This window comes from Vigna unguiculata, chromosome 1 (genome assembly GCF_037176805.1).
Source record: "Vigna unguiculata cultivar grain cowpea cultivar isolate G323 ecotype 2 chromosome 1, ASM3717680v1, whole genome shotgun sequence".
NCBI lineage: Eukaryota > Viridiplantae > Streptophyta > Magnoliopsida > Fabales > Fabaceae > Vigna > Vigna unguiculata.
In genome coordinates this window covers 5,620,122-5,692,210 of record NC_140792.1, presented here as the reverse complement: position 1 = coordinate 5,692,210, position 72,089 = coordinate 5,620,122, and the positions used below count along the sequence as shown (strand labels likewise).

The 72,089-nt window shown below is 29.9% G+C and overlaps 4 protein-coding genes across 4 annotated transcripts; 3 read left to right on the top strand and 1 right to left on the bottom strand.

Moving 5' to 3' along the window:
- Positions 1-17,272: 17,272 nt before the first annotated feature.
- Positions 17,273-18,865, bottom strand: LOC146888660 (uncharacterized). Its single transcript, XM_085665573.1, has one exon. The coding sequence runs from the start codon at positions 18,863-18,865 to the stop codon at positions 17,273-17,275; it is 1,593 nt and encodes a 530-aa protein (XP_085521699.1).
- A 10,478-nt stretch (positions 18,866-29,343) lies between these two features.
- Positions 29,344-35,747, top strand: LOC114164014 (vicianin hydrolase-like). The gene is made up of 13 exons (XM_028048467.2): positions 29,344-29,599; positions 30,384-30,453; positions 30,828-30,886; positions 31,232-31,307; positions 31,590-31,661; positions 31,744-31,831; positions 32,188-32,440; positions 33,943-34,058; positions 34,214-34,428; positions 34,526-34,557; positions 34,926-35,028; positions 35,162-35,270; positions 35,371-35,747. The coding sequence occupies exons 1-13, from the start codon at positions 29,396-29,398 to the stop codon at positions 35,540-35,542; spliced, it is 1,569 nt and encodes a 522-aa protein (XP_027904268.1). The 5' UTR covers positions 29,344-29,395; the 3' UTR covers positions 35,543-35,747.
- Positions 35,748-40,567: 4,820 nt separating this feature from the next.
- On the top strand, positions 40,568-56,206 carry LOC114177830 (vicianin hydrolase-like). The gene is made up of 14 exons (XM_028063403.2): positions 40,568-41,013; positions 50,892-51,139; positions 52,212-52,281; positions 53,259-53,317; positions 53,425-53,500; positions 53,628-53,699; positions 53,853-53,940; positions 54,055-54,307; positions 54,425-54,540; positions 54,644-54,858; positions 54,957-54,988; positions 55,194-55,296; positions 55,454-55,562; positions 55,830-56,206. The coding sequence occupies exons 2-14, from the start codon at positions 50,966-50,968 to the stop codon at positions 55,996-55,998; spliced, it is 1,536 nt and encodes a 511-aa protein (XP_027919204.1). The 5' UTR covers positions 40,568-41,013; positions 50,892-50,965; the 3' UTR covers positions 55,999-56,206.
- Positions 56,207-63,656: 7,450 nt separating this feature from the next.
- Positions 63,657-64,553, top strand: LOC146888659 (uncharacterized). The gene has a single exon (XM_085665572.1). It carries the CDS (start codon positions 63,657-63,659, stop codon positions 64,551-64,553), a length of 897 nt encoding a protein of 298 aa, XP_085521698.1.
- The last annotated feature ends 7,536 nt before the right edge of the window (positions 64,554-72,089 follow it).

Genomic DNA, 72,089 nt, shown 5'->3' with positions numbered 1-72,089 from the left:
TCAAAACCATCTACCACATAAATCCATAACTCACGTAGAACATATAATCATATCATGCAACGACTACACTAATTCCTTTATCCAATACCTTGTCCCCCAAAAAAAAAAAATCAAGTTTCACATAACTATCCAATCATATTGATGCATTAACCCATCATATTACACTTGGTCTAACTTGACCCCTTTAACTCATTCATAATTTGCAATTAAGCATTTAGATAAGTGTCTCACATGCACCATACAACACAGACCAATCATTCTGTTGTGCTGCTTAGCGTCACCTGCCGGTACATCCTTGCCGCTAGGCAGAGCATCAGGTTCTTTGGCAGAACCCAGTTTCTTTCACATGCAAGAAATTCCAAAATCCCCCAAACCACTAGTGCAGCCATTCAATTGCCCGTAAACCACATGTATTCATGTTTCCAGTAATCCTACATATATAATTTCTCATATGATTGAAATTTCACGCCAATTAATGCTAAGTATCATAGTTCCACTATTTTCCCCAACCCTAATGTGCCTTTATGGTTACTCATACAACAATTCCTCTATTTCATCAATACACAATAGTTCTTCACCAATTTATGGCATCAATCACTCAATAAAATATAAGAGAACATATTCAAAGATCAAGATATCTATAACGACAATCCAAAACACAAAAAAAAAACTCAACAGACTCGCTCGCTTGGCGATCCTTGATTGCTACCAGGTGGTTTCTGGAAAAACTTAGAAATCAGGCATACACAGTATGAGTCACCTAGCGATACATGAACACCGTCAAGCAATTTCTGAGCAGAAACCCAAAAACACAATTTTCAGTGCGAATTGAAAGAAAACAAGCACCATAGGCATGCATCATATGATAAAACACATAATCAATCAACGTAACACTTAGTGCAACTCCCCTTACCTGAAAACATTGCTCGAAAAGCTCTCCTAAGGTTTTTCTTGCATCAAGTTTGATCTCACTCTCCTCTTCTACCCTTGAGCACACTTTCTCCTTTTCCAACTCTCTCTTTTGTTCAATTTCAGGTGTTCTCAGTCCCTGCCCTTGTAGCTACATGAAATTGTTACCTAGGATTCACTCTAATTCCTCCCTTAGTTAATTTTCACCCTAAGAGAATTAAAAACTAATTAAACTTAATTAATGGTTTAATTGGCATCAATTCCTATTAACTTGGAAGTTTTCGGTGTCTTTCCAACTCCATAACTGATACTCCTCTCCACCTCCGTGATAGCTAGGGTTCCTGATCACTTACCAATGTAGACAAAAATAATCCAAGTATAAAAAGGTTCAAACTCACATCCACCAAATTACCAGGCTCATACACAACCATCAAGCCATCACGTGTTTCAAGACATATCATGCACATATATACTTAGAACATCATGCCACGTGTTCATATATGCGCCCAAAAAAAATTAAATAATTAAAACATCAAAATTGAGCAATTTCAAAACTTTATTCTGAGGTATTTTATTCTATATCTACACTAGATCAAAGGAATGAACATAACTAGAAATAAGTCAATCTTCTAGAAATCAAGCTGTCATGCGCGTACAAATGGAAAAGTTCTATTATTTTCACACATGAGTTAATATTTTGAATTTAGCCAGCAAATCAAATATGAAAGAGATCACTCAAGTTAAAATGTGTATTTTCTCACTAAAATTCACTCAAGTGTTTCAGTTTGTGTTTTTACTCAAAAACCCATGTAAGTAAACACTCTTAATACTTAACAAGACTCTAATATTCACAACTTTTAGAAAACATGCATTAAGGGATCATGAAGACTTTTTACAGGTTATAATAGGACCAAGGCAAATATAGGAAACATTTTAGAATTTTTGGGTTTTTGAAATAGTAATATAGAAAGAATTATGGAGCATAGTTTCAAAAACCACCATTTTTCCGTTTGTTGCTCTTTTTGATAAAACAATCATTTTTCTACATTTTTTCCAAAACTCTTTCATCATTTTTTTTCTCTTTTTGCTATTTTTATTAGTTTGTGGTGAGATATCACATCCCCACACTTTATTCCACAGTCAATCCTAATGCAATCCACTAACTCCTTCTTTCTTCCTAAGGTAGGAAAAAACATGGTCTTTTCTCTTTAAGGATTTACAATAGGCTTGAAAACAATTGGTACAAATTGAAGAGCTCATTGTGAGGATCACTCTTACGGTCTCATATATTCAATTAGGCGAATAGAGGAGAATAACCCTTAGAGAGAAGTCAGAGAACTTTACAAAAATGGTTTCTAGAGAAATGATGTGTTTTAAAATAATGAAAGTCGTTCATAACAATTTTATTTATACTTGTAACATCCCATTTAACAATCATAAACCATAAACAAAATATGTCATATATGATAGAAGCATAGAATAAGATACTAATGTATAAAATCATATTACAATTATCCAAAAGTAAGATGAACTGAAATACAACGGTTATACAAGGTTATATATATCTACCATAAGGTTTCTCAAAAAGAAAACCACCAAACTCCAAGAGAAAATGAAGCCTATACAAGACTATCATCACTACCCTACACTAATCCAACCACAAAATCTTCAACTGCTAACACCGTTCAGGTGATCATGGCAAGAGAAAAGAAATACAAGGAAATAATACACAAAAGAACGGGTAAGCTAATGAATTTAAAGAAAAACCTCAAATCACAATACATTAACATAAATCATACATAAGAAATCAATTATTTTATACAGATAACTAAAGCTAAGACTCAATCTAATCCAAATATAAGCATTGATGTTGAGTCCTGGTAATTTGTGCTGGCATCTAATGCTCTACAGAGCGGTAGACAATACCAGTCCATTAACACCTTTGGTCAAGGTAAAACCCCTAGACTAAGACCTCTTGCTCCTCTCACCACATACCTTATTCTTCTCCATTTGAGAATTTGAATTGTTATTTGAGCGTTAGGATAAATTTCAACTAAACTCCCACATCAATGCTTACACTACGCAAACCACTACTAATTCTCCTTGAATCAGTCTCCACACATCCTTATTCATAAGTCATCTTTAGAAAAAACATACATAACAATCACAAGCTTCTAAAATAGCTTAGAAATAACTGCTCAGGTTCTGATGTACCCGCTCAGGGAGCATTTTCGCTTGCTGGGTGAGAGGTGCAAAACTACCCTTTCGAACCAGCAACTAAATGGCTCGCCCAACAAGTTTATCATTGAGACTCCAGGGAAAAATCTTTCAAATAATTCGCTCAATGAGAAACTCACCCAGCGAGTAGCCTTGCCTAGCGATTTCTAAAGTTTGGGAGCTTTTGACTTGAAAACTCGTCCAACGAGAAATGGCTTGCCCAGTGAGTCTACATATTTATGTAAAATGTGATTTTGGCATAATTCTACAATTTGAAAACAACACCAAACATCCCAATAACCTTTACAGATACTCCACACATATCATACTTAGATTCATCACAACTTTTAATGTCAATTTGATCTTAAGACAATACCAAGCATCACACTTTCACACACCACATATCTTTATCACAATTCAATTACAACACAAATTCACATTATATACATACAATCCAAAAATTCTAGCATGCTCCTCACTTAAAATAAATCAATTAGCTTTCCTTACCTATGAAACAACGCATACAACCCAAAATAGTATCTAGCCCCTTTCAAACCTAGCAAGGTCCACAACTCAACCTAGGAACAACAAGAAAGTGACAAGGGAAAATCGTTAGAACCACTGATCAACAAAATTTCACAAGTTTAGATGATACATGCGGGTCAAAAATTTTCCACATGCACAAAATTTAAAACCAAACAAAATAAGGAGCCGAAAATCAACTTACTCTATTTGAGAAATTGATATGGCATAAATAGATAGGTCACCTCAAGGATCCCCCTAGCGGTCTTTGTTCGTTAAACAGAGGAATACAAACGTGAGATTTCTAGAGAGAAGGGAGAGAACTCTAAAGAAATCGTCTCTAGAGGGATGAAGTGTTTATAACTAATGAAACTCACTTTTAGATTTCTATTTATATTTTAGCAGTTTAATAATAAAATAATCAATTCTTCATTATTTTTAAACATTTATCCATTCTAAACTATCATTTTCTATATTCTCACAATACTAAAACCTTTTAATATCAAAATAATGAAGTCGCATCTTCATAAGTCATTATTACTTTTAAAACGTCATTTTCTAATGTCTTACAATATCAATAATTAATGAAATATTGTTTCGATTTCTATTGTATTCGTTTATAAAGCATGATTTACAAAAATTACTTCCACCGACAATAAATTCAAATAAAAATGTACATTTTGAAAAATAATTTATGCAAATATTTTTGTGATAACATTGTAATTCCTTTAATTTTGTAAATAGGTAACTAATACTAATTATAACAAATTCAATTTATTTTATATAAAATTAAATTTAAATCAACATTTTAAAACTTTTATTTTGAAAGTTAACCTTTTGTAAGGCCCCATTTTTTTATATTCTGCCCTAAAGTTGTTGGGCTGCCTTTGTGAGTGGGCCTAAGGCCGGCCCAACATATATAGTCTTTAGGTCTGCCCTAAACCTAGTACTCCTTACCATTTCAGAAAAGTTACCGTTCTTGTCTTGAGCCGCAACCGTCTTTTACTCCCGCTAGGGTTCCAACGTTCTTCCGATTCACGTTTCATCTTGACCATAGTCCTGCTCACGTAAGTGCTCTTTCACCTTGTCGCCCCTGTCTAGAATAGTTATGTACTCACAGTGAGAAACTTGTATTGATTCGTTTGACTCGCTGTTCCAGCTTGCGAGTCGGGTTCTAGAGCTACGGTGCCCCTTGTTTCAGTGCAGAGGTCCTGTGCAAACCCATTTCCAGGTAAGGGAAGCTAGAACCCTCCTGTTGGCTTGGTCTGAGTTGTTGTTTTATGTGGTTGGTGATTTCTTTGTGGTTGCCTGTTAATATGGATGCATGATGCGATGGGATTATTGTTTATGGTATGTATTCACATCTGTTGCAGGGAAAACAGTGGCGGGCTCTGATAAACTCGCCCAGGCGACCTAGTCTCGCCTAAGCGAGATTAACAGAGGCTCGCCTAAGCATTTTCTCCACGAATGGTCGCCCAGGCGACCTGCTGTGGCTTTTGAGCGAGCAGGCAACTCGCCCAGGCGAGAGGGATCTCGCTTAAACGAGATCCCGCATTGCCCACACACTTGTTTTTTGTACTCTCGCCTAGGCGAGGGGGAGGCTCGCCTGAGCGAGGTGCTGGGTGAGACTGTGCTGTGTTTGAATGTATATTGGTCCCTGAATGATCTGTTTTGGTTGAGTATGATTGTATGAGGAGTGATCTGTATATAATGGAGCATGAAGTATATTTTTGACATGATTCATGAATTGTGGATGAAGAGTTGGTATGAGACTTAGCATGCAAAATGAATGTGTGGTTTGAAATCTAAGGAACATGGTATTGACATGAGATGAGATCCTAGACTCATGGGATGGTGATTATCAGTGGTATGGGCTCAAAAATGTGATGCGTATGAGGAATAAATCTCATGGATGGGTATGGAATTGTAAACATGCTTTTAATATTCTAGTAGTGCTGAGTTATGAATGTTGGTCCGTGTCAGCGTGTAAATTCCTTGGGGTCTCTAGGTGAGACCTCCGGGGTTGCGCTTCAGTGGTCGGGACGTAATCCCATGGCCCCTGTTAGTGGGTGTCTATGGCGATGCCCCATCTGTATAACTAAGTAAGGATTCAAGGTAAGGACTGTATCCTGACACTCTAAGGGGCCAGTTAGTCTCACTTAGAGCGGACTGACCCCTGTGGTGAGAGTAGCAGGAGGCCTGAAATTCATTAAGGGTTAACCTTGTGGTGAGGGAGAATTGTTCCATCGTGACATTTGTAACACATAGCTCGGGGGTGAGCAGCTCAGGTTCGAGCAGGGGTATCCACCACAAGTGCAAGCATCCGCTGAATCCGACTAAGTTATACATATCCGGATGAGTCGAGTCGAGTCGTAGTGTATCGAATGAAGAGTCATGACATGCTTGATTGCTATATGGATATGGAATGATAATAATGTAATTGACTGTATGATAAGAATGTGTTGGCTCTAGCTTACCCTGTTTGTTGTATGGTTGCCTTGTATGTGGTTCTTCTTTCTTGCGATGATCATCGACTCGGTGGATGGGAGCAGATGGGCGAGGTTCTCTTGGTCAACAAGCGAATGGAGATTCCGCTGCTTAGCCATCTTGGCTGGAGTTTTCCTTGTGTTTCATTTAGGGCCATGGCCCATGTATCTCTTTCTGTATTTCTACGCTACACTCTATGTTGTTTTCGTATTCAGCTTTCCTTTGGCATTGTGGTGTGCCTGAGTTTTGTCGGGGTGGTGTTAAAGACCCCAGGACTACGCTATTGTACTTGTATTGTGTGACGTTTTCCTTTAATTTCGCTTAATAATTAAATGGGACGTTACACCTTTCATATTTCAAATTTTATTATTATTTTTATATTAGCATTGTAAGTAATTGTTAATTTTCAATATTAATCCTAATTATATTTTTATAACATTTTTTGTGATACTAATTCAAATGAAATGTAAATAATCCCTGATTATAAACATCTTAATCTTATTAAGAAATTCTAATAATAGTTATTTACCTCATAAATATTTTTTAAATCATATTAAATATATTAATATTAAACAACATTAATTATTAAAAAAAGTTTATCTAATCTTTTTCTAAAATAATTAGAATTGAGCAATGAATGTAAGTTAACAAATGAAAAAGAATAAATAGAATTAAGTTACTATATAATAATTTTTTTAATATATTTAAAAAATATTAAAATTAGTGTTCATCAATATATCTTAAAAATATAACAGAAAAATAATAAAAATAAAGTCAGCAGAAAATTTAAATTTATTTTAATCATGGGCGTAAAACAAAAATTAAGTATATGAGAATCCGTTTCTGAATATAAAGCGTGAACATGTCTAATTAAGTAAACAAAATTGACAAAAAAAATTAATTAAGTAATTTCTTTAGATAAAGTATACATGGAGAAAAGAAAATTGTTATTTATGAAGGTAATCTTGACTTAAAAGCTAAGAAGCAATTTTTTTTATGCAGTTGTCTCCTAATCAACATTATTTTTATTTTTTTGTTAAAATGATATCGTCTTGAAAAAGTATAAGTGATTTTTCATTTTAGGACAAAATAGTAAAAATAACACTTCAATGTAAAGAAAAAAAAAATACTTTACGGTAATTAATTAAATTTAGTTTTGTCCATGATGCAATTATTATGACTTCGACTATACCGACACGAATAACGTGGTTGTAAACTTTTTGGTACAATCGAAAGTCGTGCAAGACCAGGCAGAGCCACTGATGCATAATCCACTACCCAGGACAATAATCCACATTTCATTGTCACGCAAAAGTTAAAAAAAAAAAAAACAAAGTCTCCATTTCTTTATTATTTATCAGGTTTGGATTCTTTACACCAGAGTATGGTGGTCATTATATGATATGACATGATACAGCTCAACCACTCATTTCATTATTTTTTATATTTTAAGTCTATAATAAATTTAAAAAATTAAATTTCTGATGGAATTTTATTTGTAATTTATTGAATAGTCAATCAGATTTCTATCGTTAATTTATTTTAGTAATTAGATGATGTAGGTAGAGATGGTAAATAAACCCGTCTCCGTGGGTATTGTTCGAACCCGTCCCCGTGGGTATTGCCCGAACTCGTCCCCGTTTTGACGGGGAATTCCCGCATTGACTGGGTATGGGTATGGGTATGGGGAATCCCCGACTTTTTCAGTTGGGTATGGGGATGAGTATGGGGATGTACATATACCCGCCATAATACCCGTCCCCGCCATATCTCCATTCTCGTTTAAATTATTAAAATATTCACAATTAATCAAGTAACCCCTATATATATATATATTTTTTTTTTCTATTTTTTATTTCTTTTAATTATTTCATTTGTCATGAAACTCATTCTCATCTCCAATATATTTTTTATCTTATCATAACCTTTATGTAATTATGTTAAAATGATGTATGTTAATTAAAAAAAAATTATGCCTCACATTTGAATATTTATATTATTTTTTAATATTTTTATTTATTATAAATTTTTCTTTCACATGAGAATGTTTATACTCTCAATTTAAGATAATATAAAAAAAATTCTTTACTTATTATTATTATTAATTTTGTTTAATTTGAAGAACTCTTTTGTTTCATTAAAATAATTTTCGTTATTTTTCAACCATTAATTATATGTTAATATTTGAAAAGTTTTCTTAATTCTCTAAGATATTTTTCGTCTTATCATACCTTAGTTATACATTTGATTTCCTTTGTGTGATTTTTTTCGATAGTCTCTCAAATTATTTCTAAAACACACATTTGTTAGTTTTTTAATATTTTTATTTATTTTTTTTATTTTCATCATGTAGAATAATATTTCGATATATTCTATCTAATTATTTTTTATTTTATAACTCATTATTAATCATAATGTAATTTTTTCACTTTAAATTCTGTTTGAAGTGGTTAAAATTTTATATATATATATATATATATATATATATATATATATATATATATAATGATATTTAAGAATAGTATATGATAATTCACTACAAGAAAAACATGAAATGGTGACTGATTTAGTCAGTAACCCATATCAGTCACTATTTTTCGTCATTGGTGGTAGTAGTTGATTTATTGTCTGAATCAATGACTAAATTAGTGACCGATTCAATGATCGAATCTGTACTTGATTTAGTGACCAATTTAATTACTAATTTATATGTAATTTAATGACAAATTTTTTGGTCACTAATGATATTTCTATTTAATTTTAACCACTTCAAACATAATTTAATAATTAGTTCTGTAAGGTATTTTTCATTTTATCATACCTTAATTATACATTTGATTTCCTTTGTGCGATTTCTTTCGATAGTCTCTCAAATTATTTCTAAAACACACATTTGTTAGTCTTTTAATATTTTTATTTATTGTTTATTTTCATCATGTAGAATAATATTTCGATATATTCTATCTAATTATTTGTTATTTTATAACTCACTATTAATCATACTGTAATTTTTTCCACTTTAATTGTATAAATAACTTTTATTTACTACAATATAAAAATTTAATGTAATTGCTATGAATATTTTTTTGTCACTATCCAACATATATTGAAGTTCAAAAGATACAAAATCTATGTCAAAATTTTATTATTATGTTTATTATTTGTTCTCTGTGTCATTTTGATCAAGTGATGTATTATAACTTTTATTAGTGTATAAAAAAGAGATTCATTATAATTTAAAAAATTGAAGTAAACAAACATTTAAAATATATTTTAATTTGAATATTTGTTTTCCTTTTATTATTATGTTTATTATTTATTCTTTGTGTCATTTTGATCAAGTGATATATTATAACTTTTATTAGTGTATAAAAAAGATATTCATTAGAATTTAAAAAATTGAAGTAAACAAACATTTAAAATATATTTTAATTTAAATATTTGTTTTCCTTTTATATTTTTTTGAAATATTTTTTAATTTTATCAACTAAGTTCATCAATGTTGTAGTTTGCAAATTTAACAAATGTTTTGGTTCACATGAAATTTTATTTGGTATTCTAATATAAAATGTAAACAATTATAATTTATTTTAAGGTATTTGGCATCGAAGAAAATCCTCCTAATATTGAATATTTCATAATATTATGTTTTCTTTACCATAATTTTTTTTCTTTTATAAAAATTAATATTGAAGTAGTTAGAACACGGGTACGGGTATGGGTACGAGATTATACCCGTTACCCGGTGGGGATGGGGATGGGAAAAAAGTTTGATACCCGTTGGGTTTGGGTATGGGGATGGGGATGAATTTTTTATGCGGGGATGGATATGGGATAGCGAAACCCGTCCCCGCCCCACCCCGTTGCCATCCCTAGATGTAGGTGACTATGTTTATTATCTTGTAATATTACCTTACTTATATGTCATTATATGTTATCTTATTATTTTATAATTTTATAATTTTTAATTTTTAAAATTTTAAATTATACAATATTTATATTTTTATAATTTCATTATTTTAATTAAAAATTGTATAATCATAAAATTATGATTTGAATTAAAAATTAAAAATACATTATAATTTTATATTTTATTCTAAAAATCATAACATCTTACAAACTTATACCACTGATAGAGTCTTTAGATACAGGAATTTACTGACATATCTGACATTGCAAAACAATGATAGAGTTGGAGTTGTGTGTGAAGATTGTAGAAGACATTAGATAACAAGGCTTGGGAATTTGGAATCATAAATTTCTGGATTTGAATATTTTGTAATTGGTGTAGAGTTTTTATGGTGTTAACTTTTTTAGGATGAAATATAAGATTATCATATAGTTTAAATTTTGAATTAAAATATTAAAATAATAAAAATATAAAATTATACAATTATAAATTTATAAAATTATACTTTAAAAATTATAAAATCATGATTATGAATCATGAAATATAAAATTTAAAAATAATAAAATAATAATTAAGTGACATGACAAGATAATAACCACGTTAGTTATCGAACCACCACATCACCTAGTTAACAAAAATAGTTAACCATGAGGACTCAATTGAAACAATTAAAAATTTAGTGAATAGTCCACAAAAAATTATCAAAAACTCAATTGTACGTTCTCAAATTTATCATGAACTTAAAACATAATTAAGCCAAAGTTTAATTAACTTATCGTTCTTACCTTAAGTAGATAAGATAATGGCAACATAATGTTTATTTTAGACGTTCATATTTAAACTTGTGTTTGGATTTAAATATGGGTTTTGGGAAGTGAATTTGAGGATAAAGAGATGTTAAAATTGATTGTTTGGATTATAAAAATAATAGTAAAAAACGAAGAAAAATATAAAGAAAGTTTACGAGAGTTAACGAGTGATGTGATGATTTTATGATTTAAAAATATATTTTAATTGATTAAGTTGTGTTGGTATCGCGCAGCGGAATGACTAAACAATGGTCAAAAAATCAAGAGGGGGGTGAATTGGATTTTTAAAATTGTTGTCAGGTTTTAAAATTTTTCTCAAAATTTAATTAATTAACTTAAAGTAATAGTTACTTTAAATGCAAGTGCAGATAAATAAGGAGTTTAAGGGAAGAAGATGCACACTGATATTTATACTGGTTCGGATCAAAAGACCCTACGTTCAGTTGTTAATCTCTTAAACAAGGAGATTAACTCAATCACTATAATAATCAAAATTACAACAGATTATATGAGAAAAAAGATTAGAAAATACCTCTCTTGAACAACCACAAGAGATGAACAAAACTCCCCCTGAATCTCACAGAGGATGACCAGCTTTCCTAGCAACAGCACAACACTCAATCTTCTAAGAACTCACTTAGAAAAAGTTATCGCTCACTCACACTAGGTTTTTTAAGCTTTCTTTAAGAATCTCACAGAGCAACACTTTGTAGTCACAACCAAAGAACTCTGAATCTTAAAAAGGTAATTTTGAAGTTGAACTGCAGTTCCTTAAATAGAGTTTTCGAAATTTAGGTTAAGAATTTAGCCGTTATGTTCCAACTGCCAAGGATAATCGATTATCACTAAGGATAATCGATTATTCCAGTAGGTTTTCGAAATTTAAGTTAAAAACTGAATCTTTATGTTCCAACTGCTAAGGATAATCGATTATCAGTGATAATCGATTATTCCAGTAGGTTTTCAAAATTTAAGTTAAAAACTGAATCTTTATGTTCCAACTGTCAAGGATAATCGATTATCACTAAGGATAATCGATTATTCCAGTAGGTTTCCTGAAAAGCAAATTTTGAACAAGATAATCGATTATTTCAGGAGATAATCGATTATTCTAGTAGGTTTTCGAAAAATACAAGTTCTGCACAGATAATCGATTATCAATAGTGATAATCGATTATCACTATAGTTTTTCTAAAAATAAGAAACCTTCTAGAAAGACGAATGCCATGCTGCTGATTCTAAGTTTAATTAAACTATTCTACAATACACTTATTTTATTTTACAAGATAACATTTGCATAATTGAACACTTTGTCTTCATTAGTGCTTGATCATCATTCAAAATCACTCGACTTCCTTCTTTTTGCCAACAATCTCCCCCTTTTTGATGATGATCAAAAATACGTTTAAGGACTCGTTGCTACCTGCAATTTAGAGACTTGCAAAGAGAATGATTAAAATAAAATAATGTGTCTTTATCATTTAAACTTATTCTCCCCCTTTTTTGATCATATGAGAAAAGGGTAGAGCTCCCCCTAAATGAAATAATGCTTGAGGGCACACAGCAGGAGATAAAATACTTAATCATTTATTGATTCAGAAATGAAAAGAGACTACAAGCAATGGTAAAACATATGTTAGAAAATTCTCCCCCTAAAATTCTGCACTCATGTCATCATCATGAGTGAATTCCTTATCAAACCTATGTTCTAAGTTGGAAATTCTAGTATCAATCCCCCTAATGAGTCCGACAACTTCTTCATGACGAGAGGTAGACAGAAGAAATAATTCTTCTAGTCGTTTGTTCATGTTGGCTATGTTGTCTTCTATAGAGAAAGATGAGCCAACACCACTTGAAGAGCCAACATTTTGTGTAGCAGGAGGTATGGGATCAGTAGGAGGAAGATCTTCATCTTCAGCGTCATAGTTGGGCATATCATCTCGATGGACATAGGTATCACCAAGAGGAACAAGTTTTAGCTGTTTGAGAGAACTTTCAGCAATTTCATTGGCACGTAAGGTATTTTGACAAAGCTCCCCGGTGGTATCAACTCCTTTGTATTCGCAAATCCTTGAAATTAAGAGGGAATATGGGAGAGGATATTGTGGGTACCTCTTTGCTTTGAGCATAGTGTCTAGGATTAAACTAGACCATTTTATCGGAACACGATTAAGAATCGCATACATGATGAGAAGGTCAGCCTCTGAGCACTGAGCATGATCGGTTCCTGTAGGACATAAAATCCAGACAATTAAGTAATGGATGAGTCGTTCATCCATTTTGAGTCCTCCAGCCAATAATTGTCTCCCAACATCCTGTGCTGGATTGCGTAAGAAAGATTGATAGGCCAGGATTCGATTGAAGCCATCAATCCCATGGAGAATTGATTCCGCAGCATCATTGATGGGAAATTTCGCCACATTTTCCCAAATATCATTGTCGATGATAATGTCCACTCCCTTCACCTTTGATAAAGCAACTTCATCTCTGATCTTGAGATTGTAGTAGAACACTCGTACAAGATCAGGATAGTAGTTTCCATGCATTTCCACAAATGGTCTGATGCCTTGAAAATTAAAGAGAGCAGGAAACTCAAAATCTGCAGCTGTGAATTTTCGAAGAGTGGTGTACTTGGGAGAGATGAGTGCTTTGTTTTTCCAAATCTGAACGAATTCATCCCTTCGATCTTCATCAGAGATCCAACCTTCAATGGATGCTGATCTGATGGAAGGTTGAGTTGGACGTGGAGCAGTTCGTCTACGTGTTGGGATCTTTCTACGAGATGATTCTGCCATGGTGCTGATTGCAAGAGCAAAGGATGACACGTTTAGGGTTTTGTTTGAAAAGAAAAAAAAGGGGGCAAATGATGAGAGGAGTTCGTTTCTGCGTGAATAGTTGAAATTTGGACTCGGAATTTATAAAGAGTAGGCTCCCAACAGCTAAAATGCGAAAATCAAAGCAAATCTAGCCGTTACAACGACTATTTTTTCGAAAATTTTTACATAACGTCGTGCAATAATCGATTATCCTGAGTGATAATCGATTATTGTTTCATAATATGAATTCCAGAAATGATTGGTATGAGCAGATAATCGATTATTGTAAGTAATAATCGATTATTCCAGAACGATTTTGATCAGGGTCATGATAATCGATTATTCTGCTTGATAATCGATTATTCCAGGAATTTAGAACTTATTTTGGGAGAAGATAATCGATTATCATGAGTGATAATCGATTATTGAGTGTTGATTTACGAAAATATGAAAAATGAAGATTATTGCTCTTTCAAGAGACTTCTAATATTCCTAAATCTCTCCTAAGCTCATAAAATCTGTCTTTGGCTAAAGGCTTTGTGAAGATGTCTGCCAATTGATGCTTGGTGTCTACATAGTCTATCACACAATTTCCTTTACTTATGTGATCCCTTAAGAAGTGGTGTCTAATTTCTATGTGTTTTGTCCTAGAATGCATTATGGGATTCTTAGTTAAGTTTATGGCACTAGTATTGTCGCATTTTAGAGGTATATGATTTAGATAGATACTGTAATCCTCTAATTGTTGCTTCATCCATAGGATTTGAGCACAACAATTGCCAGCAGCAATGTATTCAGCCTCTGTAGTTGACAAAGCCACACAAGCTTGTTTTTTAGAGTGCCAAGAAACTAATGAGCTTCCTAAGAGATGACAAGTACCACTGGTACTTTTTCTATCTATTTTACAGCCACCATAATCAGCATCAGAGTATCCTATTAAACTAAGTGATGCCCCAAAAGGATACCAAAGTCCAAAAGATATAGTTCCTTTAAGATATTTTAAGATTCTTTTTACTGCTATAAGATGTGATTCCTTAGGATTAGCTTGATATCTAGCACAAACGCATACAGATTGCATAATATAAGGTCTACTTGTAGTAAGATATAAAAGAGATCCTATCATACCTCTAAACATGGTTTGATTTACCTCAATACCTGATTCATCTTTATCCAAATAGCAGGAAGTTGCCATAGGAGTACTTGCTGCTTTAGCACTATCCATTTCAAATTTTTTAAGTATTTTCTTACAATATTTAGATTGAGATATGAATGTCCCTTCATCCATTTGTTTAATTTGCAAACCAAGGAAGAAGTTTAATTCTCCCATCATTGACATTTCAAACTCACCCTGCATTATGCTTGCAAAACCTTCACATAGAGATTTATCAGTTGATCCAAAAATTATATCGTCAACATACACTTGAACCAATAAAATGTGTTTGTCTACTCTTTTAATAAACAAAGTTGAGTCTATTTTACCTCTTTCAAAATCATTTTCGAGCAAAAATGTGCTTAAGCGTTCATACCAAGATCTAGGTGCTTGTTTCAAACCGTAAAGTGCCTTTTTCAATTTATAAATATGATTTGGAAATTTGTAATCCTCAAAACCAGGTGGTTGTTCAACGTACACATCTTCTTTGATAAAACCATTTAGGAAAGCACTTTTGACATCCATTTGATATAATTTAAATTTCATAATAGAGGCATAAGCAAGAAGTAAGCGTATAGCTTCTAACCTTGCAACAGGGGCGTATGTTTCATCATAGTCTATACCTTCTTCTTGTCGATATCCCTTTGCCACAAGCCTAACTTTGTTCTTAGTAATATTTCCATCTTCATCCATCTTATTTCTGAAAACCCATCTTGTTCCAATCACTTGAAGTGATTCATCTCTTGGAATCAACTCCCATACTTTATTTCTTTCAAATTGATTGAGCTCTTCTTGCATTACAATGCACCATTGATCATCTTGAAGAGCTTCTTGAACATTCTTTGGTTCAATCTGCGAGACAAAAGCAACATTCATACAAAAATTGTTCATATTTCTAGTAATTACCCCTTTTGTAATATCACCAATGATCTTGTCTAGAGATAGTCCTCTTGGTGACTTCCAGCATTTTTCAAGATCTTCAGATTGATAAGGTGGATTCTCATTTAAATACATCTCATCAAGGGTCTCCTGAATATATTCTTCATCACCTGTAATTTGCTTATTTGACTCAAGAGGGTTTACCTCAAGGTCTACAACTTCATCAAAAACAACATGCATTCAACATTCGAAGTTCTTCGATTAAAGACTCTATATGCTTTACTAGTAAGAGAATATCCTAGAAATATTGCTTCATCAGCTTTAGAATCAAATTTTCCTAAATTTTCTTTTCCATTATTTAAGACAAAACACGTGCATCCAAAAATTTTAAGATGAGCAATATTTGGCTTTCTACCTTTAAATAATTCATAAGGAGTAATTTTTAAAATAGGCCTAATAAGCATTCTATTTAAAACATAACATGCAGTACTCACAGCATCAGCCCAAAAATATTTAGGAACATTATATTCATTTAGCATTATTTTAGCTAGTTCTTCTAAGGATCTATTTTTCCTCTCTACAACTCCATTCTGTTGAGGTGTCCTAGGTGCAGAGAAATTATGCAAAATTCCATTTTTATCAAAAAATTTTTCAAATGACTCATTTTGAAATTCTCCACCATGATCACTTCTTATAATCTTAATTTTCAAATCTTTTTCATTTTGAACTAATTTTGCAAATTTTTTAAATGCTTTAAAGGCTTCACTTTTTAAGGTAAGAAAGAAAGTCCAAGTAAACCTAGAGTAGTCATCCACAATAACAAGAGCATAATAATTTCCTCCATAACTCTTAATCTTAGAGGGACCAAATAAATCCATATGCAACAGCTCTAAAGGCTTTGAAGTAGATAAAATATTTTTTGAATGAAAAGATGATCTTACTTGTTTTCCTTTTTGACAAGCAGCACATATTTTATCTTTTTCAAATTTTATTTTTGGTAAACCGATCACTAATTCTTTAGACATCAACTTATTCAGCTGTTTCATGTGAATATGAGCAGCCCTTTTATGCCACAACCAAGGATTTTCTTCTTTTGCAACTAGACATGTTATATTACTAGATGATGCACAATCAAGATCAATTAAATAGATATTATTGTGTTTCATACCTTTCAAAGCAATTTCATTAGAATCCTTTTGGTGGATAGTGCAGTAATCACTTTCAAAGATAACTTTGAGACCTTTGTCGCATAGTTGACTAATATTGAGAAGATTGTGCTTCAGTCCTTCTATAAGTAGCACATCCTTGATTTCCAAGGTATCTCCTCCACCAACATCTCCAATTCCAATTATTTTCCCTTTGTTGTTATCTCCATATGTAACAAATCCTTGATCCTTTCTTTTGAGATTCTTGATCTTCCTTTTATCACCCGTCATGTGTCTTGAGCATCCACTGTCAAGGTACCACAATGATTTTCTAGCTTTGGAAATTAACTACAAAATAAGAAAAAAAGTAATTTCTTTTAGGTCCCCATTAACTTTATTGGGTCCTTGAGGTTAGAGAGATATAAGAATTATCTGGCAATAGGCATCCAAGTATACTTCCCATTTGGAACATCATAGTGTTTAATATTGCATTTATTTGATGTATGCCCCTTTTTCATGCAATAAAAACAAGTAGCTAAACAAGTATTTCTATAGTGAGCAGTTCCTTTTTCTACCCACACTCTACGAGTCCTTTTATTTTTAGGAACATATTTATTTCTACTTAGATTCTTCTTCTCAAAAGCATGTTTTTCAAAAGATTTATTTTCTAAAGCATCTTTAAGTTGTTTTTCTAAAATCATTAACTCAAACATATAGTTTTTGCAAGATTCACATTCAACAGCCTCAATTTCTCTATTTTCTAAACTTAAGATTTTATTTTTCAAAACATTTTCTTCTTCTAGAGATTTTTCAAGATTGTCTTGTAATTCTTTAAAATCCTTTTTTAATTTTTTGTGAGCAATATCTAATTTACTGGATTTAGCAAGCAATTCTTGAAAAGCATCATAAAGAGAATCATAATCATTTTCATTGTCAGAGGAGCTTACCTCACTGTCAGAGTGATCACTATTGGCCATTAAGCAAAAGTTTGCTTCTTCCTCATCGGATCCTTCAGAGTTGGATGAACTTGAGGCATTATCTTCCCACGCTATGTATGCCTTTTTCTTATAATATTTCTTGCTTTTCTTTTCATCACTCCTTTTTGAATTTGGGCAGTCTGCTTTTACATGACCAATTTCTCCACATCCATAGCATTTAAAGTTTGAGGAGCTTCCTTGATTCTCCTTCTTATTACTCTTGAATTGATTTCTTCCTTTGGACTTCATGAACTTTGTGAACTTCTTTATCATAAGACTGAGATTCTCATCATCATCAGAATCTTCTTCCTCTTTTTGCTTTTTGCCTTTGACAACCTCGGTTTTGAATGCAATATTTTTCTTTCTTCCTTGATCTTCTTCATCATTCAATCTTCCCAGCTCAAGCTCGTGCTCTCTCAGTTTTCCAAATAGAGCAGCCATGGTCATTGTTGCAAGATTCTGTGACTCCGTGATAGCCGTCACCTTTGGCTGCCAAACCCTACTCAAGGATTTAAGAACTTTTATGTTAAGTTCATCAGTATCAAATGTTTTACCTAACCCATTGAGATGGTTGACAATGTGTGTGAACCGCTTCTGCACATCGTAGATGGTTTCTCCCTGGTGCATTCGAAACATCTCATATTCTTGTATCAAGGAGTTCTTTCTAGCTCGTTTAACATCGTCAGTTCCTTCATGAGTCACTCGAAGGATTTCCCACATCTCGCGTGCACTGGTGCAAACAGAAATTCTGTAGAACTCATCAAGAGTTAGAGCAGATGATATAATGTTTCTGGCTTTAACGTCATATTGAGCTCGCTTGTTTTCATCAGCAGTCCATTGAGCAAAAGGCTTTGGTTCCTGCACTTCATTAACAACGTTAACAGGCACAAATGGTCCATTCAAAACAGCATCCCAAATACCTCTATCAACTGATTCTAAAAATATTTGCATTCTGACTTTCCAAAAAGGATAGTTTTCACCCGTGAAAAGTGGAGGTCTATTGATAGACGCACCTTCAGCAAAAGTTTGATTTGACCCTACCATTTTCGAAAAAATTTGAATGACTATCAAAGCAAGCTCTGATACCAATTGTTGGTATCGCGCAGCGGAATGACTAAACAATGATCAAAAAATCAAGAGGGGGTGAATTGGATTTTTAAAATTCTTGTCAGGTTTTAAAATTTTTCTCAAAATTTAATTAATTAACTTAAAGTAATAGTTACTTTAAATGCAAGTGCAGATAAATAAGGAGTTTAAGGGAAGAAGATGCACACTGATATTTATACTGGTTCGGATCAAAAGACCCTACGTCCAGTTGTTAATCTCTTAAACAAGGAGATTAACTCAACCACTATAATAATCAAAATTACAACAGATTATATGAGAGAAAAGATTAGAAAACACCTCTCTTGAACAACCACAAGAGATGAACAAAACTCCCCCTGAATCTCACAAAGGATGACCAGCTTTCCTAGCAACAGCACAACACTCAATCTTCTAAGAACTCACTTAGAAAAAGTTATCGCTCACTCACACTAGGTTTTTCAAGCTTTCTTTAAGAATCTCACAGAGCAACACTTTGCAGTCACAACCAAAGAACTCTGAATCTTAAAAAGGTATTTTTGAAGTTGAACTGCAGTTCCTTAAATAGAGTTTTCGAAATTTAGGTTAAGAATTTAGCCGTTATGTTCCAACTGCCAAGGATAATCGATTATCACTAAGGATAATCGATTATTCCAGTAGGTTTCCGAAATTTAAGTTAAAAACTGAATCTTTATGTTCCAACTACTAAGGATAATCGATTATCAGTGATAATCGATTATTCCAGTAGGTTTTCAAAATTTAAGTTAAAAACTGAATCTTTATGTTCCAACTGCCAAGGATAATCGATTATCACTAAGGATAATCGATTATTCCAGTAGGTTTCCTGAAAAGCAAATTTTGAACAGGATAATCGATTATTTCAGGAGATAATCGATTATTCCAGTAGGTTTTCGAAAAATACAAGTTCTGCACAGATAATCGATTATCAATAATGATAATCGATTATCACTGTAGTTTTTCTAAAAATAAGAAACCTTCTAGAAAGACGAATGTCATGCTGCTGATTCTAAGTTTAATTAAACTATTCTACAATACACTTATTTTATTTTACAAGATAACATTTGCATAATTGAACACTTTGTCTTCATTAGTGCTTGATCATCATTCAAAATCACTTGACTTCCTTCTTTTTGCCAACAAGTTGGATGGTTACAATTTTGCCATTGATCATTATTATTTGGGTTAAATATATTTTTGGGTAATGGAGCTCCATCCATTTCCTCCCACATTTTCATGCTCGCAAATCATCTCTAATCATATGAAACAAACACATTGGCCACTCGCTTTTACTTTCGTATGTATAATTCATGCCCAAAAACAAACAGAGGCTAAAATGCATTTGGAAGGATTAAGAGATGAAAGTATATTTAAATTATCCTTCATCTTGAATCAAGTGATATGAGACTATATGTTATACTAAAGCGGGTTAGAAGTCGTTGTGTGCATGAATCAACAACCACCCTTGGAGTCCATCTATCATGTACAATTCAACTCCCTTCTTCACAATGTTGAGTATGCACTTACAAATTTGGCTCAAATCAGTGAGCAGTGAAATTTTGGTGATGTGTGGCAAGCTTCTTGTAGAGAGCTTGTAGCTTTACACAATGTTGGTTTAATAAGAGCTTTATATCCTTATTGAATTATCTTGCATGTTAGTTATTACAGTTTGGAGGTTATCCTCATTTTTTTTAAAGGAGGGTTTCCATGTGTTAGGTTTAAAGGGGGGGTTTCACTAAGGAGATACAACACCAATGAGACCTAAGCCTAACCACATAAGGCATTGACACCACTCTCAACCCAAAAGCTTAAGGCAATGGGTTTATGGGTCTTTATTCTTATATAGTGCTCTACTTTCTCATTTTTGGTCAATGTGGGACTTAGACTCACACTTGGATTCCTAACAATCTCCCCCTCAAGGGTGAGTCCCTTCAACCACATTGGTACACTCCCCCTCCAGCGGAAGCATTCCCAACCACGAGTACTCCTTTTCTGCCCTTTTATGTACCGCCGTTCTTCTTAACGGGACATGCTTACCTGACCCACACTGTCAGGAAGACTTTCGATACTAGGACTATACTGGTACTGCACTCGTCTGAGCCGGTATTAACCATCGGCTCTGATACCACTTGTTAGGTTTACAGAGGGGGTTTCACTAGGGAGATACAACACCAATGAGACCTGAGCCTAACCACATAAGGCATTGACACCACTCTCAACCCAAAAGCTTAAGGCAATGGGTTTATGGGTCTTTATTCTTATATAGTGCTCTACTTTCTTATTTCTGGTCAATGTGGGACTTAGACTCACACTTGGATTCCTAACACCATGTGAGCTTTGAGGGAGCTAAAGAATGTTGTATCCATCTAGGATAAGATGATAATGTTGATGCAATTGTTTTACTCATGGTAAGTACCATAGGATTGCGATATGTGAATAGTTTTACTCAAGCCCCACAATGGGTATTATGTCCTGACCTCAAGTTCGTTGCTCTTTCCCCTTAGTGCTTGACTAAAGGGTTAGTTATAGTACACACAATAGTCTCACATCTCTTACAGTACACTAAAGGACATTTTAAATACATTTGTCACCCTTAACCCTCACATGTGCCTTTTATGGACAAAATTATGATGGAGCTCTAGAATCTTAAGTAAACAATATCTTGGATGTGGTGATTGACCCTAACGATGTTATCTAAATGAACTTGAAGTTAAAGCATTGGCACCATCTATAGGAATGAAAACAAGGTTCCAAACACAATTCTTATTCTCCAAGGGAATTGAAACCCTTGTTTCCTTAGCCATCAACTAGGGGTAGTGGAAGAATGGTTTCAAAGATGAACCTTCATTCCTCTCGGACCTTGACTGAGGAACTTATTCTAGTACATTAAGTCAATTAGGAGTCAAAGCCAAAGGTAATTTAAATACACCTTTTTATCTTAATCCTCTAAGACACCTTTTAAGGATAAAATCATGACGAAGCTTTAAACTCTAAAGCGGATAGTACCTCATATGCAATGATTGACCCTAATAATGTTATGTCAATTAAGTTAAGGTCAGAACATTGTCACTAACAAGGGGAATGAAAGTGAGGTTTCAAATTTGAGTTGAAATCATGTTCCTTCAATCCTCAACTGAGGAGAATAGAAAAGTAGCTCCAAAGATTAACCCGCGTTCTCGTTATACGTCGATTGATGGGCTTGTTCCAATACACCAAATAGAAAGGAGTCGAGGACAAATACAATTTAAATATATCTTCCTCCCTCAACCTTTCAGGATGCCTTTCAAGGACAAAAATATGATAGAGTTATATACTCTAAAGTGCACAATACCTCAGATGTAGTGATTAACCATAACACTAATATCTCATCTGACTTGAGGTTAGAACAATTATATATAATATTAATTATGTCAATTTCAATTTATGAAAGAAACATGTCATAATATTTTTGAAGTTAAAGAATTTTTGTTTTTTTATTTAAAGTTTATTCATGTGAAAGCATAAAGTTTTCTAAAGAGAACTATTATAATTAAGAAATAGAAAACAAATCAAGTTATGATGTAAGATGATTAAACCAAAGTTCATGTGATAAAGAAAAACACAAATATTAATCTGTCACAAAATTTAAACTCAGATAATGCAAAATGACTCTTGAAGAAGGGCATACTACAAAAGAGAGGAAAGTAATGGAGGAAAAAAAAATCAATGTATATGTCCATGTTAGCTAATATGTGTTCATATTTGTTTCTCTCCATTAAAATATGTGCCACCATAAATTGCATGCATTTAGTATTGGCAAGGTAGCTAATCCATCTGTTTCTCATAGCCCAAGACACGATATTTGAGTTTTTAAAAGTCTTTGTAGCTAAGATAAGTTACATTCAAGCAAGAGAATAGAGTTTTCAATTTGACCTAGCCCATAATATAACATCTCATTTTAATAGAGTAATTTTACTAATATAAAATATCACATTTTTAGTAATAGGAAGCAAATAGTTCATGAGCTAGAAATTTCTATTATCCAAAAGTATAACCATAGCAACATGAGATATGAAAAAAAACTAACTCTAAGAATCTAGGATGTATAACATAAAAAAGTACAAAAGTCTTTCAAAAGATTAACAACAAAAACTAAACGATAGCGTGAAAACTAGACAATAACATCATCTTCCTCCATAGGAACACCACCACATGTTTCCTCCTTTGATCACACCAATATAGGTGATTATTGCAAAATAAGAGAACAAGAAACAAAAACTACATATCAAAGATAAGGTAAGCTAACAAGCAAAGGAAACATCATATTATTACAATTTATCCAACATTCATACACCAAGCATTCGTGAAGACATACATTTCACAAACAAAGGAAAATTCTAGACTAAATTAGCAGGATAAAGGCATTGATATCGGATCCTTAAAAGTTGTGCACTTATGGTGGCCTCTACTACTCTGTAAAACAATTGCTAATTGATTTCACCCTACCACTCACAAGATTAGTCCTTCCCCCGTCTTAGGCCAAGGTAAAGTCCTTATACTAGGACCTCCTGTTATTTTCACCACATAACACATTATACTCTACATGAGTTTGAATGATTATTAGAATGTTAGGATAATTTCCACCTCAGGATCCCTACATCAATGGATACACTAAAGAATCACAACCATAAGGATTTTTGCACATAATCCCTTAGATTATAACTTTCATAATAACATTACCACTTTCGTGCCATGATTCATCAAATCAAATTTTCACACTTCCAAAAAGTGACAATTACAAAATGGGAAAGTACACCAATGAAATATACCCTTTTGTTCAATAAAAACATTAATCCATACATCACTTACCTTCTATTTAGCTCATCAAAATAATGAAAATCATTTATTTAACTACAAAACACATTTCAAACATCCCCATGGTCAAACTAAAGATTTATATGTCTAGGATCAACTATCAAAATTTTAGCTCGACTTGATAGTTAACAAAACAGGAATCTTGATTTTCTCGAGATAACTTGTACCAGGAAAAACCCAACTTGCCTAGCGAGGCACAAGGCTCGCCCAAAGAGATTTCCTCTTTGTCAAAGTCAGTTTCGACACTCGCTACTCACCCATCGAGATATAGGGCTCGCCTAATGAGTCTGCATAATGCGAAAACTCAAATTCTACAATTTTGATAGTGCCAAAAAATCCAAAAACTCATTCCAAGCTTCATACAAGTTAAAAATATCTCCAATTCATATTAAACTATAGATTCAACTAGAATTATCTCATTTAACATGCTTTCAAAGAAAACCCAATTTTCACCATACATACACAAATAAACATTGCAAGTTAGGGATTCTCCATCTCATACCAATAAAAAACAAAAATTAGCAACCAATTTAAGATGCCAAATCACCACATCAATATGCAGTCATAGACCAAATGAAAATCATCATGCAATAGTTCAAAATTTTAGCTTCCCTCACCTTAAATAAAATCCTAGGATCTTCCACACCTTCCCACCTCTTTGACTCTCAAAAAACCTACCTACATTCAACTCACGATTTCAAAAAGTGGGTTTCGATGCATTCTCCGCGATGGTTGCAATGGTAGCCTCTGATAAAAGAGAAGATGAGATTGGTATGAGATATCAAGAAGAAAGACAAGGATCAAGGGGGCTGCTCAGGGAAGAAGATCATTACGTCTGTTTTCTAAGGCAAATTGACTATGAGTTAAAAAAGAAAAAAAAGAAAGGGGTTTTACACATAAGGCTTGGCCTTGGCTTACATGGGTCAGGGAAAGAAAGTCCACAAGGATAAAAGGCATATATAATAAAAAAATCCATAGGGCCAAAATAGTTCCAAAAGCCTAACGTGATATGACCAACCCATGGATTAACCTATGTGAGTTGGTCTAAGATCAAGATAGAAAAAATGGATCAGACCTAGGTTGACTCAATTTTATCCTAAGTGTGAGCCCACTCTACTGGACCCATTTTGTTAGGCCTGTTCAGATCGACTCTCGAACCAATTCGACTCGGACCTACCTTCAGCTAGGATGATTCGACTCGACCTTTGACTTATTCCAACTTATCCTGAATCTCAGTCTCGATTGGCTCGTCTCGACCTTCGACCCAAACCGACTTGTCTATCATTCGACATATGCCAACTAGTCTCGACGTTTGTCATGGATCGACTCGTCTCAACCTTCAGTTTAGGCCAACTCATCTCTATCTTTGGTCAGGGTCAACTTGTCTTGACTTTTGACCTGCACTATCCGCTCTCGACCTTCAGCCGAACTATTTTGTCTTAACCTTCGATCCAAGCTGACCTATCTTCAACTTTACATGTCGGGATTTTTTTTTACCTCACGCTGTAAAAGATTTTTTTTTTTCAATAGTATATTAGGATTGATCCATGAACCATAAATCAAATTGTCACCTCTACCAACCAACCATTAGTCACTATAGTCTAAGTGGCTAGAATTTTTCCCACGAGTTCAACTCTTAGTGCAAATGTATTTCTAATGCATGAGGCAAAGCTATCAAAGTATTCACCCCTGCTTCACCGGGAAAGAACTCCACAAGCAGCATGTTAGGTGTTCCCTTACTGCCTCATCCACATTACATTTGATCATTCCCACCATCAGCAACCTCCAAATAATTTTCCTCACTTAAGAGAATGTTTATGTTAAAATATTTTAAAACAAAAATTTGTTGGATATCATTACTCATAGCCCCTTTAGATAAATTACTAGACAGCTTGCAACTAGCCCACTCTAGAGAAGAGTTAAAGGGTTGTCAAACTCTGAACCGTTGTGCATTCAGAGGATATTAATGTAGGTTGCCATTTATTATCTTTCATTTGAGTGTTTATGATTTATTCATCTAACGAAGTCCATCTAAAAATTCTGGAATGGTATTTTATATTTTTGCTAAAAATAGAAGACCACCAACTCCATTTGTTCTTCAGAATTTAGTCTATTTTTAATCCAAATCTAATAAAACATGTCATCAGAAATATAAAATATTTAATATGAAAGAAAATAAGAACTGGTCGGTAGATTTTAGGTCACATTAAACTAACCTCATTTATTAAATAAGCATTATCATTATATGAACTGTATGAGTTGGTCCAAACAATAGAAACCACATGTGACAGCCTTAAAAGACGACGAAGGAATTGAATAACATGTTCTTAAAAAGGTATTATTAGCATCCTTAAATTGAAATTACAACAAGATTATTACCAAAAAAGGTAAATGGTTTGCCTTTAAAACTTCAAGCAAAAGTTATATACTTAAAAGAACACCCTAAACTAGAGCTGAGCTGCCAAAATGGACCGTTCCGTCCGGCCTGACCCGACTCACTACGAGTTGGTCATTTAGTGGGTCAATCTAACCTGACTCACTTATAAGCCAGCCGAAAAACTTTTAATCCTGTCCGGCCCACCACGAGTTGGTGGGTTAAATGGGTTAACTTATTAGCCCATTTAATTAAAATAAAATATATTTTTTTAAGTCATAAATTATAATTGGGATTAAAATTTAAATAAACTTCAATGCAATCTAAATACAATCCAAAAATGATATTAAACTCCAATACAAACAAAATTAAAAAGAAAAACAAATTACTATCTAAAATCAAAGCATTCTTATCACTTATCCAACTATAATATTAGAGTCTTGAATGGATAAATCTACAACATTTTCATCTCTTGAAGCATATTTTCTATTCTCATCTATTTGAAGTTGAAGCTAGGTTTCCATTTGCGAACCCACTAATGTGTTTGGTTAAAAAAACAACCCAACATAATGTGTGTGACCATACGGGTTGATGAGCCAATCCGACTCACCACAAGTTCAACTCGAGTGAGCTAAGTTCTTGGTAGGTCGAGTCAGAAATTTATCCTACTAACATTTGTAAAAAAATTTCAACCCAATCCGACTCATATCCTTGGTAGGTCAAATTGACCCACATGTTCTAACTCACTTTGAAGACTCTACTTGAAACAATAGAATTAATAAACACCTAAAAAAAGTTTAAAATAAACAACAAAATATATCAAAATGCATCACATTTGTAACTAAAAATGCATAACAGTTTATAACATCAAAATTAAAATTTTCCAAAATATATCTATTAAATTTTGCCAGGTTCTATCTATTAAATATTCCATGTTCTCGGATTTAATGAACTGATTCATATTTCTGATAATCATAAATTCTTTTTGAAAAAATTGTATTCGTTATCTGTCATATCACGAGTTTAATGTGCCGACTATATAAAGTAGTGTGTACCCTCCCTTATACAGCAATAGCCGTCAGTGAAAATAGCTACATATTTTCACGTTCTTGGTGAGTTTTGCGGGTGAAGTACTGCCATAAAAACTTTTATGAATAACAACAAAAAGTAGACCCCATTTTTTAGAATCAATTTGGAAGGTGTGAAACACCAAAGTGGTCCAAATAAATACGAGGAAAGTTAATCATTCTAGGGTACTTTCTCGAAAAAATTAAAATAAATAAATTATAAAATAATTATAGAATTTTAACTTTTCATTTTTACAATATAAAAATTGTGTTTAATATATATGATTTTGTTTTATATAATATATAATGTACTCAAGTTGTGTTCTATTTATTTATTTTTGTACTAAATGTAATACTTATCGAATATGAGTACAGGAGAAAAAGAAATAAAAATCGTACTAAACAAATATAATTTCAACATAGAAAAGGAAAGAAAATAAACTAAGAAAGTTATATTTATCAAGTATGACTTTATTGGAAGAAAAATAAAAAAAAAAATTAGAAGTTATGCAAATCTAATAACTTCAATAAGAATTATAATAAATTATGTTTATTAAACATATAACTTCAATAAAAAAATACATAAAATAAAATCATGTATGTACAATACCACATATATGCAAAAGAAGTAAAAATGTTTTTTATTTTTATTAAAATTAAAGAGTGATACGCGTGAACAGTGTGTTGATTAAAGAAAAAAACAAGAATCAAAACAATTTTTTTATATAAAAAAATGGGGTCTTATTTTGGACCATAAATTATGTTTCTTTAAAACGTTTTGAATGAAAATGGTCTCAGTCTTAATCAAATACTACTCAATTATATATATATATATATATATATATATATATATATATATACTAATTTGTTATGAAAAAATGGGAGTAATGAAATAACTACATAAAACTCATATGACACAAGTGAAGATGAAAACCAAATCTCAAATTATTAAATAGAATGAAAAAAATACTTTAACATATCACTTAAGAACTATAGAACTTACTATTAAATAAATAAATAAATAAATAAGATACATACAATTAGTTATAACATAAATAGAACTTATTAATTGACAAATAATAATTGCATACACAATAGTGGCTCTATCAAACCTTTATTATTATTACTAGATATTTCACCAGTGGAAGACTTATACATTATTAAAGAGTTGGTATGAAATTAAATTAAAAAATGAAACAAAATATAATTCAAAAATAAAGTCCATTACAAGTAAAAAAGTAATAGCAGGAAGAGAGGGACCGAGCAATTGAAATGAGAGAGGAAGAGGGATGGGAGACCATGCCCCAAAAATATATTTATAATTATATTAAAATATTTTTTTTCTGCTCACGAGAAATGTAGATAAGCCAAATAAATTATACTTTCTAGTTAGCTTCTCGTAAGTATTTAGCTAAAGAATAAAAAATAAATAAGCTTATATTGAAAATATTAAAATTGAATAAACAAAGATGAGAATAATAAGTCGAAAATTTTAAAATAACAATTTCACTAAAAATTGGATGTTTATTTTTTATTTTTCTCTTATTCCCACTAAAAACTATTTAGTTCAGTTTTATAGTGACATATATAGATAATATATATATATATATATATATATATATATATATATATATATATATATATATATATATATATATATATAAAGAAGGGTTAAATATATTTTTTGTCACTCAACTTTTTGGAAATAGTTTCTTTTTAAAATTTTGGACTAATTTTGTTCCCAATTTTAGAAATGCATGTATTTAGTTCTTTTAATAAATACATTTCATGATAATATTTTAGTTGTTTACATTGTTTAACTCATTTTCACTTCAATGTTTACTGAAAAACGTGTTTAAAATATCAAATAAATTTAACAAAATTTGGCTAAAAAGACTATATTCACCTATTTTTTAAGGATAAGAAACTAAATTAATCCAAAATTTGAAAGAAAAAATAATTCTAATTTACATTAAACATATTTAATATTATAAAAAATGAATGATGCATAATACTGTGTGAATAAATAAATAAACAATAAAATAAAGGAAAAATCTTTAGTCTTTTCAGTATACATACTATTCAATCTTCTTTAATTACTTCCTTAACTTACTTTTGAAAAATTAACAAGGAATAGTACCAATAATACCCAACCCATTGTTCTTTAAATAGAAAGGAATGGCGAAAGTTTTAGACAGCATAGCAGAAATGAGAAGTAGCACTCTTTCTCTCCTCTGTCTTCTTTCTTTCGCAACCCTTTTGGGTGTTAATGGCGCTGCAGGTGTAGCTCCCAGTGTTGTGCCAAGACACGATGTTTCATCCTTCAACAAAACCCTTTTTCCTTCAAATTTTGTCTTCGGATTAGGTTCTTCTGCTTACCAGGTTCTCATACCCACACAACAATCACTTCGTTTTTCTTTCTTTCTTCCATAACCAAGTTTTCACCTCTTAGTTAAACTGATGCATACTATTTTTTACTATTTTGATATTTGAAGATATCAGATTCCTTTTTACTGTATATTTAGTATAATTTTAAATTATGTTAATTATTGGAAATTTAAGGTGAATTATAATTTTAAGAGAATAAAAATAAATAAGATAACAAATGTCCACAGAACCTAGTATCATATGATATTTTATATTGGTTTACTGGTATGTCAAATCTTTGTCGGTAACTCTTTTTTATTCGATTTTAAGTGTAAGTTTATACTGGATATAAATAAAAAAGTTGAACGTTATATAGATAAAAGACTTATTTTAAATATTAAAGTCAATGATTAATTTTGATAAACGATTTATATGAGTACAATATAATTTTTATCAAAAGTTAAAAGTTAAAATGAACAACCCTACAACAAAATAGGAGTGAAAAGCATTCGTAATTGAAAATACTTTTGTTCAATGGAGAGATTATAAATATGAGATATAGAAGAAACTCTGCTCTTTTTATCTTTTTGATGAATTCTCCCCTTTAAAGACTCATCACTTCTCAAAAAATCTCATTAATTTTAATGTAGTAATATTTTTTTTGATATATTTTAAAAACACAATAAAGATACAACATCGAAAATTCTCATTAAAAAAAATCTAAATATTGTCTTTGTTTGAAGTTGTTTATTAAGTATAACAATACATGTTAATTGGGTTGTGTTTGTTAATTACTCAGGCAGAGGGTGCATCAAATGTAGATGGCAGAGGACCATGTATATGGGATACCTTCACCCAACAGCACCCAGGTTATTCTCTAAACCAATTAATTTTTGTAATCAAATTTGCTTAGAATTGTAACAAAATAGATACATTTTTAAAAAGTTATTAGAAAAGATAACTCTTACTTGAAAGTTTGAATCCTTTGTTATGAAGTTCAAACACAATTTTACTTTTATCTAAGAAGAAATTACACATTGTAAGTAAGTAAAAAGTATAAAGATTTGTTTACATTATTAACTTAAAAGTAAATGTACATTATAATAATATTTCCTAGTCACCAAAAGTATGTGTAGAATAAAAGGAAGTCAAAAGAAATTATCTTATAAATTAAAAGAAATAAAAATAAAAGTTTATGTAAAATTCATTATGTTTAAACATGGCATGTGTGTGGTGTGAACAGAAAAAATTTGGGATCGAAGCACTGGTGATGTGGGAGCTGATTTTTATCATCGCTACAAGGTACATTTTCCTTCTAAAATCACCCTTTTTAGTCATCATAGTGCTAAAGTAATTTTTTTTTAAATAAATATGAGTGCAAATTTCATATTAGATAGCAACCTCCAAAATAAATAATATTGAAAGTGATATTTTTGTCTGCTATATAATGATTAAAGAGTGAGTCTCTATCGAAAAAAACTCAGCATTTAAGTTTTGTGGATGGCAATATTGTGATATTCGAAAAACAAAATACTTGACAAAACCACATATTATATCTTAATTATTATATTATATTTTTTAGTGTTTCATTTTCATTAATGAATATTGATTTATTGAAGTAATTTATCTAACTGTGAAATGTTGCAGGAAGACATAAAAATCGTGAAAGAAATTGGGTTGGATTCTTACAGATTCTCCATCTCTTGGACAAGAATATTCCCCAGTAAAACACAAATCCTAACTCCACTCTATTCTTCAATATTAAATTCTCCATATATATATGTACTAGAAAAATAATACACACCAAATCTGTTTGAATAAAAAAAAATAAAAAAAATATATTAAATTAGTTTATCTTAGAATTCAAATTAACTCGTAAACGAGTTAACGGTAATTTCTAGAAAAATCAATACAAGAAAACCTGTATAAATTAATTTTATTTATTTGATAAAACAAAATTATTGAAATTGAAAAGTGATGAAAAATATTGAATTGCTTGGTGCAGAGGGCAGGGACGTTGTTAATCCCTTGGGTGTTAAATTCTACAACGACGTCATCAATGAGATCCACGCAAATGGTAAACCTCTCTCAACACTTTTTTTTTTTTTTTCTTTTTAACTCTTTGACAATTAACTCATTTTTGGCTTAATTTTGAATAGGTTTATTTCCTTTTGTCACTCTTTTTCATTGGGATTTTCCACAAGCTCTTGAAGATGAGTACGGAGGATTTAGAAGTCACAAAGTAGTGTAAGTCACAATCTTGAATAACATTTCACATTAGAGAATTGAATATTTAGTTGTTTTTTATTTGTTAAGTTTTCAAAATATACAGATAAATATTGATTTTGATATCTTTAAAATAAAATAAATATCGTAAATATGCAATTAAGCATGGATTTTGAATTAATACCTTTTGTCACCCTTTTCCACTGGGACTTCCCACAAGCTCTTGAAGATGAGTATGGGGGATTTCGTAGTCATAAAGTGGTGTGAGTAACGATCTATAAACATACTTAACAATTATTAAGTAATTAAAAGTTATAAAACCGTAATTAAGCATGGATTTTGAATTAAGTTTTGGTTTGTTTGTTGTGAATAATTAGGGAGGATTTTCGTAAATACGCTGATTTTTGCTTCAAGACGTTCGGAGACAGAGTGAAGCATTGGGTGACTCTGAACGAACCGTTATCGTATAGTCTGAATGGTTACAATGGAGGAACCTTTGCACCAGGTAGATGTTCTAAGTACGCTGGGAATTGCACCGCTGGTGACTCAGCCACTGAACCCTACATCGTTGGACACAACCTTTTACTTGCTCATGAGTCTGCTGCCACCTTGTACAAGACAAAATACCAGGTTAGCTTCAAAAACATTTTCCTCAAAATAAAAATGAGAAATTCTAGTCTATATTATTATTGTTATTACTATAGATTTTTCCTTCAAAATATCTCTTATTTCGTTGATGAACATATTTAAATTATTGGAGAGTATTGATGATGTCTGTCAACTCTGGTCTGGTTTAGGTATACATCTTTATTGATGGTCTCTTTTTGTTCATTTAATTTAAATAGTACAATTCTTTAAAAGTATAATATAAATTGAAAGATTTATTAAGAAAGTACAATTTTAAGAAAGAGTTATTAATAATGATAAAGGGATATAGTTGTGCTGCTATTTTTAAAGTAACAAATTTATCCATATTTTTATTTTTATATTTATTAAATAAGTAGCTTTTATTTCATTCTCAAGAAATTAAACTAGTAATGATTAAAATATATAAATGTTATATATGTGATTACTTTTTGAACTTAAATTTAATAAAAAAATATTAAAAATTAAATTTAAGTCTATTTCGTTCTTGGAAAATTAATTATAAAATAAAATCTATTGTTATTTTATTTATTTTTTTCTAAAAAAATCTCCTACTGAAGACACAATGAAAACAATAATAATAATCGTATATAAAAGTTAAAACAATTTCAAGACAAATTATATAGAACCATAAATACTTAAATTTTATTTTATTAAAAATTCAAAATCGTATATTTTTACGACAACAAATAAAAATGTAAAAATATCAATATAATTTTTTACTGTACATATTAATCCTATCTTCACTGAAAAAAAAAATAACTTTTTCTTTCTGACACAATATTTCAGTAAAAACATTGGACAACAAAATTCCTTTCAATTACGGTTCCCACTATAAGTTTTTCTAAACTAACTGGAAACTAAATTTCACAAGCTATATAATCATATATTAGTCTACAATTAACTATAATACATATAAATAACATCACCTAAAATATAGCTTTTGTTAAAGCTATATTTAAGCGTTTTCTTTTCTCTTTTCGAAGCTTTATATTGGAAAATTAATATATGATAACAATGTTAAGTTTTAAAATACAGAAGAATTTATCTTTTAAAGAAAAATAATACTATGATTTCTATTTTTTGACTCTTTATTTTCTAACGTAATTCAGTGTGAGTCATTAACTATTTTAAAAGAAGAGAAATATTAGTACATTAATCAATGATCTACACTAAATTATATCAATGGCACTAAATTATATCAAAGAGTAAAAAAATAGAAATTATAGTATTATTTTCTTTTTTCTTAAAACACTTTAAACTTCATACATAACTGTTATTTTTTCAAAATGAACTAAATCATACATTATAATTAATAATAAAAACAAATTTAAAGATTGGAGACATGAATGAATGATAAACACGGTAAGTTGTGTTTGAATCGTAACTAGAAAAATTAAGTTCGATCGAATGAAACCGAAAATTTTAATAAATGAAATTTTTTTTATAGTATTACTTTAAAAGTGTGATGTTTATTTGTTGTGTAGGCTCGTCAAAAAGGACGAATTGGGATCACCATACCAACTCACTTCTTTCTGCCAAAATCTAACACTGCTGCTGATAACAAGGCTGCAAGCAGAGCTCTCGATTTTTTCTTTGGTTGGTACGTAAAACAAAACTCACAAAAATCTCATATTCCCCACTACCATTCACATTCTGGACTCAATTGTGAATTGTTGGCCCAAAAGCCCAAATGGCATCATTAGTTGATAAAAACACATTAATTTTGAACATTTGTAAAATATCCATTCTCTGCAGGTATGCTCATCCGGTTACATATGGTGATTATCCTGAAAGTATGAGATCTTTAGTGGGAGCTAGACTCCCTGCCTTCACAAAAGCTGAATCCGAAGGCCTCAAAAACTCCATTGATTTTCTTGGTGTGAATTATTACACCACATATTATGCAGAACATGCTGCACCAGCCACCACCAACAGGACCTTCTACACAGATATGCTAGCTAGTCTCAGCAGTAAGTAAAATTGGCTACACAAAATTATTTTATTTTATTTTACTAATTTTTAGCAGTTAACTGACAAACACAATCAACAATTTTCTCTTCATCACAGCGGAAAGGAATGGCCTATCAGTTGGAACTCCGGTACACTAAATTTTCTGTCAAACTATTATTTAAACTAATCATGTTTAGTTTTAGTTGGTTCATGCATGTACCATTTGCTTCATCTCATACAATGGTATTTGCGAACACAAGTGGTTAAGAATCTAAGTGTGAGTCTAAATGTCACATTAAGTAAAAATGAGAAAATGGAGCACCATATAAGGATGAAGACCCATAAATCTATTGCTTTAAGATTTTGGATTGAAAATGGTGTTAATACCTTATGTGGTTAAACTCTCATTATGATGTATTTCTCCAGTGATTTCCTCTATAAACCTAACACAAGTAAACCATGCAAGCTGTGAAACTGCATTTCTACTTGTAATGAAGAAAAATTTGTTGTTGTGCAGACCGATCTGAATTGGCTCTTTATCTATCCCAAGGGAATTCATCATCTTATGTTACACATAAAGGACCAATACAAAAATCCAGATGTTTACATCACAGAAAATGGTAACTAAACCATCAGATTTCATTTTGGTCCGTGGTTAGATTCAGGAGCATTACAATGATCTTATTACATAACGTATAAAGTGATTAGATTAATTAGAAACTAGTTCTTTATATGGTTCTTAATTTATTTTAGGCATTGCTGAATCAAGGAATGACTCCATACCAGTGGATGAAGCACGCAAAGATGCAATCAGAATTAGATACCATAATGGCCATCTCCGATTCCTTCTTCAAGCCATCAAGTGAGAAAGTGAAATATGTTTCTTATTTACACATATTTGGTTCACAATGAATTCCTTAATTGTGATGATTATTGTGTTTGCTTGTGGTGCATGCATGCAGAGATGGTGTTAATGTGAAGGGCTACTATGCATGGTCATTTTCTGACAGCTTTGAATGGGATGCTGGTTACACAGTTCGATTTGGCCTCATATATGTGGATTACAAGAACAATTTGAAGAGATACCCCAAGTTCTCTGCTTTTTGGCTGCAAAAGTTTCTTCTCGCCTCTTGATCTATTGTTTCTTTGACATGTCTAGTGTTTTTCTTGTTTACTCCCTAATTATCACTTCTATTGGGGGTAATCAAGAAATTGTTGTTACCAAATAAATAGTGCAATGGCATGTCAATGTAGTATACCACCGGTTCATAAGGGTGGCCGTGAGTTCTAGAGGTTCATTGTGTGAGGAAATTGATAATAAAAATCCTATCTTTTATAATCTCTCTTATCAAAATTCACAAATATCTAGATATGTAAATTTCATTCTTTGTTAGTGAGTATCTTTTCAAAGTAGTAATAGGAGGATTTACATCATTCTAACTATTTTGAAATTTGAAAAAATAGGTTAAAATTTATTCTAATACATTCGATAGTTCCACCTCATTTATGAATCAAATTTATGAATCAAGGTTAAGGACAATTTAAATATATTTTTGTTCTTCAATTTTCTGATATTATTTTTAAAAATAAATTTGTGACTGAATATTAAGTTCTAAAATGAATAATATCTTAGATGTGGCAGTTGATGTAAGACTCTAAAAATTTTAATTTAGAAGAATAACAAAAATGTTGAGTTAAATTTAAATTTTAATATTTAGAATGAGTAAAATGACAAAACAAGTTTTGTAACTCATATAGAAGGTATTAGTTTCAATTCCCATTAGCAATGTTTTTGTTTTAGACAATTTCTAAAATTAAATTTGGATGATTGATGAATTTGGACGATTAATGAATTTGGACTCGTTCCTTTGGGGCTTGGAGAAGAGTAGTAAACATTAAATAAGGCCTCAAAAGTATTTAGGGTTTTTATCAGTGATGAAGTTTTGGGGTAGGATATTTTTTTTAGATAATGTCGTTTTGGAGTCTATAAGGTAAATGGAAAAAAGGGAAAAGTAGTGAACTTTTGAGGATTAAGAGCAATAACGAAGGAGTGGAGTATCAAAGGTTAGAGTTGAAGTAATAATCCTGGTAATGGGAGGTAAGTTTCTTGTTCCTTTTGTTACTTATGCTTGTGTTAATGTTGTAAGGAGAACTAATCTTGTTTGTTTTAGTACGTATGAGATCACGATTTCATTGGGCATAGTTTCGGACCATTGGGCACCACCAAGAGTAGAGACACTATCACAAAATCGTTGGGAACTATAAAACAAGCGTAATGGAATAGAATAGGCGTTAGGTGTGCGTATTGTATGTGTAGGGCATTGGACACCATTTTGTTTTTCTAGTCTAAGTTGTCTTAATAAAATTGTAATTCTCGCTTCATTAACCATTGGATCGAACCAAAATTTTGATAGATGGTTCTTGATATGTAGTTCTTCACTTTGACCGTTGAGATCGATAATTGGATGTATGTCGTTAGAGAAAACAGTTACGCACAATTGTTATATTTTATGTTTCTCTTTCTTGGTTCCTCAAATTTGAAAGAATTATTAATTTGAGGCAATGGATAGTTGTGAGGCACTTAGAGGTGTCAATTTGGCTCAGCCCATAAGGCTTGGCCCTGACCCATGTGAGCTAGGGCCAAAAAATCCCACATTGAAAAAAATTCCCCATCAAAGAAGTTCACAATGTCAAAAACCCCACAAAAGCCTTGTGGATCAAGCCAACTCATGGGCTTTAATCATCAAAATGAAAAATATCTTATTTTTTAAAATATGTTATTAAGCTTTTCAGCGACCTAGATGTGCCTAACGAGCCGGATTACCCAAGCAGGCCCAACAACCCAGACGAGTCGGGCGAGCCCGACGACAAAGACAATACCGATAACCCAAACGGGCCTGATGAGTTAAAATTTTTACCCTCATTTAATATTTAAATTTGGGGATTTAATTGAATTTTATTGCTTAAAAGATTGATTTAATCAGGATTGTGATTATTGGATTTATTGAGTTCATAAGATAAAAATGGCATAAAAAGTTATTTTAGTTGCATAAAATAATATTGGATATTCTAAAGTTTGTTAATGTAGCTGAAATTTAATTTAGGTCATTAAAAGTGTGGATTTGAAATATTCAAAGTTACAAAACAAGTCCAAAATCAGAAAATTCTGGAAATGAATAATTCAGGAGCTAAATGCACCCCAGTTTTTATTTTACACACTCCTTCCTCAAGTGGACTACCTAAAAACTTGTTATGCACCCCTAGTTTCTACTAAGTTACACCCTTCCTACCACTTAAACCCAACTCAACCAGATCATGCAATGTAGCAATCCTCACCTTCCAAATCTGTCCAACCACATGATGACACGTGTCATGATCCTCCACTCACTAAACTAGCCAACCATACACTACCACGTCATCATCTTTCTCCATCTCACACATGAAACCCTATCCTCCATTTTCATGATGTTGTCGTACCTACAGAGCTTCAACCACCGCACTTGTTCATCCACGCACCTACAACCACGTCGGAGGAGGTGATAAGATCTTCACGCACCATTGATCTGCACTCACGAAGCCACCACCGACCTCTATTTTTCTCCTTCACTATGAGAGAAACCAAGATCTGTGATGCAACGCAGCACCTCCACCAATGTTCGTGAACCTGCAGTGTGTTTCTCCTTGCGCAATTCAATAACCATGGCATCAACCTTCACGCATCCACCACCATTGGTGAACGTGCACCAGTTCGAACCTGCGGCATGTAACATCCTGATAGAATATTACTAATTTTAAATAATATAAAATAAAAATAATAATAAAGTCACATTTACTTAAAAGTCTTTCCCAAAACATGGGAAATTAAAACATTTATTAAACTCATCTAATTAAACCACAGTGTTACAGTAATTCATAATAGTTCATATTCCAATAAAAGTACAGTTTACAAAAAAAATATGAAAATAAAATGATAGTAAACTTACATAAAAAATCTTTCCATGCTAGCCCCTCTCCGGCTCTATGCCTCACCAACATCACTTGGAACGTCATATGCTCCCGCATGACAAGTCACACGATCATTGTCAAACACACACAGAAAGGGTGACCTCATAACAATTAACATATAAGTTAATAACATCAAGATACACCCAACTATTGGCCAAGACCTTAATTCCCCAAGGCTTTTAAACCTGCAAGTCACACAAATAATTAGTCACTAAATTGGTCTTTAAAATTAGCTACCAAGGTTTTTGGTACCAAATGAATTAGTCATTAAATTGGTCAGTAATTAATTAGTGACCAATTTAATGATTAATTATAATCTTTTATTCGTAATATTGACTATTTTAAAATAACTTTTACTTTTGTAAATTAGTATATAAATTGGTCACTATAGTGACTAACTATTTTTTGTTTCTAAAATTGGGTTCTAATTTAGGATTTTCTGTAGTGCACACACACACACACGATTATTGTTATGCAATTGGCAAGTGTATGAAATCGCACAAGTAATATAGTGGACAAGTATGAATATCGTTTCCCATAAAAACTAGTGTGATTTAAAATAATTGGTTGTTTTCTTTTGAAGAGTAAAGAAACATTTTGTTGTATAAAAATAAATATAAATACATTAAATAAAGAAACAACTGAAATTCAATGGAAATATCAACTTGATTTAAGAAATTATATGATAAAAACTCCATCGGGATTGGGTTTCATGATTTCATTGAAAATAAAGACAACAAACAATATATTTTTACTTCATTCTTTAACATTCCTCTAACATTCACACATTTTGTAACAACCCTTGATTTTGTCGCAAACAAGTCTAAACTTGAATAATAAAAACTCTATGTCTATACATTTTTATTGTTAAGTTTGCATTAATGAATTATATCATGATGTTAAGAATAACCAATGACCACATCTATGTTTATAATATGAAATCAATTAGCTTTTTTATCATAATGAGGTTTTCCAAACTATCTTTTGTATCGGTATGTGCAAAATTCCTAGACTATGCAGTTGAAAAAAGAATAAAACACAAGAAATGATGGAAAAAAATTATATTGAATGATGAATCCAAAGATAATTAATACTTCATTACACATTCAACCCACGTGAATGAAAAAGTTAGTTACTTCTAAGCATGCCTGAATACTAGAATGATGATGAAATCAAATGTTTTCGACTTTCACAATGCGCTTCTATCGTAAGTGTATTTAGATGAAGTTTCCTCTTCAAGTGTGTTTTGCCCTCTAAAGACACTTATTTTTTCTTTTTGTTTTTCTTTGGAATAAAAGAATCTTTAATGGTAATTTGTGATTTTTGTAATTCAAACGGGTTATATATATATATATATATATATATATATATATATATATATATATATATATATATATATATATAAAAAGAGGTTTTCAAAACGTAGATAGATAGTCGTCGAATATTTTAAATCAAGTAACAATAATTATGATAGTATTAATATTTAATTTCGTGGATAAATAAAATATAATTTTAAAATAATTCAAAAAAAAAAGAGTGTGATAAGTAGAAAGAGGATAAAAATAAAATTTTATCTTAAAAAATAATAAATTAAAAAAATTTAAGAATTGATTAAAAAGAGTTTCTTTATATTTTCATTTTAAAAAATTAATAAAATAGGATTTTGTTTTTAGATTAAAAAATTGAATTAAAATTTGGAGCGCTTTCGTTCTTTTTAAAAAGAGTTTCTTTTTTTGCCAATTTCGTTCTTTTTATTCACGCTCTCTAATTTTGTTTTTAATACCATATAAAATTATGGAGCGCTTAATCCGTGTTAATCTTTAATGTCCTAACACCGCACAGAATCCCTTCATGTCTGAACACGTGGGAACACAAATTTAAAATATATTCATATTCGATTTGAATTAATTTAAATTTACATAAATATATTATATTCTCTTAGAAAATCTGTACATTTAATAATACTTATTTTATAGTGCAATTCAATCTTCTTATCTAAATGTAATTTAATTAATTTATTATGATAATGAACAAATTAAAATTTTAGAAAATCGTAGCTTGCACGCATAAAAAACCATAGTTCTGTTACATCTCAAAACAGTTTTGGGATTTTCTCACGTTTTGTCTTGTTATGAATTTTTTTTCCATTTTGGAGGATCACTCATATTCAACCTCTCCTCATTTCATTTTCAACCACACCAACATGCACTTCCTTCAGCTTTCATCACTTTATCTCATCATTGGTTTCCATTTTTTCTCTTCTCCAATTCATCCTCAACAGAACACACTTTCCTTATTCCTTCTTCTTCATTCCTCGCACACAAACCTCACCACAGGCATGCTTCTCGTTTTCTCACTTCAAACCTTCGCTCAATAATCTGCAACTTCCCAACGTCAACGACATTCCGCTGCGTTTCAACCATAAACACAGATTAAAACTTCATCGTCGCCACCACCATTTACCGCAAGAGCCTCGCCGGACCGGGAATCTCCTCCGTTCGGGCTCGTTCAGGATTCTCTAGCTTCGGAGTTCACGTCCTCTCGCTGCTGTCTGCGTCAACGATGACCGACTTCCTTCGACCATTGCCGGCGTCGGCGAGGTTCATTTTCCCTACCACTATTCTAATTTTTTATTTGGTCTCTATCGATTTCATCGAGTACTCTTACTTTATTTTATTTACCGATAAATACCATATCACAAGAATTCAAGAGTTATGAAGACATAAAACAAATTTAAAAAATAAATATTTTAATTAAAATTTATTTTTTAATTTTCTTATATAAAAAATTAGGTTTTTGAATACAATTTATTAAAGAAAAATGTTTAAAATATATATTTTTAGAAAAAAAAAATTATTATTGATTTTTATATAACTTTTTTTATAAATAAATCTCTTAAATTTGTATCAATATTCTTTCATTAGTTTGGATCATATACAAAGAATAGAATTATCATCTAATCTCAAGTTTGAGAATCAATATTATCCTTATTACTAACTAATTTTCTTTTTCTATTATTGATTTCATCCATATCTATATTATTACTATTTTTCATTCAAAGAGTACCCACTGTATTTTCTAATTCATTTTTCCTATCTATCTATTTTTATAAATTTATTCATATCATGTCATTAAAGTTTCAATTTTTCTCTTCTTCTAGATTTTTAAATAGTTCGATTCAAATTTTCTAGTTGATATATATACATATTTTAATATAAAATAAAAAATTATAATATAAAATACACAACTAAAGATAAGTATATGAAATGAATAAGTTTAATCAATAACCTGGTTCAGGTTTCACACAAGTAAACTTGATAGTAAATTTCTAGTGTCTTGAAGTCTCATGTCTTTTTCTTTTTCTCAATTATCAACATTTTCACGAACTTGTAGAGTTTATTTTAAGATTAATCATAATAAAAAATAATTAAAAAGATATTATTCTTCTCTACTCAATAGTAATTTTTTTCCCTAAACTTAAATTATCTTTTTTACATAAAACTCAAATTTGAATTATGTTCCAATTAATCTATTATCCACACAAAAAAAAGACAAAACCTTAATTTAATTAATAATTTTGTAGAAGAATTTTAGTTCCTTGTTAAGATATATGTAATAAAAAAAACTCTCAAGAAACATGTAAGTCTAAAAGTACCAGAAAACAAAATTGGGTAAAAGAATCGCATTTATAATTCTAATACAAATCCAACAACAAGAAACAATAACACAAATCAAAAGAAAAAACATATTAATCATAAATGAGGATGAAAATATTCGTACAGACGAACAACATGAAATTCAAGAAATGTAATATGCCAAAACCCTAACCCTAAAAAAGGATTCTAGAATATAAGAAAGCAAAGAAAGATAAAGGAAGTCACATATAGATAAAAGAAGAAAATAGAATTAAGATTGATTATAAGAAAAAAAAAACTAATCAATGTGTTTCTCGTAAACAAAATCATAATTTACTAAAATATGATTTTAACTCATTGAATATCATTTTTAGTACCAATAAAGATTCACAGACACTAATAAACCGATAATAATTTAATTAAATTTTATTCTCACATATAAATTTATAATTAATTTAATAAAACTATATTAGTAATGAAATATTATTTTTGAGGCCATTTTTTTTAAACAAAATTTTATAATTAATTTAATAGAAGTATATCATTATTAAAAAAAATTTTAAGGCCTTTTTCCTTAAATATGATATTATAATTTATTTAATAAAAAAAATATTTGTAGTAACATTTTTTTAGACTTTTCTTTTTTTTAGACCTAAAACAAGTGTTTCACTCACTTTATCTTTAAATCGGCTCTGAATATTAATTGTTAGCTTTTATCCATAAGGAAAGTTGAACTCAACTTTTTTTATTGTTTTCTTCTAAACTCATTAAATGAATTTTATTTTTTTCAAATTGTTAACAAGTGAATTGAATTCATAATTATTTTCTCTTTTTCTTTCATTTAATCACTAAGTTATCTTATACTCCTCTTTATAAGTTTTTTTTTTTAACATGTTTTGTGTTTGTTTGAACTGAAGAGATAAATTTCTAAGTTTGGTGTTTATGAATGTATAAAACGAAGTTCTAGTGTAATGTTCTTGTTGGTTTTGGTAGTAACTTTTTAGTTCAAGTGAAACGTTTAGTTTTTAGTGTTTTCTTCCTTAGAATATGCTAAAAGAAGTAAGGTTTTAGTTTTGGCACGTGGACTTTCGGTGAGCCATGAATATATGACGGGCTCACTTCTTTCTAAGCATTTGATTGTGTGATTAAATGGAGGATTTTATGTTTTCAATATTATAATAGATTTAATTAGTCGGATGCTATCACTTTTGTTTTTGTTTAGATGTGTTAGTTTGTTACCCACTTATAAAAAAGTATCAATCAAGTTCTAACTTTAAAAGTGTCTCAATCATATCCCTTTTAGAAAAAAAAAAGATTAATGTTATTAACTTTATTCATGATTTTTACCACTAAATTTTAATATAAATATTAATGCTTAATTTTATAAGTCATTTTAAATATTAATATCGTTAACGACTTTAATGATTTTTTTAAAGGAACATAATTGAGACATATTTTCAAAAGTTGAGACTTAATTGATATTTTCTTAAAAACAGGTACCAAACTGAGACGTCCGAACGAAAATTGGTACCATCCAACTAATTAATCCTGTTATAATACCTCCGATTCCAATCCCTTTGATAGGCCTCATTTCTTTCTTATATAACATGAGTTGCAACTTGCATAGAATATGTGATTCAATTTTGAAGCCGAATTGCATGGTTGTAAGGCATTTCGTTTTGCAACACAATTAAACACGCACGAGTGAATACTACGGTTTTGTATTATTGCATCATTACATTTTATGCCTAAATTGCTCTATGTGTGGATCCTACTTTGAAACATAATGTGTGGGGTTCCGTGTGATGGGAAGTGATTATATATCAAGTGTATGTCCACTACCCAGGTGTTTTAGTATCTTCACTTTTATTATCATTCAATTTATATACTTTATATGCTTTAGCTTAAATTATATTTATATATATAGATTAGTAATTGAGTTTGTCTATACCTGCCAGCATAATTTTTTTAAAGTTAAATATATTTTCAGTCCCTTAACTTTCAGTCAAAATTGGAATTAGTCATTCTTTAAAACTTTAATCAATTTAGTCTCCCAAATTTATAAATGCGTGAATTTAGTTTTTTTAACCAAATTTTGTTAAGTTTATTTTAATGTTTTAAACGCGTTTTGCAGTTAACATTTGAAGCAGAAATGTGTCAAACAGGATAAACAACTCAAATGCTACCATGAAATATGTTTAAAATATCAAATAAAGTTATCAAAATTTGGTTAAAAGAATTAAATTTATACATTTCTAAAGTTTGAAGACTAAAATGGACCAAAATTACGAAGAGAGACTAATTTCAATTTCACTAAGAATTGAGGGATCAAATAACATTTTTTTAAAAATAAAGTACAATAAATATATTATAAAATATACAATAAAGTACAATAAAAAATTTTATAATTAAAATTTTCATTTGCCTAAAATTCAAAAACACTTATTAGGATTGCTTGATAACCGTAATAATCTTGAAAATTATTATTATCAAGTCTCAAACTTCTCGATAATTAAAAATTTTATTACAATTTTAAAATTGTTGATTATCAAGTTTTATATTTGTTTGATAATTAAAATATTTATTAATTTAAAATTTAAATCTTTTATCGAGTTAAATCTCAAATTTACTTGATAATTAAAGTTTTTATACTAATTTTAAAAAATATACATTATCATGTCAAATTTTGAATTTACTTTGATAATTAATTTTTTTATCATATATAATCTTTGATTTATTTTATAATTAAAAAATATTAAAATATTAAAATAAAAAATATGAACCAAATCAAAATTAAGAACTTCTTTATTCCTGATTTTTTTTCATTGTAAGAAATATATAAGATGAAGTCAATTCTCTTTGGGTTCACCGAAAAAAAAAATTTCAAATAGTTTTTAAAGAATTAGCTAAGCTTGATTTCTTTCGTTTTGAACGAAAATATAGGTAGAATTAAAATCAATCCTTGTTTGATTCAAATAAAATTTAAAAAAAAAGTATTATTTTACATTCGTTCTATTTAATTTGACTTTCTTAAATATAATTAAATATTTTAAAAATTGCATTAATTTTATATACTTAATTAAATAGAGCATTCTTTGTCACCTCATTTAAATAAATACCTTAATTAAATGACATGTCACACATATAATATAGAGACAAGTCTCAGATTATACAACCATTCCTTACAGATACTAACGTACTTAAAAGGGAAACTTGAGGCACACCACGATGTCAATACAAGACAGGGTACAAGATTCAACAGTGATCAAATTAAGATTAAACGACAAGTTAATACATGGGCCATAGCCCTAAGAGAAAGCCCACTTGAAGGAATCCCGCCCAAGCAGGCTATGCAGCAGAGTCACCATTTCCCTGTTGGCCACTAGGATTTCACACATCTACTCACATCAATAAATTGATGATCATCGCAAAAAAGAAAAACCACACACAAACATACAAACAAGTAGAAGGACAAGCTAGTGTGAAAGATTCTTATATCATAACACTCAACATGCAATTTCAAAGTCAAGCATAAATAACAATCATCCACTCATGTGATACCAAACCATTTAAGACTCCAAGACCTGACTATCCGGATACATATAATGAGGCACCACCACGAGACTCGTGTAATTATGTCCTAGCAGTGAGGCACCACCACGAGGCCTTTGTGGAATTACGTCCTGGCCTTGAGGCACCACCACGATACCCTCGTGGAATTACGTCCTTACATTGAGGCACCACCATGAACTCTCACCCTGAGGTTCATGGAATTAAGTTCAACAAATTAGGCACCACCATGGATTCCCCCTAAGAAGGTCCATGGGATTACGTCTATATGATGAGGCACCACCATGAGCTCCCACTATAGGGGTCATGGGATTACGTCCTACCTAAACTTTATTCATGCCTTACCAACCAATCATGAAGTTCTCATGCATACCAATACCATTTCATTTCGAATAAATAACCAACCATCAAACATATTTCATGCCAAGCTCAATACCAACTCATTAATTCCAACCCATAACATACTTAGCACACGTATATCCACGCCCTTTATGTTTAAAACCAATCAAACCAGCCAATCAAACAACCAACAATATTCATGTAAGGAAAATAGCAAGAACCCGAGCTAGGTTTCGCTCAAGTTGGGAGCCCTCGCTTAGGCGAGAGGAGTGCTCTCGCTCAAGCTGTAGACTCTCGCTTAGGCGAGACTGCGACCGTGACCCTTGGAGATTTCGCGAGCTCTCGCCCAAAGGTGAGGTTCCTCGCCTGGGGTAAAAGTGCAGTGACATATCAAGGCTCCCACGCGTTCTCGCTTAAGCGAGCCCCTCTCGCCTGAGCGAGATGTCACCTCGCTCAAACGAGAGCTCTCCGCCTAAGCGAGAGCTCGAGTACGAACCTAGCCTGTTTCTGCAAGTCTCACCTAGGCGAGACAATGTCGCTTGGACGAAAACGTCAGGTCTCACCATTGTTCCCCCTGCAACAGCCATACACTCATACCCAAATAGTAATACAAATCCATCCAATCATTTACAGTAGCACATCAACCATACAATCATGAAAATGGTGGCAAAATAAGCAAGAATCGAATTAAACAAGAAATCCCTAGCTTCCCTTACCTGGAAATAAGCTAACAAGGGATTTCAACACTTAAACCCACGAACACAACAACTTCGAGAGTAGTTTTAAGAGCTGCGAATAAAGACACAGAAAGGAAACGAGGTTACTACTATGAACCTCCAATAGGGACTACGAAACCAGCTGAAGAAGAAAGAGTATGAGTTGAGGGGCAACTTAAGTGGAGTAGAGTAGGGGCTAAACTAACTTGAAGGTGACTAGGAACCAAATCCTAACAGAGAAACGTCAGCAGCTCTAAGGAAATGGGAGACTATTTTCTGAAAGTGAGATGAATGAGTGGATTAGGACAAATTAGGGTGTTTGGCTCCCTATGGGCCAGTCCTAAACCCAACTAATTTGGGACAACTCCTTTAAAATAAGGGCATGATATAAGTCGGCCTTACATTCTTCGCACATAATCGACTTTTAAATCTTATCTTATTTCGCAAACCATCTCATTTTAGATTTTTTCATAATTTTTCTTAATAAATTATGATAACGATTTTAATTTTAATTTTATGTATTAGATTTTTTTGTTACTATTCTACAACGATTTCGGTAGCAACGAAATTCCGGATTTGACAAAGTCATTTGAAATTTCGTAGTTTTAGACTACAGTTTACCTTAGTTACGAGTGCGAGCATGTATTCCCTAATTATGGAAAAACTATACATCCACATTGTTTTTCTATGGCAATCAGTTTAGAAAGTGATACACTGCGCGCATACATACATATATATATATATATATATATATATATATATATATATATATATATATATATATATATATATATATATTAAAATAATTATCTTTTCAATTATACCTTTTAAGTAACTATCTTTTAAAATTTAACTTTTTTCTATTTAACTATATTTCTTAACTTTTCAACTTTTTAAAACTAAAATTTTTATTTACAATTAAAAAATACCTATAAAATAAATAAAAATTATTTTTTATTATAATAATTATTTATATTTTATAATTATAATTTTTTATCTTTTGTAATCATAATGACACGTGTGTTCACGGGTGGAAATTAATCTTAATTGATTAAGAGAATGATAATAATTAACGATTAAAAAATAGTTGGGAACACTTTCTAATCTATGTTTAAATAAAAACAATAATAAAATTAAATATATTAAGTTATATGTTAATTACTTCGTTATCAATATTAAAAATATATCTTTAAAATATTTATTAAAGTAAGAATCAGTTTAATGGGCATTAAGATATCATTTAATTTGATGTTGATATTTTTTTATGTAAAAATAAGAAAATAACACAAAAAGAGAGGATTTAACGGTATTTTAAAAAAAATTTACGATTATTTAGTTTTATCGTTTGTGCAAGACATATGAGATGATAAATAGATGAACTTAAGTGGAGTATAATATAAATTATTTTGTAGTTTCCATGCAATAATATTTCATTATAAAAAACTACTATATGATCTTAAGATTTATGATTCTCACATGTAGTTTTCGTATAATAATACTTCATTATAAAAAATTATTATAGGATCTTAAGATTCATGTTTCTCACATGTTCACGCACATAATCACACATTACGCATATAATCACACATTCATGTACATAAATCATAATAGGATACTAATAACTTTGATCTATGAGAGATCCAATAATAACGTGTTCTTCAATCTCTATTATTCAACCTCCTTTCCCCAATCTATCTATTTGCCTTCGTTACTCCTCTCACACTCTTTTTCTTGATGACTTATTGTGAGAGAACCTTATGACGAGAGACAGAACCCTACTATCCTTTTATAAGCCAACGTCCATCGAGTTGGGCTTAACTTTATTTTATTTTATTACGACTTCCCATAATAACCAATAGGTCCTTATATTTTATTAAATCACAATTGGATCCATCATAATATTTCAAATGAGTCATATAATAGAATTAATTCGTCAATTAATTCTAACATATAAAACAATTTTGTTGGTTTGGTTTTACATTTTTCATTCTTTTATGGTTAGTTAAGCAACTATAACATGCAATATACAAATTTAAAAGAAAGAAAATATATTCAATATTTTTATACAGCTTCATCTAATCACACATATTAGTGTTTCACCAATTGGTCAAGTTTCTCTATGTAGGTTCACATTGCAAAATACACACAAGTATTCTTTTTCAAATCACTTATGACTCAAACATATATTCTTTCTCAAGTAATTCTTGATTGAACATGAATGCTCTTTCAACTCTCAACTACTTTTGATTGACCTTAAGTCACTCTTGACTCTATATATTATTCTTATGACATACCACTATATAAATACAAGGTTTGAGTAATCAACAAATCATGATTTCAACTGACTAATGAAAATAACGTCTTTTGACGTATACAATATTTAGATTTTCTAAACTAGTTTGCTAATATGAACACAAACATTATTTTTACAGAGCTTTAGGGCATAAAGAATTTTAATAAAATTTTGACAATTGTAAATTGATTCCTCCTATACTTGTCTTCTTCTAAGAGAGTTTTTATATAACCTTAAGAAGATATTATAATAGTAAATCCTTTTTTGTCCCTTGAATAACTTTTATCTTGTTTGAATGTATTGTTATTGTTGTTGTTATTTGTTGAACTTCGGTATCATAGAAAAATATTGAACATATTCCATGCAATATTAAATTCTTTTAACTTTTTATACAACTTCATTGTTAAATGGTAGTATTTATTTCTTTAGGTTGCATATATTTTTACTTCATTAAGTGCTAAAAAAACAAACACGGTACTAAACAAATTATTTGATCAAAATTAACATAAATGTTAAAAACAATTGACAAACATTTTAATTTTCGCTCGAACCCTTAAAAATATTGGAATAATGCTTTAAATTTGGACATCAACAAAAGGATATAATAAAGTTCTAACAAGTACATCATGCATATGATCAATCAAAACATCAACTGGATTCAACTGTAGGAAAAAGAAAAAGAAAAAAAGCCTACTAAAACATCAACTCGATTTGACGGTCAACAAATTTTCAGTTAGAATGTAAAATCTACACTTTGATGGAATGTAGAAATTACTATGTTTTTTTTTTTCTCTTTTTCTTTTCTTTCTATATATGTTTGTCATATTTTCACTAATGGGCCTCTCTCACATACAACACCCTATCCACTTAAATAGAAGGGAAGCCCAATAATCCAATAATTTCCATCATCTTCTCCAAAAGAAAATTAATTGGTTACTCTCTCCACTGAACTATATATTAATGAAGTATCTATTGATAATGCAGAGCATGTGCCTCTTGTGGTGATAATTTCGGAGATGATCATGGTTCTATTTTTGGTGTTTTCCTCTTTTTTTATTGGTGTTAATACCTCCCTTGCCACGTGGATTTATGCCACAATTACACGCTTATTTATGGCATAATTATCTTCATATGCCGTAATTTCTGTTGGTCTTTCAAAGGTATTAATAATGAAGACATTTATCCTTGACGAATGAAGTGTATGAACAACAACTTCAACTCCATATATTTCTAAACTTTGTGCTAAAAACTATTTGACAATGACATTTTCCTTTTAGTAGATGTTATTGTTTTCATTATAACTACAATTTCATCCATAATTGGAATTTTTATACTCCGTTTTAGAATTTCATAATTTTTATTTTGTTTTTGTGGGTTGCGGTTTAGTCCTCACCCTAAAATATATTTGTATTAATAAAATAAATTAAAAGAAAATATTTATTTCTAAAATTTTACATTTGTTTCGAGTTTACTAAACATCTAAAATTTCATAAGTTGGCTTAATAACTAAGATATGTTGAGTTTTTTTTCTATTTTGAGAAATGATGCTACTTTATATATAGAATTATTTTGCATTAAAATTTATTAAAATAACTATATATATTAAAATGTGATAAAATATAATAAAATAACGATATACATATTAAGAAATTATAATTTGTAGAATTATTTTTTATTATTAGATTATATATGTCAGGATTTTAATCAAGATAAACTATATATTTAAAGGACAATCGATAATTTTTTCTTACAACTTCACGTTATATTTTTTAAATAATTTTGAAATATAAAAAAATGAGAAAAAAATGAAAAATCATTTAAAAATACCATCTGAGTAAGAGAAAATTGTTAAATGTTAAAAAATCATTTTTCATATTTAAATCATGATAATAATAACCCTAAAATTGTCTTCCGTCATATTTCAGTCCAAAGAAAAGCAGTTCAAGTTCTATAAATAGAAGGCATTGGTAAGAGTTATGGAGAAAGAAAGACAAAAAAAATGAGAACTAATACTTCTCTTCTCTGTCTTCTATCTCTTGCTATTGCTACCCTTTTGAGCAATGGCGCTGCAACTGCAACGAAAAGCGTGAAGCCAAGCCACTATTCTTCAACATTCAACAGAACCCTATTTCCTTCCACTTTTATCTTTGGACTAGGTTCTTCTGCTTACCAGGTATTTTACTCATAACACTTCAATTTATTACAACTAACAAATTCATTTTCTATTTAATGTAACATCTTTTCTTTTATCAACAAAAAATAGTATAACTATAATAGAGAATTTGAAATGCGTTAATCCATTTACATGATATGTACAACCCAAATTTATACATTCAGCATTTAGTGATGAAGATTGACAGATATACACTACTAAAATTTTATACACCAACTTGAGACTATATTAATAATTCGTTTATACACCAGACTTAATTAGAATACAGACTTATGAAATTTTAAGAGTCAAATAATGATTATAATATAAAATATTGTTAGTGTTGAAGATTTGTAGAAATTACGAAAAATGAGAGATATAAGATATATGATAGATATAAGAGATATGTTACAAGAGAAATTTCTTATTTTATTTTAGGTTTAATTAGTCGGATAATACCCACTTCCGTTCAGATGTGTTTTGATACCTGCTTAAAAATTCATCAATTGAGTCCCAACTTTTAAAAAAGTGTCTCAATTAGGTTCCTTTTAGAGAAAGTTTATTAATACCGTTTACTTTATTCATGACTTTTACCACTAAATTTTAATATAAATATCAATACTTAATTTTGCAAGTCATTTTAAATATCAATACCGACGTTAATAATTTTTTTCTAAAAATAACCTAATTGAAACATATTTTCAAAAGTTGTGACTCAATTGACAACTTTATAGAAACGGATACCAAACTGACACATCCAAATCAAAATGAGTAATATTAGACTAATTAAACCTTTATTTTATTTATAAAGTCGATTTTTTCTGAAGGTCAATTTTCTCTGAAAATAAAGTTACAAAATTATTATTCCTCAGAAATTTCCTTTTTAATTACGGATCTAGATGAAATGCGAACTTAAATGAGTGCGGATTTAAGTGAATATTTATTGTGCTTATTTATATTTTAACTCACAATTATTAATTTAATCAAAACTTGTACCGATATTTAATCAAAATTTTGTTGTGTTAAAAGACGTATAGTATATGGTATAGAGGGGTGGTGAATGATAAATTATTTTGGTTTGTTAATTACTCAGGCAGAAGGAGCAACAAAAGTAGATGGAAGAGGAGCATGTATTTGGGACACCTTCACTCAACACCATCCAGGTTAGGGTTACCCTCTTTCTTTGAATTTTTCTACCTCTGCTACATGCATTACGTTTTATGCCAAACTTACGTGACTTTCTTTGTTTTCGTTAAACACTCCAATACGATATATGTATATCACACACGACTCTCTTTTTTTTTTTATTTCGTGGAAAACGATATCTGATATAATACTAAATCTTGTTACTAGTTTACGCACGACAATTTAATGACTTTTATATTTTTTTAAATTGTACCATTTAAATATTGTACTAATTTAGAATTATGTAAAATGTGAACATGACTTTTTTTTTTGGTTCCGTATTGATAATCACAATGTATAGAAATTTTACGTGTATAACTGTTTTTAAATTTGTCAATTATACCTCTAGATAACCATAACTTTAATTATAATGTTTATATGTTGAAACTATCATCATTGTTAACAAAACTTTAAATATATTTAACTTAAAAAAATAACAAAAGTGTTTTTAAAGACATATTAATGTATATTTAACCATGTATATTTTTAATTTGAATATAAATAACAGTTTGTAAATGTGGACTATTAAAATAATAATATTTTGTAATCTTAATTTTTAATGTTAACCATGCACTAAATATAAACATATACACAATTCACCTTCTTTCCTCTCTAATTTTTGGGTTACTATACTTATGTTATATTAATATTATATCGTATTTATACTGTTATTCTAATTTATAAACAAAGATAATAAATATTCAATATTAAATAAAATTAATTTGTACAATTTTGATACTCGAAAATAAAAACTATCAACTCATATAAAAGTAATTATTAGTCTCATTAAATATTATTTCTATATTATAAACCAAATAAGCCTAATGGGTGTAGCATATAAAGTATTAAACTCGCACAAAAGTACAATAATAAACCAAGAAAATAAATTGATATATAGTATATAAATATAATACGAATCTTTGTGTTATTGTGGTGATTTTATGTTTTGTATCAGAAAAAATTTGGGATCATAGTACTGGTGATGTTGGAGCTGATTTTTATCATGGCTACAAGGTACATCTTCCCTCAAATTTTACCATTTTGAGTCATAACAGTCCTAAATAAGCATCACCTACGTTGTATCATTTTCCATCATTAACTGTAACTGAAATATGTTGCAGAGTGACATAAAATTGGTGACACAAATTGGGATAGACTCCTTCAGATTCTCCATCTCTTGGTCAAGAATATTCCCCAGTAATATATATGACTCAACTCTTCTTCATGTTCCTTTCCATCTTAAATTATATATTATGTACTATATTATTTGATAGAAAAAAAACAAAAATAATATGTTATGTAACAATTGAATTTCTTACTGCAGAAGGCAAAGGAACCGTTAATCATTTGGGTGTTAAATTCTACAATAATCTTATAAATGAGATTATATCAAATGGTAAAGCTGATCTTTTTTTTTTTTTCTGTATTTGTAACTATTGTATTGATATTAGAACTTGTGAGATCGTATATATCTTTTGTAACCTTTTTTCACACTTCTTGAATTTCCTCGAATTTAGCTTCTCACATTTTATCTTCTTTTTTTTACCAGGTTTAATACCTTTTGTCACCCTTTTCCACTGGGACTTCCCACAAGCTCTTGAAGATGAGTATGGGGGATTTCGTAGTCATAAAGTGGTGTGAGTAACGATCTATAAACATACTTAACAATTATTAAGTAATTAAAAGTTATAAAACCGTAATTAAGCATGGATTTTGAATTAAGTTTTGGTTTATTTGTTGTGAATAATTAGGGAGGATTTTCGTAAATACGCTGATTTTTGCTTCAAGACGTTCGGAGACAGAGTGAAGCATTGGGTGACACTGAACGAACCGTTATCGTATAGTCTGAATGGTTACAATGGAGGAACCTTTGCACCAGGTAGATGTTCTAAGTACGCTGGGAATTGTCCTGCTGGTGACTCTGCCACTGAACCTTACATCGTTGGACACAACCTTTTACTTGCTCATGAGTCTGCTGCCACCTTGTACAAGACAAAATACCAGGTTAGCTTCAAAAACATTTTCCTCAAAATAAAAATGAGAAATTCTAGTAACCCTACTTTGGATAAAAGTAACGTTTTCTGTTTTTGCTTGTTTGTGGACTATCTTATCATGTTATAGGGTCATCAAAAGGGACAAATTGGGATTACCTTACCGACTCACTACTTTTTGCCGAAATCTAACAGTGCTGCTGACGAGGGAGCTGCAAGTAGAGCTCTAGACTTTTTCTTTGGTTGGTATGTATTTCTTGTAATAAAATATATTAGAAATCTATATCGACTAAAAGTAAGATCCTACATCGGAAACATATTGTAAACGTGGAAATGAAATTTTTGTGAGGTATGGTCATCCGGTTACATATGGTGACTATCCTGAAAGTATGAAATGGTCAGTGGGTGCTAGACTTCCCAAATTCACAAAATCTGAATCTGAAGGCCTAAGAAAATCCATTGATTTTCTTGGTGTGAATTACTACACCACATATTATGCAGAAAATGCTGCACCTGTCACCACCAACAGGACCTTCTACACAGATATGCTAGCCACTCTATCTAGTAAGTACATATTTCAAAACTATGTGAAATTACTGTCTTTATAATATTTTTTAACACTGAACTGACAAACACAAGCAACAATTTTCTCTTGATCATAGCGGAAAAGAATGGTGAAGCTATTGGAACCCCGGTGCGTACAGTAAATTTTCTCTGGGACTAATTAAACTAATTAGTGCTATTTAATTTTAGTTATAGTGGAAAATGCACACCATGCAAATATTATTTCCTTTCATGAAAGTGATTCTAAAATGTCCGAATCATAGCATAACTTGGCAAAAAACATCTTGCAGTTGTAGTGAACATGACTCTTACGACTGGTGAAAATTTTTATGCAGACGGATTTGGATTGGCTCTTCGTATATCCCAAGGGAATTTATCATCTTATGGTATACATAAGGGATAAATACAAGAATCCAAATATTTACATCACTGAAAATGGTAAATACTACCCGGTTAATTTCCCGTTTTTGTTACTAGATAAGTTTGCAATCATCCCATCAAAAAATTTCTACATGTTTAGGCTTCAGGAGAAAAACAAAATTAATTGATAGGTTTCCTCAGAAGTTAAGATTAATTGGTTTTTAATTTGTTGTAGGCGTTGCTAAAGCAAGGAATGATTCAATACCAGTGGATGAAGCCTGCAAGGATGGTATCAGGATTAGGTACCTTATTGGCCATCTTCATTTCCTTCTTCAATCGATCAGGTGAGAATTTAACTGCAAATTTAAGCATATTTTGTTCATACTAAATTGTTAGTTTTACTAAGAGGAATTATATTATAACTCTCATTTTTTGACTCTCATTTTTTATTTTCTGACGTAACTTAGTGTAGGTTATTGATTCTTTCAAAAAAAAATAGTGATACATTAATCAATAATTCATACAAAACCACATGGGAAAGTAAATGATGAAAATAAAAAAATGGAAGACTTATTATCATTATCCTTTTACTGATTATATTTTTCCTGCAGGGAAGGTGTTAATGTGAAGGGCTACTATGCATGGTCATTTTCAGACAGCTTTGAATGGGATGCTGGTTACACAGTTCGATTTGGACAGATATATGTTGATTACAACAACAATATGAAAAGATACCTAAAGTTTTCTTGTTTGTGGCTGAAAAAGTTTCTTCTCAAGTGACCTAAATTTGTGGTTCCTTTGGCATTCCTGGTGTTTTTACTGTTTATTGCCTACTTTTCACTATGATGTAATCAATAAATCATTGTTATCATCAAATATAAATAATTCTTATATGGCGTGTAAAAGTAAAGTACATCTTCATCACATTTAGTCATCTTCTTTATCATCAAACCTACCTTTATAGATGTCGTCCTTGTTTTATAAAGTTTTCCATAAAGACGAAACATTATAATGTTGGAAATAAATGCCTAAATGCATTTTTTCTATGTTTCTATGATATAATGCAAAATTTTGAATCATTTCATACATTAAATGTGTTTTTTTTTTCACTTAAGATTTTCTATGAATAACAATAGACCAATTCTTGCACTTGCCCATGGGAATAAGACGTGTACTGCCATAAAAATTTCAGAAGTTATTTGGATGTATTAAAATGTAATGCAAATTTTAAAACAATATAGAAAAACCTAATATATAATTAAAACTAATGAGGTAAAATCTAGAATGTTTTACATAAGCGGTAAAAGTGGTGGATGAGATCCAATTTCTAGAATAATCATTTAAGTGAAATAGATCTACAAATACTTATGTACACTATTAAAGAATACTATAGAAGAATATATTAAATAGTTAATAAAATGAAAGTATATTAAAAAAAATAAAGGAAAAAAGAGTGATAGAAAATTTTTCTGTCACTCTCACAAAAAAAAAATATGATTCTATTGAAGCTTTCATAGAAACTTCCTCGGATCCATCTATCGCAAAATAAATTACTTGGTTTTCTTAAAACGCATGAAGAAAAATTCGTGATGATACAAATTCAATTGAAAATGCATTCCCATCAAAACTCAAATTATAGTCAAAAAATAACGAAAATGGATAAAAGAAAAATATTGGAGAATATTCTAGAGACCGAGATTCGAGAAATTCCACTATAAACAATAAAGATAAATATCCTCCATATGACATTTGCAATAAGTTAGGCCAAGTAGAAAAAAAATTGTTGTCATCATGGGAAATCAATGTCATTGTTGCAATAAACCCAAACACGTGGAGAAGTATTATTGTAATAAAAATAAGCATCATGCAAATTTTGTCGAAGAACATAATTAGGAACAATATTTATTTTATGTTAATCAAGAATCTCCTAGACTTGGTAATTCGATAGTGGATGCATCAATTATATGGCCAAATATCTAAACATATTCAAAAATATTGATAAATCTTTCAAATTGTCAAAGTTCGGCTGTGAAACAACACAACAATAGAGTCTCAAGGAAAAGTACCTCTTATGGTGGAGACAAAGAAATATATGAATTCATCAAGGACGTTTTACTAGTTCTAAATCTTAAAGAAAAACTTTAGTATTGGCCAAATGATAGAGAATAAGTATTCTCATTGCTTTGAGAAAAATACATGCAAAAGTTTTGGCTATAGAAAGTTAGAAATTGACAAAATGAAAATAGAGAAGAAAAATAGAAGCTTTGACATAAGATTCAAACCTAAAAGTAATACTAGCATAAAGGTAGAAGTTGATGACTCATGGTTTGCTTATTTTTCTCTCCTAACAAATAAAACTACTTTAAAAACTAGGAATGATTTTCGAGAATATGCCCAATTTTGCTTCAAAATCTGTGGTGATAGTGAAGCATTGGGTGACTCTAAATGAAGCATATATACCTTCAGCATAAATGCATAGCATGGTGGCAGTTGCACCAGTGACTCAGCCACCTTATATTGTTGTAACTATGTTGAACCTTACATTGTTGCTCACCACCTTATACTTGCTCATGGAGTAGCAGCTACCTTGTCCAAGAACAAATACCAGGTTAAGGAAGGATAGCACGCTTTATTTTGTTTTCCTTCTTTTTTTTTCAAAACTCTGTCAGCATTAGGGGAAGGAAAAGTTTTTAAAATAAAAGCTTCATAATAAATTAATTTTCAGAAAGGTGATTTTGGTATATTCAGAAATAAAGGGATGCAGGTGGAAAACATGCAGAAAGAATTTTTGTAGAATTAGGTAAATATAGGGTTGAGTCAGGAGGGGTGGGGGGACAAAATCAAACCAGAGGCTGTTTTTTCTTGTATTACCTTTGTGATTAGTTGTAATTTTTGGTTGGTAGTGGTGACAGGCAGCGACGGAATTCTTAAGGAGCAGCTGGGCTATAGCCCCAAACTTTTCTTATTTTTTTTTATTTTTTTTAAATTATGTATATCTTTTAATTTTTTAAATTACATGTATCTTTTTAAATTAGATAATATTACATTGAAAAATTCATGAAAATTAAATTAGGTATTTTTTTATTTTTTTTTACAAAGTGCAATATTTAATGTTAATAAATAGTAAAATATAAAATAAAATATAATAAAGAAAAAAATTATTAAGATAATTTTCAATTTTTTTTCTCATTGTCTTTTGAATTTTTCATATATTGTACTCATCTCTCACCCTCACATAATTTCTTTTGTTGTCGAAGAAAAAAAAAACAAGTTCAACAAAAATTTATTATTTTTTTCCTCATTTTTTATATCTTTTCTTTCCTTTTTAAAGAAAAAAAAAAGGTAATTTTCTCTTGTCTCTTTTGGGAGTGAAATACTTTTTTAATATTTAGCACTATTTTTTATCTCATGACATTTTGTATATTATTTTTATGAATATAGAAGAGTAAGTAATGTATTATTTGATTTTTTTTATAGATAATTTTTAAGTGGACTTGATTATCATAATTTTGTGTTATCTCTAAATTTTTTATTAGATTATGATAAATTATTTTTTAGTCTTAAACTTGTTTTTTAAATAGATATATTGATGAAAAAAAAATCCATTTTTTAAAATTGATAAAAGAAAAGTGAAGATCAAAATCGGACAATATTGTTGGTCATCGCATAACAATGAAATGAAATATTTGTGATGACTTTTGAATCGATATGTGCACATTAGTAAAATGGAAAATGAATATTTTGTAGATAATATGGTTATTTATATTAAAAAATATAGCTGAAAAATTTAATTATGGTTGAATTATATGATAAGTCCAGGAATATGAAAAACAATAGATTATAGCTATACTAAATTATTTATTCATTTTTATTGAATTAGTGACAATAATGTTAAATATATAAATTTTAAGTATATTATTTTGACTCCCCAACAATTTTGATCAAGATCCATCACTAGTGACCGATGATCAGTGGTGGCTTATTTTTATATTTTTGAAATACATTCTTAAGTGTATAATTTGAAATATATTTTTGAATTTAGATTAAATCATTCTAAAAGATCTTAAAATCTTAAGTAGGTCTATTTCTTTTTATTTGACTCAATCGGGTCCCTATTTTGGAAAAAAAAATTGTTGAAATTATGTCTTTTTCGTTAGTAGTATACTAACGGGGTTAACTATGTGCCACGTGTCAATAAGTGATTTTTTAAAATTTTTAATTTTTTTAATAATTTTTAAAAAAATAAATATAATTTCCACATGTCAATCAAACGTTGTGTCACATGGTAGGAACAATGTGATGTGGCACTGGTAGTGTCACGTGTCACTATTGCATGTCAAAAGTATCAATGTAATCCTCGTATTTGTTGTTTTGTCTCAATTTGGTCTCAATTTTATGACATTTTTATTATAATTTATATTTTTAACAAAATTAAGTTTATTTAAATGTATATTTTGTATTAAATTTTATTTAAATTTTGTTTTAAATATTTATATATCTATCATTTATAGATAAATGTTAGAGTTGCTTTAAAAATAAAAACTTTATAAATTCAAATACAAAATTTTAAAACAATTTAAAATAAATATATTTATTTAAAATCTTACAATTCAATTTATAAAGTTTTTATTTTTAAACCAACTCTAACATTTGTCTATAAATTATTATAAATATTTGAAACAATATTTAAATAAAGTTCAATGTAAAATAAAAACTTAATTTTGTTAGAAATATCATTGTAACATTTATATAAAGGTAAGATGTTGTCTCAATTTGAATAGGGAATGAGATTAATTCAGTTTTAAAAAAATTGAGTCCAAATTGAAACAAAATAATAAAAATAGGGACTATATTTAGATTTTTCACATCCAATAGTGACATGTGACACTACTACTGGCACATCACATTATTTCTCCCACGTGACACAATGTCAGATTGACACATGATAATTATTATTTTTTAATTTAAAAAGAATTAAAAATTTTAAAAAAATAAAAAAATTATAAAACCATATGCTAATATATGGCACATAGTTAACACAGAAATGATCTAATTGCAACGAATTTTAAATTTTTCAAAATAAAAACTCAATTGAGTCAAATAAAGAAAAACCTACTTGAGATTTTGTTATAAAAATGAAAATCTCTGGAATGATTTAACCTTAAATTTAAAAATATATTTTAAGATGTATAATCTGATATATATATTTTTAATTCAAAAATACATCTTAAAATTTTGTTAGATATAATTGATTGTACATCCTGAAAAACATTTTAAAATAAAAAAAATTGAATCTGAAAATATATTTTAAATTACGTAGTCTGTAATATATTTATTTTTTAATTACTTTTTGGATCGTACATTAAGAAAATATTTTCACTTCCAAAAATGTGTAATCCAAAAATTATTTTGGATTATAAACTATCCAAAATCAGTATTAAATTAAGTAATTTTTTTCACCGAAAATGGAGGTGAAGACGTGCACGCTGCGAGGAGCAAGGACTGGAACTGAGAAAAAAATGAGGATAAAATGGTCATTTATGGGAGTGCGGAAGAACAAAAGATACGTCAGAAAAAAATAATGATAATCCAACATCACTGCTACGAAATGAAAAACAAAATTATTTAACTTTAACAAGTTTAAATTTTGAGTTTCTTATGTTTGGTTTGTGTTTCAAAAATAATATTACTAAAAAATTGTTTTTTGAGAATATTAAGCTTCTTTTTTTTTTTATAAAAATATTTATATGAAGATAGGAATTTGATTGAACCCAGCCATCTAAACCTGAATTAGACTTCAATTTTAACATATTGTCTCCTCTAGTTAAATCCATAGATTATACGTGCTTGCCCAAAAATTTAATAAAAAATAATTTAGATATATTTAAATACAGTATTCCAAAAATTAATTAGATTTAAATATAAAGTGAATTACATATTAAACTACATTATAAAATATAAAATAATTCTGGAGCAAGCATCATAAAATTAATATTTCAATTTTGCAGTCTTTCATTTTATCCGTGGTATAACATGTAAACAAATAATTAATTTAATTCATTATAAATAGTAAATAACAAAATTATAATACATTAAAAATGTTAATTCAAGCTTTAGAAAAATTAATTCTACTTTCCATCTTGAATCCGAGATTGTATTGTAAGAATTTTAACATTATGGGCCATACTAAGTTTTTGAAAGACCCAAAATACTTTTGTATGCAAAATATTTCCTGGGCCTGTATCTCCATAAATTCTTATATTTTGAATTGTGCAAATTAAAATGTAAATTTTGTATTTCAGAATGTATAATGTAAATTTTCAAAATAATTAATATTTTGGACTAAATTTTTTATATTACAAAATATAAAAAATATAAAAAACGTATTTTAAATTATACAATTTGAAATATATTTGTGGTTTGAATTATACAATCTATAATATATTTTTTTATTTTACATTATGAAATATATATTTTAAAATATAAAAATTATATTTTAAATTTTACATTTTAAAATATAAAAATTTATTGGCTTGCAAATTGAAGTTATGGAGATGCAAGAAGAAATGGTCATTCTCATGGTGTAATGTTGTTAACAACAGTATGGTGCTTTAATTGTTGATTTGGGCTCTGGATATGTTTATGCGTAAAATAAAACTGGTTTGTGATATAAGGTTTTTAATAGAAAAATACTTAATTATATTTTTATCATGCATATAGTAATTTTTAATTATTCATAACTTAGTTCAACTTTAGTTTAATTATCCATAGTTTTTATTAGTTTAGACATTGCAAATAAAATTGGAGAAGACACATAATAATATCTTTGACTTCTCATACACAATTGAAAAAGATAGTAGTTAGAAGGACTTGTAGCTAAATTTAGTTTTGAATGAAAAAAATAAAACTATGATGAGGAGGAAAATGAAGAATTAAAATTAGCTATTTCATAAAAGAATAGGAACCAAAATTACAAATCAAGCTAGAAAAGAATTTAGTTGTAATATTAAAAGGTGAATGAATTAAAATATTTTGTGCTAAAATAAGAACTAAGGTTATTATCTGGTTTTAATTTTGCCAACACGAAAACCAGATTAGCATATCCTTAACAAATTATCCAGTAACAAGTTGATTCTATATATATGTTTTGTTTTGTTGTTAGTGCATGTTCGAAAGCTATTAAATGTGAAGAATTAGTGAGTTGTTTTTGAAGTCAAGATTGATTTGAGTAGTTCTAACGTTAAAACAAACATGCTATGTGAGTTGTGAATTTTTGAATGGGAATAGTTTAATAAGTTCAGATGATGCAGCTATTTAAGTATTATCGAAATGACCCACTTGGTAATGTGTAGAAGAACTCAAGGATTGAAAATGTTTCACTGACTTTAAGACTATGAAAAATAAGGAAAGTATCATAGTGCGGTGACGGTGGCTTTCGGTGGCATTTGAAACTAGTGTGGTTGGAGGAAGATATATTATGGGAAAACCATAACATTTTCCTTCTGGAGATTACCACCAGGTTATTATGATAAATAATATGTCTTGTTATTAGGCTTTGTGTATTTTTGAGCATATTATAAGAACATAGCAACTTTCTTTTGTTAGTGTTCACTTGTGCGATATCCATTCAGCTTCGATCAATATTTACATTCGAAACGAACTCCATTATTTTCATATTTGTAATTCTCACAAGAAGATGAGGTCCTCTCCATTCTAAAAACATTTACCATAATTTGTTTTCACATACACGAAGAAATATATCATCATTTTAGTAGTATTTTTGCATCGTTTTTCAAATGACATAAAATGAAAGTGGTTGTGCATGACCACAATCAAGTATGTGTCATAAAACAAGCGTTTTATATTTCAAAAGATTTGAATGTTGCCTCCGACCATTATTTCTCCGTTGCTGCAGTTTTGATTTTTGGTATAATGGTGGACTATGGGTTTTCAGTCCTTCTCCATCCCTCATTCACACCTATAAATAGGTAGTTTTGATGCTCTCTAAAACAAACAATACCTCTCATTTCTTTTCTCTTCTTTCTTCAATCTTTCTTCTCTCTCCTATTTTTCTTCTATTATCCTAGGTTACTGGGTTAATTACTCTTTCAAGAGTACTTACTTGATAGTTATGAGATTCTTGAAAAATTCAGAAAGTTTCTATTGTATCTTGGGGCCTTGCGCAGCACATTGCAGATAAGTCCTTAAAGGTAGTGATTATAGACGCTTCAAGAAGTACTCTTTTGTTCGTGATTTGTTAGCATTTACAACAATCTTAAGGACTTATGGCTGACAACAACAACTTTACTCTGGAGAATCAAAACATTTAAGGAACTCATATCGTTTTTGCGAAACCATTTCTAGATGTATAAAAAATCAAGGTATTCTTTGGATAAAACTTCTGACGCTAGCAAGAACGTGTATCTACTCTTTTAGACATGTATGGAGTAGCTACAACTCTCTCAACTTCAAAACCTGACGAATCCAGTACTCCTGCCAAACAAATTGAAGATTGGACTCATGCAAACAAGGTATGCCAACACACCTTACTCAATGCCTTGTCTAATGATTTTTTTGATGTGTACTGTTCATATAAGGAAAGCAAAAGAAATTTGAGATTCGTTGATTCTCAAATATACTGCCGAAGACGTTGGGAGATGATCGAAGATAAAGACATCAAGATTCAAATCAATGAATATCACAAGCTACTTGATGATATAAAAGTAGAAAACATACTTATGCCTAATGAGTTCGTTTCAGAACTTCTGATCGAGAAATTGTCGTCATCCTATATTGACTATAAACAACAATTGAAACACAGACATAAGCAAATGACTCTTCAAGAGCTCATTACACACATGATAATAGAAGATACCAATAGGAAGGAGTGTGCTACAATAAGGGCCAAAGCATTATCTATAAAGACAAACGTGGTAGAAGACAAATCTACTTCCAAAAGGTATGAGAACAAACCTGATCACAAAAGGAAAAACAATTTTCGAAATTCCTATCCCAATGGATCTAACCCCACCTTTAAGAAAAAGGGTAATTGCTTCGTATGTGGGAAGTCAGGCCATCATACACCTCAGTGCAGGCATAGAGCAAGAAATGACAATCCTCCTAGGGCTAATATAACCCAAGGAAAAGATACTATAGTTGTGTTCGCTTTTCAACTATATTTGATGACCAATATGAGCAAGTGGGTGGTAGACTCTAGTGTTACCAAGAACATATGTGCAAACGTAAGTGTTTTTACCTTCTACACTAGTGTAGAAGATGGAGAAGGACATGTTTATCTTGGTGATTTCAAGACAACTCCTATCCTAGGAAAATGAAAGATTCTTCTAAAACTCACATATGGGAAGACAATGGCCTTGAGTGATGTGCTACATGTGTCCTCTATCAGAGTTAATCTAACAATTAGGAAAAGTGGGGGTTAAAGTGTCATTCGAATCTGACAAGATTGTAATGACAAAAAATAATGTTTTTTTTTGTAAGGGATACTGTGATCAAGGTCTCTTAGTACTCAATATTTCAGAAATTATTAATGAATCATGTTCTTCTGTTTATATCGTTGACTCATATGATATGTGGCATGCTATATTAGGACGATGTTAATTCCTTGTATGCTATGAAATTGCAAGACTAGGATTAATTAATATGCATGATAAACAAAGTGGTAAATGTGATGTATGTGTAAAATCCAAAATAACTAAGAAAACATGTTATCATGTAGAATGTCAAAGGGTTAATTCATATCAATCTAACTTATTTAAAACAAACAATGTCTAGAGGTGATAAAAAATATTTTGTAACCTTTATAGATGATTATTCTAGATACACCAAAGTTTACTTAATCGAACATAAGGATTAAACTTTTGATGTGTTTTTAACTTATAAAGCGGAAGTAGAAAATCAATTGAAAAAAAAAATTAAGAGGATTAGATCTGATAGAGGTGGTGAATACTGTGACTACTGTGAAGTGTTATATTCTACAACCACTATTATCACTCCTTTACATTTGTACTTTACTTTATAGAAGCACGTAGCCACTATTAACTAATGCCATTATAATATGGTAACCTTTTCCCCTCGTAATTTCCATTTTGCACAAGAGATGATATATATGTCATGTCTATGTTTTGAGACTGGTCTTTGAATTGATTAAGTTACCACTGCAAGGTTTATTGATCAATTCTCTACTGTTTGGTTTCTCTTTTATAAGCAGGGGCATAGACAATTCTCTGCTGTTTGGTTTCTCCGGACGTGCAAAAATGAGGAAAAGGAGTTAGTTTTTTTCTAGCAGGATCATCATGGCTTCTCCAATTAGAGACTTACTATTTTCCTTCCAGAGAATCACATATTTTTGTAACAGAAAGCAGTCTTATTATCTTCACCTCCCAGCTGTTACAAATTGTGGAACTTATTAACCAATTAATGACGTGGAAATTAGTTTTCTTTTAATAGCATAACTTTTGTATATTAGCTTTTAATACCAATTAAAGCCATCATATTTTTTTATAGGCATTACTTTGCAATAGATAAAAAAAGAAAGAAAAAAATTACAAACATGATTTTTTTCAAATATTTTTTTATTTTTATATGGGTTAGTGAGCCAATCCACTTAACCCACCAACCTATGATGAGTTAGTCAGATTGTAAAATTTCTGGCTCATCAAAAGGTAAGCCAGATTGAACTCATCAATTTCAAATCCGGCCCGTGGTGAACCAACCTGTATGAGCCGAGTTGAATCACTTTAACATGTCTAACTAAAGTGGATTCAATCCCAAAAACAAAGTTAAAAAATACATTCAACACAATATATATATATATATATATATATATATATATATATATTAAGTGAATTAGCTATATAAACAATTTTTTTAGGTCTAAAAAAGGTTAAGCGAATTTGAAATTCATTAAGCGGAATTAGTCCACTACAAGAAATTCTTAATACCGATAAAACTTTACCAACAGAAACAAAGTTATCGCATGACTAAGTAAATTCTTTTCAATGAAGATATTCTAAAACTAAGTAAAATGTTGAATGTAACACATCAAGTTCATCAGGTCATAATGAAAAACCTAATAAAATGTACGAAACTTATTAAGATAATGACTATTTGTGATGATCGGGTACTGTTCAGAAATAAGGAGAGAGTCTAATTTAAATGTTATTTGGTAGTTGATTTTAAGAGCTGCAATGCATATGGTCATTATGTGTTTTGGGCAATTGTTAAGATGAGGTGTGTGAGTAGTGAGGTTGTTGTTGTTTTGTCAATAAAAACAACATTCACAGAGGTACAAATTAGTATAAAGAGTAAGATAATTACATGTCAATTTATGAATTCAATACTAATAAAATTACCATGATAACCAAATTTATACATAATGATTAAAAGTTTAATATAAGAAACATCAACTTTTTTTAAATACTAATTTCATTATAAATTAATTGTAGAGATATTAATCTCAATTAAGATTTTGAAGGTACATAAATTATTTAAAGTAATTTCAAATCTTGAAATTGATAGAAATTACACTCAATGTTGCAGGTATTTTGGTTTTGGACTGCACAATAAATTTGTTGTTAATGGAATAGTAAAGAAAGGACAACCTGCAAACATAAATTTTTATTAATGCCTTTAGCAATACAAATTATGAAATTGGTGATCCACTCAAACAAAGAAAAAGAATCCCACATGATTGGTTTAAACAATTGTGAGGAGATCAATCAAAAGTTAAAATGATTCGAAAAAAAAAAACTAATAAGATGATTTAGTAGTTAGGAGGAAGGCAAGATTAATTGTCCATATAAGAAGTAAAGTGATATTATATATATAAATATATATATATATATATATATATATATATATATTTTATAATACAATGTTTTATTTATCTCTATTACAACCCTACATTATCGTACATATATTCTTGTTTTGTTTAATTTTCTTCTCACCCCTTACCTTTTTGTATAAAATGTTGTTGAAATTTATTGTAGAAGTAGCATTTGGTCATGTGAATGAACGTCTAAAGAGGAATCAATAAATGCACATGGGCGAGGGACAATGCTCACATGTTACAAAGATGGTCCTGCATAGCCGTGCTTGCTGAATTCGAAGCATTCCCACTTTGGTTTGTTATAATGCATTGGATCAACTCTTTCTCCTTATCCTCTTTGCCAAGCCAATTCTTCATCCTCATTACCCTAACCACCAACTTCTTGACCTTCAATGGGCCACCCTTTGCACACCATCATTCTGTATATGTTTCGTTTGTTCCTACAAGGGCCATCCAATGAGTTGCTAAAGAGTTCTCATCGGAGTATATTGTATATATTTATTAAAAAATTCAATTACGAGTTTAAGTCTCACATCGAGTAAAAATAAAAAAATTGAACACCATCCACTTTAAAGTTTTGAGTTGAAGATATTATTAATTCTTTATGTGTGAATTGGGTTCATGTCTCATTGGTACTATATTTTTTCTGTAATTTTAAACCTATCAATACTTACATATCTTATAAATTAGGATTAAATGCCAAATATTAAATATTATCATAAAATGCATTTAAAATGTCAAATAAAGTTAATAAAATTTTATAAGAATGATTAAATTTACGCATTTTTAAAGATAAAAAACTAAATTAGTATAAAATTTCAGAAAGACACTGATTCTAAAATTCACTAAAAGACAAAAACATATTTAATTCTATAAATTATTCGACTTTTTTACCTTGACTCGGTATGCAACTTGGATTCGCACTTGAGTTACTAACTTTAAGTGAGGTATAATCTTCTCTTTACAAAAGTTTTGTTGATCTTAAGTTAAATAATGAAGCTATTTGGTATTTTCACAAACACATGGTGAGCAAAAAGTGGTTATGGTGACCCACTTCGTGGCTTCTCTGGTTATCCCAATAATACAAACAAGTCGATGATTAGCAGCATCTCCTGATGAACACAGTTTGAAATGTACGATCAGGAGCTTGCAATTGATTGATTGTCCTCAAAGTTGGGCACACAATGACACATGGGTTTTGGATAAGTGTTACTTCTTGATGATGCAATGCCCTATTTCACTTATGAATGAACACTATTTTCCTCACATTAATGTTCTGTGCCTTGGATTCCAATGATTCCATCCCTACCCAAATCAACATTATTTTAATTTAACCTAACTCCAAGGGAATCTCAAAAGGTACAAACCTTTGCAACATTGATTATTCTGAGATCAAAGAGAAGAAGGGGGAAAAATCCATTCACATGCATCACTTCCCCAAACATTTAGAACAAATTCGCGTAGATCTCTATGGAAAAGTAATCAATTTGCTAAACATGTCAGAACCTGCAATATGCTTCAAATTTTTGCTTTTGAGGATATCATTTGGGGATTGCTGTTCTTGCACAACATATGACACACATTATTTTCTTCAATCTTACTTATAAGCAAGAAGTAAAAACTGCTTCCTCTTCACGTTTAAGGTTTCATTTTACAAACAATTAAAGTATTAATAAACTCTCATAATCTTTTCTTTATTTTTTAATAATACCCTTTTGGTTTGACATTTTTTCTATGAGTGAAATCACTTGAAATAACATCTTTTTAGCAAAAGTATTATTTTATTTTTCTCCAAATTTGAAAGAGAGCATTTTTTTTTCTCATTTAAATGAAAATAATTTTTTCTCGTAATTTCTAATCTTAATCTTTTTACCACCAAAAGGTTTGATTTGAAAACATTATGAAAATAAATTTAATTTCACTGAAAAAATTACCATTTTACAAGTATGACTACAAAACGATAGATTTTTCATTACTTTGTACAGATTCAATGCTAAAATAAATATAATAAAAAACAGAAATTGAAAATAATGATAAAACGCAACAAATGATCCTCTAGAATATTAGTTAATACAAAGGGAAAAAGTAGTATTTTCATTCTCTTTCAATTTTTCAATAGTATTTATGTGTGATAAAATTACAATTTAAATATATTGCACTTCACAAACCACACACAAATAGAAATAAAATTTGATTAAATTTTATTTTTGAATATTTAAATAGAACATGAAATACACTATGACAATAATATGTGGATTAGCAATAATCAATGTGGAATAATAACCATTTAATAATCTCAATCAAACTTGTTGGGTAAATTAATTTTGCTTCTCTCGTGATAAAATATTTTTGGTGAGTTTGAAGAATCAACAACCATTTCTATCCAAGCAAATTTGAGCATGAACTTATCTCCAACCCATTAATTATTGCCATTATTTAAAAAGACACATTCTCCTTTTTCAGTGATATTCATAGTTCCTAAACAAGCTACTCTCATGTGATTTTGACAAATTAACCACCTCTTCCTATGTTCAACTCATTTTATGCTTCAATTATTTAAGTTTCCAAAATAAAAATTAAAAACCACATCACCTAATGAACCTTTCTTCCAACTTCAGAATGAAGATAACTATAATAATAATAATTTCATTAACTAAACCACTCTCTTCTCTGTCATTATGCAAACTTCTATACTTTCTATATCACATTCCTTAAGTCAGGTCCACTATATTTAATTTCTTAGTATACAAGCAAAACAAAACACTTTATTTCATGCACCTTATTGTAAAAAAAAAAAAAAATCTTTAATCATATTCAATGTTGTTGCTAAAACCAGATTACAGAATTGTTTTGCCTTTCTATCTTTTATTTATTTATTTATTTAGAATATTATAAATATAATGTATATGTTGCTTTGGTAGTTGGAACAATAAACCAAATGTGTAAAGTTGTGAAGATATAGACAACTAATAATACACCCACTTTCGCCAAAAAATGACAATATTATGGAGTTGTTAAGGTTAAGTAGTTAGAAATAATACACAACCACCCAATAATAATCTAATATAATTAATCAAACAAATAAATCACTAATATAATTAATAAAAACATTTGTACAAATAGTGTAGTTAAGCAGTGACAATCAATTCTTGATTTTTTTTTCTTTTTAAAAAATATTAAAACATTTTGTCAGTTATAGGTTGTATATAAGTAATTTGATGAATTAGACAAATTACAAAGTCATGGAAGAAGCTTTCGTTTTTGGACATAATGATATCACTTGGATTAGGGTTTTGAACTTGTCAAAGAAGTTGCCAACTAACATGAGAAAATATTGGTAAATTTTAGTAAAAAGAAAAAGAAAAAAAAAAGTTTGACCAACTATTTCTATTCTTGTGCATATAACTTTTAAATTAATGATAACAACTTAACATACTAAATTGATAACATCTTTCTAGAAATTGAGATTCCACCAGATAGGTTAATATATGCACTAACTAATGCCTTAACTAATTGATATTGAAATGATTAAAGTAAATGTGCATCAAGTTTAAGAAGATTAATGACTCTAATAAGACCATGATTTTTTTTTTTTTTTATCAGCAAAGAATATTAATATATATACAGAGACACTTTAGGGGTGCCTCAACCCTTATACAGGTCCTGATTTTACATTGAGGTTCTTAGATAAACAAAATAACCTAATTGATGTATCTAGCAAAAAGATCAAAGACAAATAGAGGACCTACATATTCAAAGTACAACTAAAAAATACCATCTTAAAGACCATGATAATCAAGGATATTCAACAAAGTATATAAAATTATTATAGATGAGGATGATGATGATATATGATTCTTTCATAATATTAAAAAAAAAAAGATTAGGAAATAATTGATACTATGATGTATCCATGTCAACTGTTTAGCTTGTTCATGCATTTGACAATTGAAATCAAATATTTTTGCATACAAGTGCACGCGTTCTTTATATTGAACTTCAAATTAGACGCAGAACAATACTTTATTTTTATTAAAACATTAATCATATATAAATAAGTGATAAAATCTTTTAGGGTCAATTTTAGTTATTAAAATATTAGTTTTTATTAATAAAAAATATAAATCCATGACCTATATATCTTTCTTTTTCATTCATATCTATAACAAAGTCAATCGTCATATGAAGTCCTTTCTTAAAAGAAGCGTGTCAAATGTTCAAGGGTTAGTGTAAATTATTTCTTAAAGTGGTTATATTTTATGTGTTAAATAAATTTTTACATAAAAATAATCAATATAGTAAATAAATTTACGTTTTTTTATGTATATTACAATTATGGATTTTTAAAAGAAATAACTAAATGAATATAAAACTAGACCAATATAACTAAAATGATGTTAATAAACTTATCTCCGGAGATAAAGTATTTATTATCATCAACATCTTTATCTCATAAATCTGTAAGATGATTAAGAAAGGTTGGCACCTTTATAAATAATTTTAATATCAACTACTCAATCAGATATAATATATTATGAAAATTTTGAATAATGTTTTATTTTAATAAGTTATATGATTTTAAAAATGTAAATACATTCGGTCGAATTTAAGAATAACATGTGATACAAATAGATAAGTTAGATCATATATTAGTTTATATCTATCTTCTGTGATGAGTGAGTTTATATTTATATAGAGTGGAACTGGAATAATATTATTAAAATTTGATTATTCTAATTGTTTGATTTTTTATGTAACTCCAAAAGTAATCATAATCATTTCATCACGCATGGTCACGCTCTCACATGTCTTATTAAAAATGAAGAACAGTGACAAATGTTTGCGTAATGTTTAGAAACACGCATGAAACAAACCCAAAAGTTATTCGAAGTTTAATTTTAGATTAAAATATTAAATTAGGTTTTGGTATATATGGGTAGATGGGTATATGATCCAAAACACAATATGTAATTTTTAATAGTTTATAACAACCACAATAGATATAATCTATAGAAAGAACATA

Coding starts and splice junctions, on each gene's coding strand:
- LOC146888659 (XM_085665572.1), top strand. CDS start 63,657: ATGTATGGAGTAGCTACAACTCTCTCAACTTCAAAACCTGACGAATCC.
- LOC114177830 (XM_028063403.2), top strand. CDS start 50,966: ATGAGAACTAATACTTCTCTTCTCTGTCTTCTATCTCTTGCTATTGCT. Junction 53,700..53,852: donor AAATGAGATTATATCAAATG/GTAAAGCTGATC, acceptor TTTTTTTACCAG/GTTTAATACCTTTTGTCACC. Junction 55,563..55,829: donor TTCCTTCTTCAATCGATCAG/GTGAGAATTTAA, acceptor TTTTTCCTGCAG/GGAAGGTGTTAATGTGAAGG.
- LOC114164014 (XM_028048467.2), top strand. CDS start 29,396: ATGGCGAAAGTTTTAGACAGCATAGCAGAAATGAGAAGTAGCACTCTT. Junction 31,308..31,589: donor TTGGACAAGAATATTCCCCA/GTAAAACACAAA, acceptor TGCTTGGTGCAG/AGGGCAGGGACGTTGTTAAT. Junction 34,558..34,925: donor GCCTATCAGTTGGAACTCCG/GTACACTAAATT, acceptor GTTGTTGTGCAG/ACCGATCTGAATTGGCTCTT.
- LOC146888660 (XM_085665573.1), bottom strand. CDS start 18,865: ATGGTAGGGTCAAATCAAACTTTTGCTGAAGGTGCGTCTATCAATAGA.